The following is a 71,695-nucleotide window of genomic DNA, read 5'->3' on the forward strand; positions in this document are numbered from 1 at the left end:
GTTAAAATGACTAAACTGAGGCTATAGTACTTTGGTCACATTATGAGAAGACAAAGGTCACTGGAAAAGACAATAATGCTAGGAAAAGTAGAAGGCAGCAGGAAAAGAGAAAGACCCAACATGAGATGGATTGACTCCATCAAGGAAGCCATGGCCCTCAGTTTGCAAGACCTGAGCAAGGCTATCAACAATATGATGTTTTGGAGGTCATTGATTCATAGGGTCGCCATAGATTGGAAGCGACTTGACAGCACGTAACACACACATGATTACTCTGGTTGCAATCCTAAGAATAGTCTCCTGAGAGTGAGCCCCACTGAATACATGAATACACTCCATCATAGATGATTTTGGGCCAGTCCAACTGCACCTAGCTCTAACCTCTGCAAACATTCAGTTACTTCTCTCCAAGTCAGCGAAAACAGGAACTGATTTTAATTTTATTTACTTTAAAACTGTACGGCCTGTTTCAAGTGGTTTACAAAAATAAAGCAACTTAAAACAAACTTCACTATAGCAAATGTAGTTCTCAATCCTCAATAGCTGAGGAAACTCCCAACTTTGTCCCACCCTGGTTTCCTGATATAGCACCAGACTAGGCTCAGTGGCTGGGAGGACACGTGGCTGTAGTCTATAAAGTCTCCGTGGCCTTCACCTGTTGCTTTGTCACATCTGCCCACTGGGCCCAACAACCTCCCTGCATCGAGGTTTGTCAAGCATCAAGGGAGACTGGTTGTGTTTTTAAACCTTTTTTCTTCCCAGCCCCCCCACCCCACATTTTTCCTGAGGTTGGTCTGCTGGTAGTTAAGCTGCCACCATGAGGAGAAGCCCTCCCCTTTGTTATGCTTTCACCTGGCTCTTTTGAACCATCAGGAGTGTGGTCTGTATGTGTGCACATGAGAGGAAGAGAGATGGAGACCTGTGGACTCTCTTCCCTCCTACCTCCTTTTTCTCTTCATTTGTGTCCATCAGAGCTGCCTTATGCAGCACTCAAGCACTTGGTCAGCATAAAGCAAAGCAACCTGGCTAACGTGGGAGATGCCGTCAGTTTATACTCAAAGATCATCAACAAAATGAACTCGAATAACTACATGTAAAAACCCAGAAAGCACAGCTAACTGGGAACAAATCAATAGAAAGAGTTACAGGCATAAGAATCAAAGGTACGTTGCTAGCTAATCCTATATTTACACAAGAAGATTTCTGAGGAACGGGTACAAGAAGTTATCGTCTTTAGGCCTGTTCATGATCAGAGTCTTGACACAGAACTCCAGTCCATGCTAAAAGTTATATAGAGTCTCTTGCAGCCTGTGGAATTTTCCAACCCAATAAAAATTTGTGGTGCAGGCTTAAAAGTTTTCGCTCAGACTGTCAAAAGTTTGGATAAGATGGTTGAGGAGCCAAAGAAGGAAATTAAAACTGATCTGCCTTGGCATCTCTGAAAGCTTGACCAAATGTAAATTGAGCTGAGATTTAGTTTCAGTTTGGTTAATTCATAGACAACCATAAACCTGTCTTTTCCCCTTCCTGGGACTTCTATTAGGATTTTTATTGCCCTCTCCTTTATCCTTTCACTACACTGCCCACCCTGTGGCCCAACAGGCTGCCTGTCTGAGCTGAAGGAGCCGTCTTGGATTGCTGCTGAGGATCCTGGGGTTTGTTGTCCTTGGTGACTTCCACATTCATGCCAAGGCTGCCCTGACAGGACCTCATGGCCACCATGACAATCAAGGAGCTGGCCCAGAACATTTGGATCCCTGTACATATAGCAAGACATACACTTGATTTGGTATTCTCTGGGGACACACTGTATGGCTTAGTAATGGAAGAATTTCCCACTCGGCCTTTGTCATGGAAAAACCATTCCCTGGTGAGGGTTAGACTTAGGGACACCCAGAACCTTCACACAGGTGGGGTCCAGCTAGGATGGTTCACTTCAGGCGGTTGACATATCTGGGTGGTTTGCTGTTGTCTCTTGGAGATTTTCCAGTCAGCAGGGTTGGTATTCTTGCTACAGCACTCATCCATCTGTGGAATGTAAAGATGACCTGGGCTGTGGTCATGATTGCTCTAGAGTGCCTTATTTTCTCCTGCAGAGCCCAGAATGCTCCTTGGTTTACCAAGGAGGTTGGGGCTATTGAAGTGGTTGGGTAGGTACAAGAGGAGGGCAACTCAAAGTGAATGCAACCAAGCGAGGACACACTATCATGCCCACTCTGTGGTGGTTATAGAAATCTTAGGGCTCTTCTTGTGTAAGTATAGGATTAGATAGGTCACTTTTCCATGCCTCTGCACCCACTCATTGCTATCCAGTGGAGATTTCTGGGTTGTGAGCAGCTTTTTTTTAAAATCTGAGTAGGTAGAACTGGCTTGCTGTGATCAGGGCCGGATTTAGGTTTGATGAGGCCCTAAGCTATTGAAGGTAATGGGGCCCTTTATATGTCCAGCTGTCCTTTGTCAACAACAAATTGTCACTGTTTTTGTGTTGAATATATGCTATATGGTAATTTATGCAGAATGTAGGCACCCTATATATAGAAATGAGCAAACCAGTGATATTTTAGGGAGCAGGCTAGCAGGCGGGGCCCATTACTTACATCATAGGAGCCTACACAACACAAAACACTGTTGCTGTATGTAGGTTTTATTTTATTTGTTTTTTATCTTATATTTTGGAAATGTACATCCAGTTTTTTTTCTTTTAAATTTTTTGGGGAGCCCCAAGAGAGTGGGGCCCTAAGCTATAGCTTTTTTAGCTTATACGTAAATCCGGCACTGGCTGTGATTCTTTTCTGATGTATTTTGTGGATAAAATTACTCACACCCACAATTAGATTCTACACTGTTCAGTCTCAGGATGTCATTGGAGTGCATTCTGGTCCCAGTTGTACAAGTGACTTTCATTTGGTAAGGCCCGATGAAGTCAGAAAGCTGCTTAGAAGTGAGTGGCCCACAATGACTTGACTCAGCCCATCCTTTGAGGCTGCTGGTACCAAGCTGGGCTAGGTTGGTCGAATGGGTCCAGCAGGTTGTGAATGCCTCTCCGTGGGAAGGTGTAGTTCTACGTGCCTAGAAAGAGGCAGTTGTGAGACATCCTCAAGAAGGCATCCCTAGACCCAAAAGATCTAAATAACTACTACTCAGTGGCTAACAGTTCTTGAACACATGAAGCTGCCTTATACTGAATCAAGACCCTTGGTCCATCAAAGTCAGTATTGTCTACTCAGACTGGCAGCAGCTCTCCAGGGTCTCAGGCAGAGGTCTTTCACATCACCTACTTGCCTAGTCCCTTTAACTGGAGATGCCAGGGATTGAACTTGGGACCTTCTGTATGCCAAGCAGATGCTGTACCACTGAGCCACAGCCCCTTCCCTCTCTTCTTTTTTTTTGGGGGGGGGGGGGCAAGTAGCTTGGGTGGATGGTGGCTACATAGCTTCATACTGTCTAGGAAGAAACTTGTTTCAGTCTGGATTCAAGCCAGCTGGCTGGCTGGCTTGGGAGCAGGAGTCCTTTGGCATTTCTGCTCTTAACTGTGCAATTCCAGAAGGTGCTGCTGATGCTGGGGAGCAGTTGCTCAGACCCCATGGCATTTATTCTATGGGGTCATGCAGAGATGCATCTTGTCCCTCATGCTGTTTAACATCTACATGAAACCTAGGAGAGATCAGCAGATTTGGAGTAAGGTGCCACCAACATACAGATGACACCAGCCCTTTCTCCTTAACTGCTGTTTCAGTACGTCTGTGGAGAAGGTAATGGGATGGATGAGGGCCAACAAACTGAAGCTCAGTCCAGACAAGACTGAGGTGCTGTTGGTCAATTACAAAGTTGCTTGAGGACTGAGAAGTCAGCCTGTCTTGGAGAGGGTTGCACTCCCCCCGAAGGAGCAGGTCCATATAAGGTTGCCAAGTCCCTCTTCGCCATTGGTGGGAAGTTTTAGGGGTGGAGCCTGAGGAGGGCGGGGTTTGGGGAGGGACTTCATTGCCATAGAGTCCAATTGCCAAAGTGGCCATTTTCTCCAGGGGAACTGATCTCTGTGCCCTGGAAATCAGTTGTAATAGCAGGAGACGTTCCAGCTAGCACCTGGAGGTTGGCAACCCTAGGTCTATAGCTTGGGAGTGCTGTTGAATCCTGGCCTATTGCTGTGTTATTTTTGACTCAATCAAGCCTCAGTTCAAAGTTTAAGGATCCGTTTTTTAAAAAACAAACCAAACAACACCAACGAGATAAAACAGGTTAAAACAACCCTACATCTGCATGCGATCCCCACTTCCTATTTGGTGTTTTATGTTTTTTTTATGCTCTTGCTGGGTCTTTAACACTGGATTTTAATTATACTAATGTAGCGGTAAACAGGGGTTCGTGGGGGAAATAGAGACCCGGACCGTTATTTCAAGAAAACGGTTTATTCTGGCAGCTGCGACCCAGAGGCCCTAATGGCAGAAATCTCTGAGCCCCGATCATACTGAGGAAGGGATATTTATCCAAATTCAAGATAGGACAACCCATCAACATTCAGGGTAAAGCTGATAGCACTACAGACATGGAGGCGGCAGTAGTCACGGTTTCCCCCAGGTCTTGTTATGGTTCACTGCAACCCTCCGTGACTCTTGCCCCAATTCCTTAGCACACAAGACACACAGAGATACCCTGCCCAGAGACAAGCTATTCCCTTGCTGTCCTAATACATTTCAATACATTGTACAGAAAGGAAAAGAGATGACTGCAAATTGCAAAACCAGTGGATCTTCCATAGTCAGGGGAAGTCTACCTTGCTGCCTCACTAACTTACAGCGTTTTAAGTTTCTATGTTGTAAGCCACCGGTTTGCTTCCATGGCGCAACAAGGCCACCGTGTCGCCGTTCCTAAGCCGGCAGCTTCGCCCTTGGCACGAGGCGAGGTCGGGGCGAGCGACACCCGCAAGCCCGGGGAAAACGGAACCATGGCAACCGCCGGCCAATCACAGACTCCCCGCTCTGGCGTCACGTGCGTCGTCGTCGCGCTCGGGAGGGGGGGGCTCTTTCGCTTCCTCTCGACCTTTCACCCCAAGATGGCGGCGCCCGTGGGTCCGATGAAGTTTTGGAAACCCGGTAAGGACCGGGGGGACGGGGGTGCGGGAAGCTGGAGGCAGGGGGGTGACGAAGGGTGGCCGGAAGGCCCCAGAGAGCTCCTTCGTGCATTGGCTGTGGCGTTTCGTTCTGCTGAAGGGACGTGGGGGGGGCGGGGTCCGTCAGGCAGGGAAGGTGTCAGAGGAGAGAAGCTTGCAAAGGGCGCTTGTGGGCAGTGATCCCCCCCCCCCCCGACCTTCATTCTCCCTCCTCAGCCTGTGATTCCTTTTTGTTGGGGATGCGTGTGCAGGTCCTCGGTCCTGCTTAGACCCTCGTTGGGCGAAAACGCGGGGTCGCTTTAGCCTCCTTTAGTCCCTGTTTCAGCCGGGATCGGACGCATGCGTTTCCGCCCCTTGAAAACCTTCCCCTTCTCTGAAATCGTCTGCCCAGGGTGGGAAGCGCTCTGCACATGGTCAAGAGCACCTTCACTTTTCTCCGTTCAGTGCGTGTTCCTCTTTGAGGCGGGAGCTGAAAACAGCGGGCGCTGCTGTTATTTCGTTATTAATCGACCTTCCTGATGGCTTCATCGCTGAGGGCAGCTCAGTGTAGCTGACTGAGTTTATAATAGTAGAAAAGGGCAAGAGTCCAGGAGCACCTTAAAGACTAACAAAAATATTTTCTGGCTGGGTGTGAGCTTTCGTGAGCCGCAGCTCACTTCTTCAGATAGTAGAAAAGAGCAAGAGTGCAGTAGCACCTTAAAGACTAACAAAAATATTTTCTGGCAGGGTATGAGCTTTCGTGAGCCACAGCTCACTTCTTCAGATACAGTAGTAGAAAAGAGCAAGAGTCCAGTAGCACCTTAAAGACTAACAAAAATATTTTCTGGCAGGTATGAGCTTTCGTGAGCCACAGCTCACTGCCCACAAGCGCCCTTTGCAGGGCACGGGAGAGAAACCGATACAACAAAGTATCTGAAGAAGTGAGCTGTGGCTCACGAAAGCTCATACCCTGCCAGAAAATTTTTTTGTTAGTCTTTAAGGTGCTACTGGACTCTTGCCCTTTTCTACTACTGCAGACAGACTAACACGGCTACCCACTGTGAGTTTATAATATTTGCTAGTTGGAGGGGCTGTTAAGGTAATAATTCGAAGCACACCTGGCAGCCAGTAAGTTCTGTTGAACACATTGGGCTTTTCTTGGAAATTGACTTGTATAGGATCGGGTTGTTATCCCAAATATGCTTATCATGTTTCTATTCATATTTCTATCCTAACACGAAAGGAGGAGAAAATGTGCTCGGATATGGGGGGAAATGGATGTGCATATTCTTGGGTGTATTCCTCTAGGGAATATGGGATAGTGAACTGTTACATGTAGTTCAGTTGTAGTTAGGGCTGGATTTGCTATTTTTCCTTGTAAAAAGAGAACAAAACCGATTTTGACTGACCTGCTAGCACTACAGCTTGAATAAATTGCATACTACATTTGTTTGTATCAAGTAAAAATATAAAATTGTGGAGGTCTGAATTAAAGGACATTATGTTAAAAAGAGGGCATCTGGAAACCGTGAAGGAACTGGTGCATTTGACTGAAAGAACAAAAAGGTCAAAATTCTCTTCTCTGGCGAAATCAGATATTGTTCCCACTGCAGCTTGTAAGGCAATGAGTACTTAATGTGGAGGTAGCAGTCTTTTTGCAATACTAAGCATTTTGCTTGCCATCTCTGTAAAATCTGCATTATTCTCTTGAGGTGACTGCTCTACCGTGAAGGTTAATTAGAGCACTGTCTTTCTGTATGGAGCATGACATTTAATAGGCTTATACTTTATTAAAATTCAAATCATTGGTCTTTTCTAGGTCTGGACTTCCTCCATGTTAATGTAGTTCCAAATAATGGCCGTTACTATCTAGTGTGTTTGTCTTTGGAGGTAAATTGTTGTTGAAACCATCTTGTGAAATTTACTTAAGCTAATGGACAGTATTCAAGTTTGATACACATAATATAAATCATGTGGTAGCTTCACACATTGCTTCCTTGTGTAGCATATTTATATAGCACGGGTTTCTGAACTCCTCCATAGTTTATATGTCACTTGTTCGTGGGTTGTTTTATTTTTCCATGAAAAAAATTCTGTCCCACATACATAAATATAGTTGCTGTTTACCTATAAATGTGCGATATGAAGCATGGTATATTTGTTTTCATATTTTCTTGGGACACTCACGGCACTGCTTATTGGTAAATATTAGTTACGTTAATAAGACTAATTGTTCAGACAAACTCAATAAAAGTATTTTTTTCAAATCAAACAAAATCTACCCCCCCAAAATCTACTGCATCCTTCACAACTGGTAAAAATAGAAGTAAAGACATAACATGGGAAGTTGGTTGCTCCATTATAAGAAGAAGACGACGTTGGTTTTTATATGCCGACTTTCTCTACCATTTAAGGAAGATTCAAACCGGCCTACAATCACCTTCCCCTCCCCACAACAGACACCCTGTGAGGTAGGTGGGACTGAGAGCTGAGACTAGCTCAAGGTCACCCAGCTGGCCTCATGCGTATGAGTGGGGAAACCAATCCAGTTCACCAGATTAGTGTCCGCCGCTCATGTGGAGGAGTGGGGAATCAAACCCAGTTCTCCAGATCAGAGTCCACCTCTCCAAACCACAGCTCTTAACCACTACACCATGGTTGCTCCATGGAGTCAACCAATACTCATGGAACCAAACAGTGCCCTGCCCCCAGTATGTTCTGTCACGTAGTTTTTCTACGCCATTCTTATGTACATATTGCCACTGGTTGGCTAACAACAAAATCAAAAAGGAGTGGTGCATAAAGTATGGCAAGTTCCAGCACGTGATGTGTCAGATAGTTTTTGGTGTATCGATTCATCATTATAAAGTTGCAGAGTACAGCTGTTGCTAATGAGCCCTTTAAAAAAAAAGGAGTGGAGCATACAATTTGCCCAGTATTTGCTTCATGTAGGCTGCTCTGATGGGTTGAACCTGACTTCATAGTTTATAGCACTTCTACTAGCAGTTGCAGCATCATCTAGGTGACTGGCATGTATCCTTCCATTCTGTTCAGCACAATTTCAATCATTCTTCCAATTTAAGTGGCTCTTCATCTGGCAGACAAACCACCTAAACTGGAGGAATGCTTGAAATTTTGCTGTTCAGGATGGTAGGGATCCATGCTGTTGTTTCTCTCTGAAAAATACTTATAATTTGAATACCTGAATTTCAAGTTGCACAGTTTTTAGGTTAACTCTACTGATGTTTCGCCGAATACGTGCCATTTCCCATGCTGTGGCACCACTTTCCATGGGTTTTGAACATAAAAGTGACCACATAGAAGTGTTTGTGTGTTTAGTACAAGTATGTTCCTAAAAACTGTGCAACTTGAAATTCAGGTATTGTGGAATTTTTACAGGAGGGAGTCCGACTCAAGTTGTCTTCCTCCACCTTGAGGCGTCAGGTCACAGCATTTGCCACGGTAGTTCCGTTCTTAGAAGGAGTACCAACAGCACAACTCAGACACATATCTGCATTCCTAAAAGGGGTTTCACACACTCAGCCTCCTGTCATCCACAGATTCCCATCCTGGAATCTCAATCTCGTTCTTAAAGCCCTTACTGTGCCTTTAAAATATTTATGAATGAAAGTTCTCTTTCTTACAGCCATCACCTCAGCCAGGAGAGTTTCTGAGATTAGGGCCCTATCTATTAGCAAAGGCCTCTGCGTCTTCCATAAAGACAAGGTGGTGCTCACACCAGACCGCACCTTCCAACCCAAGATAAATTCACATTTTCATAGAAATCAGGAAATTAATTTACCATCCTTCTGCCCCAATCCTTCTGGTCCGAAGGAGGCAACATGGCATACCTTAGACTTAAAAAGAGCTATCCGCATCTTCATTAAACGCACAGCTGAAATTAGAAAGTCGGACTTCATGTTCATAGGAATAGCTAACCCCAACAAGGGTCAGAGAATGTCAGCCCCTGCCATCAACTACACCCTCAAACAGTGCATCTCTGAGGCTTACAAAGCGAGTGGCACTCCCGTACCGGGGGGTATCACGGCACATTCACTCCGTAGCGCAGCCACCACGGCTGCATTTGACAAACAAGCGCCTGTTGAGGAAATCTGTCGCGCTGCCACCTGGTCCTCTGTTTCAGCATTCGTGAAACACTACAGGATCAACACATGGTCCTCAGCCCAGGCAGCCTTCGGACGCAGAGTTTTACAAAATGTAGCTGAGTAGCAGACATATTATTCTTACCCATCCTTTTGGGAGCTCTATAAAGTCCCACAGCTCAGGATGCCCTTGCCTCAGTGGAGAATAAAGCCTTGTCTACTTACGCGAGGGCTTATTCTCTCCTGAGGCGAAGGGCATCCTGCCCCACCCGGGAATTAACTGATATCCAAGACATAACAAGCACTTAGTCCTAAAATGTTTCATACGGTTCTCACATTTACTGCACGTTCTTTGAAGTTTTTAAAACAAATTGAGGTTATACACATGTTCTTTCTTCGTGAGTTAGTCTCGTTGCTGGCATATTAGCTAGTCTAGACGGTAACTGGCTTCCTGCAGGCTGTTTTCCCGCCAAGGGAGACAGGAAGTCAAAGTTTTGGTCCTGCCTACCCGGATGGAGAGGAAAACAACCCACAGCTCAGGAGGCCCTTCGCCTCAGGAGAGAATAAGCCCTCACGTAAGTAGACAAGGCTTTATTTTAAAAAGTAAATCAGCATTCAAGTGCTCGTGTTCTGTCTTGCACAAGAGGAAATAATTTTTTGGATACTGTAATCTTTGCACAAGCAAGCCATAGTTTTTTTTTTAATCACTTCCACTGATGTAGTGGCTTTTACACTGGTGGAAGTGCACTGTGGGAAGCATGCCAGTGCATCCAATCCAGCAGCAGCCTGATGACTGAGATGCACAGTAGTCTTTTAGATATTAGTATTTTCCAGCATATTTGGTCTCACATATTGCTTTCTCTGTTAGCAATATTTTTAGCAATACCCTTTGTTGACTACACAGGATTTGGTTTTGCCTTTGGGAAGATTGTTGTGTACTTTTCAAATAAGATTTCCGTTGGCATACTAGCTCTATGGATGGTAAATTTAATTTGATCTCTTTTTCTGACAGCGTTAGACTGCAGTCACTGTATTTATTACAGACAGTTTAGTGAATGAAACATTCAAAGACACATGACCTTGGCTACTATAGTAATTTGAATTTGAATTACAGCTCTCACCAGTGCTTTCTTAGCTGCTGATAGGAACGTTGCATTTGCAGAATAGGCATATATGATTTGTAACAGGATATCCTAGCCATGTGTACTATACTTTAACAATCTGATCAGCACAGTGGACTATAGGTTGCTCCCTTAATGCTAAGTATGAACCAAGTTATAATGACATTGTGAGGAGGACAGATAGGCAGTAGTGAAGTCATGTCTGTCACCACTTCTGTAGAAGTAATTCTGGAAATGAATTTGTAGAAAAGCTATAGGTTTTGTAATAGTAATGGGGAATGGCAGTTCAGTGAGTATTCTCAATAATGTTTACTGGAGTCCGTACAACTCCCATATAAGATCCATTTGGTGTGAGGAGAGCTGTTTGGTGTTGTACAGGCACTGGAGTTGGTGAGTTATGGATATTGTTTTTGCAGTGGGGGCTGAAGGTCTCTGTCCCCGCCCAAAGCAGTTTCTTTGAAAAAACTGCCTTCATGTTCATTGGAGAAAGGGTTGCTTTGTTCTATGTATGCCACACCATGCAGAATAAAAGAAGAGCTCTTTGGAGTTGTTGCCTCCACAGTTTCTCATTTGTTGGAGGTGTTTAAAACTATAGTGAAAACTTACTTGAATGTGTAAAAAGTCATGGAGGACTTCAGACGTTTGAAGGTTAAACAGTGCATTAGGGCAGTGGATGAGATATGTACTCCAATTCTGTGTCTACTTGATGGAGTAGAAATTTATTGCAACTGCCTTCCCACTCTCCCCCAAATTCCACAGGATGTTGTTGTACAGAAGTATTTGTATAGGTTGACTTAAATTATGGTACAGTTTAAGAAGCTCCTCACTCTTAAATGGAATGGATGGGGAATCTTTGTCTCAGATGTGGAATATATAGAAAATGTGCCCATAAAGCCAGCCATATTTGGTGATTCCTTCTGTGCCTTTAGACTCAGGGACCCAACCTTGTTAAACTTGTGGGAATGTTTGGCTTCAGGGAAAGGGCTGTGGGAAGCAACACAGAATGGCTGCCATGGGGAGCAGGGCCAGTCATGCAGTGTTGGGAGGTTTCAAGCCTATTGTCCTCATATGATGGATGCAGCTAGTTTCAAATGGGTGCTCCTTGAAGATGGAGAGAATGTCACCTGGGCTGTTCTGAGGCACCTCCTGTACCCAGGAAGCAGAGGAACGCTGAAATTGTCTTATTGGCTTGGGGAGGGGGGAGATGTCCTATTCAGTTTCCAAAGAAAGGTCAGGCTTCTTCCTTGTGTGACCACAGCAAGAGATTACCAAGCCCAGAAACATAGGAAAATCTGTGTCTATGGCAAGTCACCTGCCTAGGATGAGCTCAGTGCTTTGCTAGTCAATTAGCTGATAGGGAATGACCTAAAGCTCCCTTTTTCTGTTCCATTCAAGACTCCTTGGGTTTTATTCCCAAGAGCCAAGAAGCAAATGGACACCAGGAAACTTACTGATGGGTTCTCCGTTGGGAATTAACACCTTAGACTGTGTCTGATCCCTTTTATCTACCCAGCCGTGTGTCAATACAGCCAGTTGTGGCCCTGGAGCTAATGTTTACATTCTTGAAAATGTCGAGATGATTGTGAATAAATGAACAATGCTGTTCTGTAATAACAGCTTGATAGGTAGGCAAATCACCATGACACATGCATAACCATGTATTCTCATGAATATTGATGAAAATGCTCCATGCAAGTTGACAAAATGCCAAAGCAATTTTTTTCCAGTAATTGAGGGTTTGTGGCACTCTTCGTTAATTGTGATGTATGAAGATGTGTCCATATACATGCAATAGCATTACTGCTTATATCAGCTCAATAAATGTATTTACTGGGCCTTAGTCAACCTGCAGGCTGGGATGATGAGAGAGCCATTGTTCTTGTTGTCAGCAATTGTTTGGCATGACGCCTATGAAATGAAGGACATCTCAGTGAATTACTGAAGGACGAAACTGCAAATTATGCATATTCATAATGAATTTATTTTTGTTCCTTGTAATTTCAGTTGCATGATTCAGCACTTGCTGCTGTCCATGGTTCTTTTGTATCCTGCAACAAAACCACAACACTTTAATGATGTATCTTGTTTTTAAATGAAATTGATTTGGGGCTAAAATTTTATTTAACTTTTACATAGTTTCTGTATGGTGTTTAAGTGACCCTGTGAAAAGATAAGCCGTTCTTCTGACATATGTACATTTAGGCCCTATACGTTCTTAATAGGGTTGAGGTCCACTGAATTAAATGTGGGTTTAACTGTGACCTTTGCAATAAGTTGTACTGAATTGATTGGGATCCTATATACAATCACTGATCACACAACCCTGCTTGTTAGGATTGCAGTTTTACAGCCAGATTTTGTGCATATTTACTCAGCTGTAAACACTGATTTTAATAGGGTTTACTCCCTTGCTCTTGTGGATAGGATTGCAGCATAAGCTTCAGACTGTGTCAGTCTGAACCTAACTTTGAATTTTACTTTGAATATAATTCAGAGTTTGTAATAGAACAGCGCACTACTACTTGTTTACGGAATTTTTTCTCTGAGATTGCGTATTCTCAAAATCCACGTTCTCAGGAATCCCCACTGAAATTACCAAGAGCACCTTTATCTACCTGTGATACAATTATTTCTTCAACCTTATTTGGATTGGTTCCTGGCATGAGTTTGTATGAATGAAAGAAATTCTTCTTCTGCAAGAAGGGGTCCGGCAAATTTTTCAGATGGCATAGGAAGGCTGCAGAAGATGGGAGGAAGCAGGAAGGATCCCATCTGCTAGTGATGGCGCATTTGCAGTTCTTTGGATGCAACTTATTTTGACTTTTTTTAAAAAGTCGACTTATCCTTTATGATAATTTTTTTATTTCTGTGTGTGTCCATGTCATGTAGGCACAGAAGGACCAGGGGTCAGCCTGTCCGAGGAGAGACAGAGTCCTAGTGAAAGCTCTGGAGTTTCAGTCATCTATAATCCCTATGCTTCCTTTTCTATTGAACAGCAGAGGCAAAAGTTACCAGTTTTTAAGGTATAAACTATCTTTTGATATCTGCTCTGACTTATGCATATTATCTTTCTTTTATATATTGGTTCTCAAATTTTAACAATTTCATCTCTTAAATTAACCTTTACAACGTAGACAATACTTCAGTAACAATCAATTGTACATTTTTATTATCCTCTGACAAAATGATTTTTTTAAACCTTCCATTTATGGTGAATTATTGTGCATAATAATTTTGCGCTAGAGGTAAATCATGTGTGCTGCAATTTGCCATTGAGCTTAGCATGCCTTGAATTTTAATGGTCTTATGGTTACCTAACTTTGTTCTGGGCTGTGACATAAATATTCACAGATTATTTTCACTGACTATATGTACTTCATAATTTACATATTAAAATTTATTTTTGTAAATCCCTATTCATAACAATTAAATCCTTTTTTCCCTTTCAGCTTAGAAATCACATCCTTTACCTGGTAGAGAACTATCAGACACTGGTAATTGTTGGTGAAACAGGATGTGGGAAAAGCACACAGATTCCTCAAGTGAGTATGAAAATAATCATCAATATATCCAATTCTTAACATGGCTCTATCTGTGGATACTTAAATCCAGAGATTGAGGCCATGGACTGACAAGACGGATCTTTTACAAATCTGAAGAAAATGATGATTTTTTTAAAAAAGAAGAAAAGGGGGGTTAAATCCCTCCTCAAATGATAGCAAAGCACCTGTAGTTTTTTAAAAATGAATCACCTCAGTGGCTGTTGCTAGCAATTGCAATATTGCCAGACTAAGCCTTGATTTCTGTCAGTAAAAGGCAGTGGGGGAGACGACAGGGTCCTTTCTAGAGCATTTTTGGCCTTTGAGGAAGGACTCATTGGCAGCAACTTATGGGCAGTGTGCTACCATGCAACTTGCATGACTTTCTCCAGCCAAAATGCTTACAACTGTTCAAAACCAGCCACCACTCCCCCCCCCCAAAAAAAACCCAGTGTAGTTAAATGGTTAGTTTCAGATTGGGATCTGGGATGCCTAAATTCGAATCCCTACTGTTTTGTGGAAGCTTACTGGGTGACTTTGGGCCAGTCACACGGTGTCAGCCTAACCTAACGTGCAGGGTTGTTGTGAGGATAAAATGGAGGTAGGTAGAATGATGCTTTGGTTCCCCATTGGGGAGAGAGATGGGGTATATGTGAAGTAAGTATCCATGAAGATGAGGGCCAGAGAAAAGGTAGGTTGCTTGGTAGATGAGAGGGAGTGAAAGAAACGGGAAAAGTTGAGGATATGAGAGGTGCCAGAAGGAGGGAAATGGAAAATGAGATGCCCGCTGCAAGTACTTGCAGGTTCCCCTCTATGCAACTGGGCCCAGCCAGTACCACACAACTTGACCCAGCCCAGGGGTTGCTTCTGTGGAACTGGACAAGACTTTTGCTATGGAGAGGCTGACAGGAGGCAATGCTTAAGATGGGCAGGTAAAAGTAGGGTGACTGATGGGTGGAAAGGAGAAAGGTTGGGGGAGCGTTCAAGAAAGAGAAAAGAGTAGGGGAGGGGAAAATGAGATGCCCCCTACAAGTCCTTGTGGGTCCCCTGCTTGGTTAATTTATTTCTCTACAGAAGACCACGGCCATGCTTGATCTAATGTTAATCTTGCTTAAGTCTCCTTGGTTTTAGAATTAGGCACATGCTTAGCTCTCTTCCATTGAAATTCAGGAGGCTTAAAATTAATGGTTTTGATTGGATCTTGTGCCACAAAGCGCAATAGTAGTGATGGTTTTAGAGTTTACGGCAGAGATGCAAATGCAAAACACAATTTCTCCCCAGTGGCACTAATTTGAATTTTATTTAATATTAGCATTTGCAAATACCGTATTTTTCACTCCATAAGACACACTTTTTTCCTCCTCAAAAGTGAGGGGAAATGTCTGTGCATCTTATGGAGTGAATGTGCGTCTTATGGACCCTAGCCCGGTCCATCCGGGACTCCCAGACCCTGGCGGAGGGACCCCAGCCCCTCCCGCCAGCTGGCTGGGCGCACTGGAACGACGCGAGCCGGCGTTCCCCGCCCCGACGGCCAGCTGGGAGGTGGGCGGGGCGCAGAGAGCTGGGCGCGTCGGGACGGCGCGCTGGGAGGCGGGCGGGGACAGAGCTGGGACAGCGCACAGAGCTGGGCGCGTGGGGACGGGGTGAGCTGGCGTTCCCCGCCCCAACGGCCAGCTGGGAGGCGGGCTGGGCGCACAGAGCTGAGCGCATTGGGATGGCACGAGCCTCCGTTCCCCACCCCGACAGCCAGCTGGGAGGCGGGCCACACAGAGCCCGCTGGGCGCGTCGGGACGGCGCGAGCCGGCGTTCCCCAATCCGACGGCCAGCTGGGGGTGGGGGTGCGTCTTATGGTCAGGTGCGTCTTATGGAACGAAAAATACGATTGTCTGGGACAAACATAATGGCCATTAAATCTTTACAGCATTTGGTTATAATGGGAATTTACAAAAAGAAAAAACAACTTCACGAATCTCAGAGTTAAGTGCATGGTCCCCCCTTCCCCTTAATCTTTAATAACAACCTTGTGAAATAGGCTAGGCTGAGAGATAGTGACTGAGCCAGTTGTAAGTCTGTTAAAAAAATTTTTTTCCCGTTTAGGTGAGTATTTTACAAACAAGATTTTATTAGTACTGTTAAATGTATATTGACCTATTTCGTTTGGCTACAGAGACAAATAGGAAAGGTTTATTGCTTTCATTTGGCTGTTTAATTGTTGCTAAGATGGAGAAAAAGGAAGCCATTAAAACAGAGATTGACTCAGTTTAAGAATTTATTTTCAATTATATTTTTCTTCCTCCCTCCCCTTGCTCTGTTACAGTATTTAACGGAAGCCGGGTGGTCCGCCGAAGGGAGAGTTGTGGGCATAACACAGCCTCGGCGAGTTGCCTGTGTTTCAGTGAGTGCCTCTAGTTCAAAATGTCTAGATTATTGTTTTGGGGAATGCATCAGTGGCTGAAACATGATTGTAATATTAGATATCTGGAAAAGGGTTTTATCAACTTTTAGCATAAGTGCAGTTAAGTGGGTTTTAGTCCCTGTAAAATTCACGAGATGTCGAGTCTGTCAGTCATTGACTTGCAGATCGTACATTTGGACTGAACTAGGATCTACACTAGGATCTTAGATCTCATTTTTCTGCTGTTAACTCTTTGCTTGATATTAGTTAAGTTATTTGTTCTAAAGTCCTGTGTGCATCAAGCAATGGGGTTTGGTGGAGGTTTCCTTATCACTGTTGTATCCATCTCGTAGCTGAGTATTAACATCTTGTAGAAAGCACAGTTGCCTGAAAAACCAAGGAACTGACACGGTGGAGGAATGAGGAATCGATTATAATGTGAACAGTTGCGTAGGTAGCTAATTCGTGTCTGCCTGGCACAATCCAAAATATAAGTCCGACGCAGTGACCATGTGAAACTGACTGGCTTTGAGCACAGTGGAAAGATAAGAGGCTTGTAGCTGCTTGCCAGTGTAGAGTAGCAGCAAAATGCTTGATCAGCAGTGAGCACTAATTGGAGGCAAAAGTGTGAGCTCTAAAGTATCATTTTTGTATCATTTTTATGGCCATGGTAGATTCTGTTATGTCGCTGACGGACGTGTAAAACGTTGTAAAACTTACTTTCAGATGAGAGAAATCTAATCCCTGCAAAAATCTTGGGGTGGGAATTCAAAAATTTTGGGGCTGTAAAACAAACCAGAATGAAGCTGCTCATTTTCAGAGCCATCTCAGCAAGCTTGAGAGCAAAAAGCTTCTTCTTTTTTTCTGTTTGAAGCTTATTTTTTCTTCTAATAAGCAGTAACAAAATCTCAGGGATACTCCTAGTCTTGGGCCGTACGTTACTCCTTGCAATTGAGGGTCTCTTGTCGTTTACTACTAATCTTAGATGAACCTATTAATGCTCCTTGGTATTTCCTCCAAAATTATTAATTTACTGCTTTTCTCCCTGAAGGGGATCCAAAGTGGCTCACAACGTTAATAAAAAACACAATGAAAATACAATAGAAAAAAAATACAATTTACATAAATCAAACAGAAAGTAACCCAAGTTACTTAGGCTGGTCTTGAATCCAGTGGGCCAGCTCATTCAGTGCCACAGGGCACGGGCTGTGGATCAAGGGTCCTTTGGCTCATACCCAAGTAGTTGCACCTCTGTCCATGCTCAAGTTTATACCTGGAGACAAAGAAAGCAGAAAAAGTACTACTTAGATGTGAATAACCCAATTAGCCCAGCTTAGCCCAAGCTCGCTAGAGCTTGGAAGCTAAGCAAGGTTGGCCACAGTCAGCACTTGGATGGGAGACCCAACAAGGAACATGGGGGTTGCTGTGTAGAGGAAGGCAATGGCAAATTACCTCTGCTTGCGTCTTGCCTGGAACGCCCTGTGTATGGCACTGTCATGAGTTGGTTGCAACCTGACGGCGCCTTCTACTTCTAGATGTTGCAGCTGGCAGCAACAGTGTTGTCGTCCCCCACTCTGCCTGCCATTAGAACCTAAGAAAAGCCATGCTGGATCAGACCAAGGCCCATCAAGTCCAGCATTCTGCTCACACAGTGGCCAACCAGGTGCCCTGTGATGATTTTGTGGTGGGTCATTCCTCCACAATCTGTAGAATTTACTACACGCAATAGTCAACAAGAGATTTTAGGCATGGTTTAGGGTTTAGGGCACAGCCAGTGAGACTCCCCACATCCTTTGACAGTGCTTTATCACTTATTGCTTTGGAATAGCAGTCATCTAGCTCTTTTTTAAAAAGGTGTATACCAGCATGATAGCTTCCTTTATCTTGCAGTAATTATTATTTCCTTAACCCTTTGCTTTACGTTTAGTTTTTGAAGGCTGTGCATTCCTTCTGTCCAAGATGAAGGATACCTACTGTAATAATTTCTGTATGAAGTGAATGATGATATAGCTGTTTTCCAAGGCTAAACATCTATTAATCCCTTCTCTTATGGTTTGAACTGATCACTGTATTACTGTTTTAGAATATGGATTTAGTGAGATTGTAATTGAAAGGCTAGAATGTGGTTGGAAAGTACATTCACTGATTGTCTGAGTAAGCCCTGAAAGAGTGCTAGTTGAGCAAGGTTGTAATATATAGTAAATTTCCAAAAAGTATGCATCTGCCCTATCAGAAATCTAACAGAAGCAGCAGAGATTTGAGACTATGTACCTGAAATACAAGGCTGCTCTAAATGTCGACCTAAACCCTTTGTCCTTGAGTCTCAGTAACAGCAGAGATGTTTCTTGCAGGGTTAATTTTTCACAGGTAGCTGATGTGGTTGGCAAGATTTTTTAAAAATGTCGGTTTATAGGTACTCATATTTTAGTATACACTCTGCCTTCAATCATCTGAGCTTCATCAGAGCCCCATTTTTCAAGAAGTATGAATTGTCAGCAGGTGGCACAGCTGGAATCAAATTGATATAGCTGGGAATCAAAGCATGTAGTCTTGATCCCCCTCTTCCTATTTCTAGCCATTCCCCAGGCTATTGCATATGTGGGCCATGGGAGGTGGTGGGATTATTTATGAGCCTTTGAGGAGCCCAGGTATACATTCAAGCATACTGGGGAGTTACTATAGCATGAAGTTCCAATAAAATTATTCTGGCATAGCTGCAAATAACTCTTCAGTAACATCCAGTAAGCTAGCATCCAGCCCAAGTCAGATGGCTGAGAAGTAATAGAAACATTTATTGTAATCAGCCTGCCTGCTGTATGAATGGTTCATGTTGCAGTGAAGTGCCCAGGTTCTGACACTTGGCTTTCTGAATATGTTTAGGCACTTCCAACCTTCAGTTGTGCTAGCAGAGTTCTCAAAGATTGGAGTTAGGCTGGCATCACTGTATAAGCAGAGACTTCTAGATGGGTAGCCATGTTAGTGTGTACCAGCAGAATAAAACCAGAGTCCAGTGGAACTTTAAATACTGGCAAAAATTCTTCCAGCGTAAGCTAGAGCTCACTTCATCAGATGCATAGGAGGGTAAGTCCATCAGTTGGATTAATATATGGAGCAGGTGGGGTGGGAAGTGTTATAAAGAGAGGCTGGTTCAAAAACAAGATTCATTCCAAAGAGTAACCAGTTTGCAGGGAGTGGATGTGAGGCACTCCCATCTGTTGTTAGATAGAGGGGGGATGTTACAAAGAGATGCTGGTTTAAAATGAAATCCAATTTAAAGAATAATCAGTTCCCTCAGAATGGGTGTGAGACATTCCCAAATGCTGAGAGATAGGCAAAATGTAAAACCTAGTGCAGGATCAAATGAGAAAAGCAGATGCAGTGGGAGGTTACATAGGCATAGCTAAAATAATTAACATCTGTAATAGGTGGGTATGCAAGGCAGTAATACCTATGGTGAACTAGGAATTCCAGGTCCCTATTAAGCTGGTGAGGATTACATTGTCTTTAATTTGTTTATGAATTCTAATTAAGTAATTGCACATTGGATTCTCCCTTTGAAGTTCCTTTGTAAGAAAACTGACTTTTAGTCCAGCAATAGAATGCACTGAAAGATTTAAATTTCTAGTTTCACCGTTTTCTGAATGTGGCAATTTTTAATGTCAGATTTGCAGTAGGGCCCTCACCATTTAGAGATTTGTGGCTCACAATGTCACTTTTTTTGTGATCTGATCATGTGATGTAGACTGCGGCATGTTTTTGTTCACACCATGCCATCATCATAATAATTGCATGATTACATTTTTGTGGGGAATTTGGTTGTTTGCTACTGCTTTCCCGGTATTTGCATATTTTGCCATTAACAAATGATCCTGGGAACAGAGCCCCTGAGAATGGTGAGGGTCTGCTATGTGTCCTTTTATTCTTTTTGTTTGTTCTGACCTGTTTGTCCAGTGTATAGAGAGTAGAAAGGCAGTGTTACATGATGGGCATGTGAATGACCCCAAGATGGCATCACTGGACCTGTTTAAGTAGAGAAATTCCAGCTTCAGCCATCCCAAAAAGAAGCTGGACACCATCATGTGAGGATTGAAAGATGTAATAATTACGCTTGTAAAAAACTAAGTATTTGTTCAGCTTTTTGTTTTTGTATTATTTTCCCTAATATCTACCAGAGTAGTTCAACATTATATTCAGTCTAAGTAAATTAGAAACTTATTTGGTCTTTACTGTATACAATGATGTTTTCTGCTAGATTGCAGGCCGGGTAGCTGAGGAGAGGGGTGCCCTGCTTGGTCATGAAGTTGGTTACTGCATACGGTTTGATGACTGCACTGACCCGCAGGCTACAAGAATTAAGGTAACACACTTGAAGAAAACACCTTTATCTTATGATGGTTTGTTAATGCCTTCAATCAGTTCAGTTGTCCAATCTGTTTTTCCAAGAAAAAAGATGCTGTAATGGTACAAGTACCTTCAAGATTTTCTGGCTGGAGGAAGACCCCTCCAAACCACTGAAAATCAATGCTGATCTGTTGGTGGGGCGATCCTTTGACATTTGAAATAGGGGCACTCCTGCGTATAAGTACCTGAAAACAATGCATTCGTTTACACGGGACATCCTCAGACTAAGTAGTAGACTGTTATTTTTTGCTTTAGTTCCTGACTGATGGGATGCTGGTGAGGGAAATGATGGCTGATCCACTATTAACAAGATACAGGTAAACATGCTGAAGATGGCTTTTGTGCTGTGATATAAACACTGATGATGATGTGAACTTGTCTTGTTTCTGTTCACCTCTCGTTACCTTTTCCTTCCTTATTTCCTTATATCTTCCATTATTGAAACTGCACACTTTCTGGGACTAGGATCTGTCCTTTTGCTTCTTACTCTGTAAAGTGGCCATGGTCAGTGGTGGCTGTATATCATGTATTATTTTAACTAAAGTCTATTGGAATATAACATACACAGTTTTACAGTTCAGCTGTGTTGCCCCCAACCCCAGTGTATCTCAGAGGTTGTTTGACAGTCCTTACCACATATGTGGATACACTGAGTCCACACCCTCTCCAGCTCCCAATTCCTAAACCTAACTGTGGAAAGGTCGTAACTTAAATAATTCCTGATCTTCTGTTAGCACTACTTGTCTTACCTGAATTAGCAATGTTTGAAGTGTTTCGGTCTGTGGCTTTTGCAGCTTCTGAGATTGTAAATTTGTGAGTCATAAATCTGAAGCTTTGAAGGTTTGTTTGCTTGATACATTCATAATTGACTGTATGGTGGCTATTTTATGATAGCTTATGGTTGCTAATCTGCTGTTTTGCAAGAGGTTTTACTTTCAATATTAATTAACATCTCATATGGAACATTGTTCTTTTTGCTTTTGGTTCAGTGTGATCATGTTGGATGAAGCCCATGAAAGGACCTTGTATACAGACATTGCCATTGGCTTATTAAAAAAGGTTAGAACTCTCTACCTATTACCCTTGTCATATATTCATTGAATTGCTCCTCTTGAATGAAATCAAATGCTCTTGTCGTGCTGCTGTGGGCTTGAAATTTGCTCAGAACCTCTTTCCAGCTGCTAGTTATTGTGACAGATCCTACAGTATGCCATTTCCTATTCTGAGTGTTATGTGGCCACAGAGTAGGCTTGCCAAGTGGAATAAGGCTTTTGGAATAGGCACTATTTTGGCATGGATAACATTTGGAAAACACAAAGCGATTCTTACTACATTGGTTGATTGTTTGTGACAAAATGATCCTGACAGTATTTAATGAAGCATTTTGTTAAGTTGCCCAAAGGCTTACTTAGTGTTTCTAAGCAAGAATTTAATTGTGGGGATTCTTTCAAGGATAACACACCCCTTTGTAGAAGGTTGTGTTTTCGTACCTAAATGATTGTCCCTGGGCTGGTTTGTGATGCATGAAATGGTACTGAGTGGAGCATTCTCCAGGTGAACTGAAAACAAAACAGGATCGTGTAATTAATTGCCTTCTATGCATGTAAATCTAGCATCTCTCATATGTGTGATGCCATTTTTTGACATGTGACCATATTATAGCAATTTCTGACTTTTTTTTCTCCTCTTGTGTTTTGCAGGTTCAGAAGAAACGAGGGGATCTTCGTCTGATTGTAGCATCAGCTACACTGGATGCAGAGGTACAGCTTTAGTTTCTGGCAAAAATGGGACTGTGGTAACTGTTACTGTATAATCAGTCTTTCAGAATGCTAATTTGGGTAGCCTGAACTACCCACTCAAGTGCAGAGGCACAATCTACTGAGAACATAACTTGGTCAGTTGAAGCCTCACTAGAATGAATGAGAGTTGCAAAAAATCACAACTGTGCTTTTGTACAGCTCCTGCTCATTCCTCTTGCCTCATTCAGTAGTGTACGATGTATCATGCATGTGCATAAAGTGCGGTCAAGTGACTGTTGACTTATGGTGACCACTCTGGGTTTTCAAGGCAAGTGAGAAGCAGAGGTGGTTTGCCATTGCCTTTCTCTTCAGAGTCTTCCTTGGTCTCCCATCCAAGTACCGATCCTGTTTAGCTTCTGAGATTGGGCTATAATATACCATTTTGCATCCCCTGCAGTGTGCCATGAGTGACTTTAAATACATTTCATTGGGTCGGAGGAGGGATGATTTGTGTTCCCTTGCCCACTTTCATTGCAACCTCCTACCCATACGGCTCTTTGTCCCCTGACTTCTGGAATCATCTTTCCATATGTCAAAAGGGAGGTAATCCATATCTGCTGACAACTGGCTGGATCCAAGGCATTAAGTTTTAAAGACATCCTACTTGTATTTTTGACATTCTGCAGGTGTTTATTTCATTTTTAATACATTCTTACTTTTTTAATTGTTTTTTAATTGCAGAAATTTAGGGATTTCTTTAACCAAAATGAGACCAGTGACCCGAGCAAAGATACCAGCATGATCCTTACCGTGGAAGGCCGAACTTTTCCAGTGGATGTCTTCTACATTCAGAGGTCTGTTCCCGTTTAATACTCGTAAGTGGTGACTAGAAGAGCTTGTATCTTTGATACCCAGCTACTTAATAAAAGGCTGGGTGGAAGGGATTATTAAGTGGACCTTAGGTATTCTTTTAAACAATTGACTTACATGGCTTTGGGACCAGCACATTAAGGATGTAAACCTGAATCTGTTTTTTTTCCAATTGAATGTGTCTTTCTCCTATTTTGTGAGCAACAGGCGCGGACTTCAGTGGAGGAGGGCTTCGGGAACCTTCCCCCGTCCCCTTCTGCACCGGCCAGCTGGAGCAGACTTCAGACGAGTGCTACGGGGACTCGGTGGAATCTTCATGCTTTTCCTCCCCTGGAATCTTAGTCCTTCCCTTCCCCCTCCACAGAAGGGATATGGGCAAACCTGGCAGCACCTTCGTGCCCTCTCTCCTCCACAAAAGGAGATGGACAGGTCCGATGGCGGAAGTGGGCTCGTTTTTTTACCCCTGCACACACAGTGCTTGCTTTTGCGCTTGTGCTGAGCAAGGAAATGTGGGTGTCATAGGTGGATAATCATATGTTTGTGAATCTTTTCCGTTGTTGTAACTTAACTGCTGTTTGCTTCAGGCGTAATTGAGGGATGGTGGTAAAATGTTTCAGAAAATGTTAGTGAGTGGCAGTTAAAACAACAAAACAATTCTGTAGAATCTTCAGGGCTTAGTATTTATTGTGGTGTGAGCTTTTATAGGTTAGCACCTGGAAGTAGTCTAGGAAGCTGGTAGGTATGTGTATATGAGTATAATAATGTAGTTGCCTGTTTTCCATATCATGGATACTGCTATGGGCTGTCTAGATATTATGGATACAGTAGAAGATTTGATTTTTTTACCTCCATGGTTTCTATTTGAATGTAATATGCATACACATACATACATATATATTTCTTAAGGAAACGCCAAATCCTTGGTAGGAATATTGGGGCAGTGGGTTGATACTAGTGAATCCCACATTGAAAGGGGGCTTCTAATGTGTTTACATAGGGCTTGTCTTACACATCCACGGATATAATTTGATTTTTCCCCTCTACATTTGATTACTGTAACTTGAAGCTGAATATATGACCCTGATTCCTTTGTGAAGCGTTGTGTTTGAGGTTGACGTGAAAGTTCTGGTGCAGGGTTGCATCTGTGTACTCACACATGCAAATCATCCCTTGATGTTGCAGTCATTAAGTGATTAACCTTCATGTCTGATTCAGAGGATAGTCAGAGTTATGCTAAAGTTAAAATGCCCCGTTTTGGGCCAAAGTTAATGCTAAATCTAAAGCTTTAATGTTAGAACCCTCCTATAAATTGTGCTTTCTAGGCTTTTAGGTAGTGCAGACCCTTAGAATCAAATTCCAGACTTATAAAAGTATGATATTGAGATAATGAGAAGCATTTTGAGTATGCATTTGTACAATGCCTTTACAGGCATAAATGCAATAACATAAATAAAACAGCAATACTTCTGGAATGTTTACAAATCAGGTCTTTGTTATATGCTGAAGTAATCTGTTTGTTGGACCTGTTTCTATTACTGTGAAATAAATTCATAAATATAATTGTGTTTGTATGTAAATAAGTGACATGCTTCTGAATTCCCAAAGGAGTAGTGAGTGGCAGGTCTACCTCTGTGATCATGTATCATGGATGATATAAGTATGCAGTTGATTCATAGCATCTATGGAAAGCTAACCATTTTATTTTTGTTTTCCTTCTGGCGATAAGACAAAGTCATACTTTGCTGTACTTATGGATCATGTTAATGTTTTTTCCAACAGTCCAGTTCCAGACTATGTAAAATCAACTGTGGAAACAGTCATGAAAATTCATCAGACAGAAGGTGATGGAGATATACTGGCATTTTTAACTGGCCAGGTAGATACAAAAGAAACATTTCTGTCCCATTGAAATTGTTACGCTGAAGTAAGATATTGTGTTAATTTTACTTCATGCAAGAACTCTGATTTGGTTTAGCTGAAAACATTGCTTATGTAATAAATTTAGGAGTATTGTCGAAGGCTTTCACGGTCAGAGTTCAACAGTTGTTGTAGGTTATCCGGGCTGTGTGACCGTGGTCTTGGTATTTTCTTTCCTGACGTTTCGCCAGCAGCTGTGGCAGGCATCTTCAGAGTAACACTGTCCTTCAGTGTTACTCCTCTGAAGATGCCTGCCACAGCTGCTGGCGAAACGTCAGGAAAGAAAATACCAAGACCATGGTCACACAGCCCGGATAACCTACAAGAACAAATTTAGGAGTGTTTGAGAGCCAACGAGGCACCAGTTGGGGGCCTCTGTTCTTGTTTAGAATCATGCTAAAATATGAAGTACCACTGTGAATCTGACTTGTATTGTACAGGTAGTAACAGTGCAGTCATACGCGGTTAAACCCTGCTTTAGATTGCACTGTGAACTATTGATGAGTCATTAGTAAACATTTTCCAACTTCTAGCATGGCTGTGTTGTAACAGCAACTTGATCAGTTGATTTTGATTCAGGCAGGACTGAACAGTTCTAATGTGCAAATCAAAACATTCCTCTTTGGCTTCTTTCAGACATAGTCTTTTCTATTCCACCCTTGTTGCTTTACCAGCCTTGGGCATGTCTGTCCTGGTGCTAAGTGCCCTTTCATTTCCATTTTAATTGATTAAAGCAGCAGCATGATAAAGAGGGACTGATGAAGCACTAAAGAGGCCTCCACCAAAGTTATTCCTGGCTCTCTACTTACTGGGCCCAATTTCACATTTTTTTTGCATTTCACATTCCTCTTTCTGCGGTGCAGAAGGGCACAACTCCAGTACTGGGTGCAGTATAGATTGTGGTGCTTGAAAGTGCATTGCAGTTTTCCCGATGATCAGATTTACACCAGTACAGAAATGCCCTTAGGAAGAAAACTGTCATCATGGACTATTTTACTGCACAAAAGGTTGAGGGGGGAGAGATTTAATTAGGTACATCCTAATTAGTTGAAATGCATCCTAATTAGTTGAAATGTGGGACATCCAGAACCTTTCAATAATCAGAGTTTGAATTGTTGTAAATGTGGCGCTCCTTTTGCAGCTATAGATATGGAGAAAATGTAATTCACCTGTGTAATAGGAAGAAAGGTGCTTCGAATGGTATAAAGCAATGGTAACATTAAGGGTGCGTGACTCTCACTTCCTCTTTCCATTGTTATCTGAAAAGGAGTTCTGGAACTCCACACTGGGATCCATTGAGCTTTCGGTAGCTGCTGGGACACTTGGGTCTTGTTGCAGGGGAAGTCACATGGCAGCTTTTTTTTATTACAATAAAAGTTGGGAAAGACAACCTGATCTAAGAGTGACTGGTGTTTCCTCTTTCACTGTCTCATTGTTCATAATGAAACAAGTATCTAAATCTGGGTTCTGGTGCTGATTGTTAAGCTGTTTTTTAATCAAGAATAGTGCAACAGCATTTTCAATCTGATGGAAATGTAACCCTGTGTATTGGGGAAGATCGTTCCTCCTTATTTGCCTCGGATCTTGGGTGAAGAATCTGAGAAAAAGGCAACTAATGACAAGTTACCAATTTCTGATAAATGTTTTACAGAAGTATGCTTCAAACTCCCCCCGCCCCCCGGTGCTCTTGAAGCTTAATATGTCTTGTTTTATCTTGACCTTAATAGGAAGAAGTGGAAACGGTTGTTTCTATGCTGATAGAACAGGCTCGGGTCTTTGCTCGCACAGGGATGAAGAAACACCTCCGCGTATTGCCTATGTATGCTGGGTTGCCTGCTTCTGAGCAGATGAAGGTGTTTGAGAGAGTGTCTCACAATGTCAGAAAGGTAAGGCTGTCATGATAAAAGCAAGTTAAGATGGTGTCATGCTTGTTAGGAGGTGACAGCGGCCACTGTTGGAGGCCTTGTTCATTTGACGCCTACATAGTAGGATAGCCGCATCTTCCCTCATTCTACTGGCAGCGGTGTTTTCGAGGTTACTTGCAGGTTTTTGCCATGGCAGCACTCTTAAGAGTCCTGTTCACGACTGAGGGTTGATAACTCCCCTCCCTTAATAGTAACTCAATATGCTGCTTGCCAAACAGAAATGATTTTATTTTTGTATTGTATATAGCTAGAGGTAATCACACCTGCTATGCTGTTCTTGTTCATGATTGCTCATTTACTTCCTAAAAACATGGAATGCCAATCGTCCTTTAACTCCTGCCCATCAACACTGCCCCACAAAGTGGTTATGAGTCCTTTTGCTTTTTCCTTTCAGTGAACAGCAATGTGGCTGCCCATCCCTACAGCAAGGCTGTTCATTCCTCCAGCCCATTATATATTTTGGGGTCTGGAAGCAATTTTCCTGCAGGCTGGATTGGCCAGGGATCATGGAGGGTTTTTTTACCATCTTCTGGGCATAGAGTAGGGATCACTGGGGGTGGGGGGTGGGGGGGAGGTAGTTGTGAATTTCCTGCATTGTGCAGTGGGTTGGACCCTGGAGGTCCCTTCCAACGCCATGTTTCTATAATTCTGTTATTCTGTGTGAAATGGATCTTGTAGTATTGCCTCTGGATAAGAACTAATGGAGCTATCCCTTCAATTCAGTTTGCACGTACTTTGACTGATATTAAGCAGCATATTGTGTCTTGCAACCACCCCAACCTCCTCCTTTGTCTTCACACCTCTTTGAAGGCAAATGTTGTTGCTGTTTCCCTAATCAACCCCAAGAAGTTCTTCCTGCTCAGTTTTCCCCCTCAATTTTGTAAAGTCTGAACTCTACTGTAATCTCCCCCCCCCTTTTTTTAAAAACAATTATTACTGCATATTTCTGTTCTTGTTTCCCAAGCTGATCTGGCTGTTATTGTATGTCATTAGTCAGCACACATAGTGAATTAGAAGTAAACTGGTTTTCTCTGGTCCTCTTAGGTAATTGTTGCCACCAATATTGCAGAAACATCCATCACAATCAATGGGGTTTCATTTGTGATTGACTGTGGCTTCGTTAAGCTCCGTGCCTATAATCCCAAAACAGCCATTGAATGCCTTGTGGTTGTCCCTGTATCAAAGGCATCCGCCAACCAGAGGGCAGGACGTGCGGGCAGGAACCGCTCGGGCAAGTGCTACAGACTTTACACAGGTAGAGTTTGCTGAATGATGGAGTATCTTTTTTTGTATGTATTTTTTTAATTCTTAGAGAACTTACCATTTTCTTGGATGCATTTAAGATTTACAATCCATAGTATATTCAATCCTTTGCGACTCTTGCTTGACCAGGAGGAGCACCCATGCTGTCTGACCTCTTAGAGCAGGGGTGGGGAACCTTTTTCCTGCCAAGGGCCATTTTCACATTTATAACATCGTTCGGGGGCCATACCAGGCATAGATCTCCCGGTGTGGGGGAGGGGGAGAAAGAGGCTAGGGTTGCAAGATCTCCAGCCACCACCTGGAGGTTTGCAAGAAAGAGAGAAAGAAAGAGAGAAAGAGAGAAAGAAAGAGGGGAGGGGAAGGAAGGAAAGAAAAGAAGGGAAGGAAGGAAGAACGAAAGGAAGAAAGGAAGAACGAAAGGAAGGAAGAAAGGAAGAAAGAAAGAAAGAAAGAAAGAAAGAAGGAGGGAGGGGAGGAAGGAAGGAAAGAAAGAAAGAGAGAAAGAAAGAGAGAAAGAAAGGGGGAGGGGAGGAAGGAAGGAAAGAAAAGGGAAGGAAAGAAGGAAAGGGGAGGGGAGGGAAGGAAGGAAAGTGGGAAGGGAAGAAGGAAGGAAGGAGGGGAGGGAAGGGAGGAAAGTAAGAAGGGAAGGAAGGAAGGAAAGAAAAAAAGGAAGGAAAGAGAGGGTGGGAAGCTTCTCTCCCCCCTACACACACACAAGCACTCACCAGCAGCCCGCGGATCTCCGCACACACGCACATACACGGGGAGGGCTGGGGGGGGGACCCTCCCGCAGCAGCGCAGCAAGCACACAGGCCGGGGGAATGGAGCACAGGGAGGGCTAGGCCCTTTGGCGGCGGCGGCGCGGGAAGGGAAGGGAAAGAAAGAAAGGGGGGAGGGGAGGGAAGAAAGGAATGAAAGAAAAGAAGGGAAGGAAGGAAAGAGAAAGAAAGAAGGGGAGGGGAGGGAAGGAAGGAAGGAAGGAAAGTAAGAAGGGAAGGGAAAAAGAAGGGAGGAAGGAGGGAAGGGAGGAAAGTAAGAAGGGAAGGAAGGAAAGAAAGAAAAAAAGGAAGGAAGGAAAGAGAGGGTGGGAGGCTTGTCCCCCCCACACACACACATACAAGCACTCACCAGCAGTCCGGTGATCTCCTCACACACGCACATACACGGGGAGGGCTGGGGGGGGGGACCCTCCGGCGGCAGCACGGCAAGCGCTCAGGCCGGGAAATAGAGCACGGGGAGGGCTGGCGGGGGACCCTCCCGCGGCAGCGCAGCAAGCACGCAGGCCGGGGAAATGGGACACAGGAAGGGCTGGGCCCTTTGGCGGCGGCGGCGCAGCAAGGGAAGGGAAGGAAGGAAGAAAGAAAGAGGAGGGTGGGAGGCTTCCCCCCCCCACACCCACGCACTCACCAGCGGCCCGGGGATCTCGCGCACACACGCACTCACCAGCGCGCAGGCCGGGGGAATGGAGCACGGGGAGGGCTGGCGGGGGACCCTTCGGCGGCGGCGCAGCAAGCGCACGGACCAGGGGCTCAAGCAGAGGGAGCGCTGGACAGGGACCCTCAGCAAGTGGCACGGCAAGCACGCAGGCGGTGGGGGGGGATGGAGGCAGGGGCCTCTGCCGCCCCAAGAACTCGAGGCCATGGTGGGGCAAGCGCGCAGGCAGCAGGGGGGGGGGAATGGAGGCAGGGGCTTTGCCGCAGCAAGAACTCGAGGTAAGCCACTCACTCGCCTGGAAAAAGCCGGTAGGGCACGGGCGAAGGGGAGGGGGTGAAGGAAACAAAGTTGGGCTGCCGAGAGAGCTAGCCAGGCACGTGTTTTCTCTCTCTCGCAAGGAACAGGAAGCAGGGAGACTTGGAGGAAACGCCCCCACAATCACCCAATCAACCTTCAGCTTTGTGTGCACGCGCTTCGGCTTCCCAGTGAAGCCCGAAGTGCTGTGATGAGGGCCTGGCTAGCGACAGCTAGCTCCGTGGAGCTCCCCGGCCTCGGCAGGTGGGCTGTGGAGCTCCCGGCCTCGGCAGGTGGGCCGGGGGCCGGACAAAATGATCTTGCGGGCCGGATCCAGCCCGCGGGCTGGAGGTTCCCCACCCCTGTCTTAGAGGGTGGAGAGAAATGCAAAGAAATGAAAATAAATTCATAGAAGTTTTTTTTAGCTATTTGTTTTGTTGTTGATTATGCTGTCATCCTTCTTGCTGATGTCATACTCGCTCTGATAAGCTGCATGGCTCATACTGGGTTAAGCCTTTTAAGTCTAGGACTGTTTCAAATATTCTTTGGTTTATGGTTTTGAGCTGAAAACAATGGTTTTGAGGGGTGGTCTGTGTATGTAGAAATACCTCCTGAAAAAATATTAATTGTGCTATTAGAATTGTGCTATTGGGCATGGAGTAGGGGTCACTGGGGGTAATTGTGAATTTCCTGCATTGTGCAGGGGGTTGGACTAGATGGCCCTGGTGGTCCCTTCCAACTCTATGATTCTAAGCATTTCCCAGACAGTTCCCAGCTTCATTATCAAGCAAATCCTCCTGGCCGTCATCCAACTCTGTGTCAGACACAGGTGCTAATGGGAACTTAGTGATAAGGGACTCCCCCAGAACCAAGGTCTGTTTGAAGTAGAAATGGCCGAAACAGCATGGTCATCGCTTACATTCTTTGGCAGGCTAAGCAGCGTGGTGTAGTGGTTAAGAGCGGCGGACTCTAATCTAGAGAACCAAATTAGATTCCCCACTCCTCCACATGCAGCCTGCTGGGTGACCTTGGGCTAGTCACAGTTCTCTCAGAACTCTCTCAGCCCCACGAATCTCACAAAGTGCCTTTTTTTTGGGGGGGGGGATGGGAAGGGAAGGTGACTGTAAGCCACTTTGAGGCTCCTTTTGGTAGACAAGAGCAGGGTTTAAAGACAATTCTTCTTCCGCCCTGAGCCTGGCTTGCTGGGGATGAGGGCGGGTTATAAATTTGAATAAATAAATAAAAATAATCAGTTCTGAGTTGTTTAGGAGTCTTTGTTCGTGCCTGAGTAGGCCTGAGGCTTGACCTGCAGCACTTTTTTGGATCTCATCATGATAGTTAGATGATAAACAATAGTGCCTCAGAAACAGTCGAACAGTCTTCAGGAGACTATATCCTCAATGTATAATCCCTGTCCTCCAAGATACAATGACTATTAATTTAAAAAGAAACTAAAATAAACTGGATAAAAGAAAAGGTCAGGAGTGGAACAGGCAGCTGCTGCTAGCCTGACACCATCTTGTATGCTGTATCTAATTGTTCTATTAAATTGTTTTGCAATCCTGTTCACTAACGTTGTTTCCCTATTATGTTGCTACGTGAGTATCACCTTTTTGTTGCTGTTGTTGTTCCGATCACTTCTCTTAATCTCGAGTGAATCTAGCTGACTGGGGTATATATAGAGAACAGAATGATATTGTAACATTACATAGTCGGTATGCGGGGTTATGTGATGTCAGTCAGGGCAAATTAAATCGATTAAGGTTCTCTGCCTCCCAGTCTTCTAGTTTTCACAGAAGGTATTTACTATATAACTTGGCCGCTATATTGAGTAAACCTATTTTTCCACCTGGGGAAGGCGGGGAGGCAAATTAAGTCAGTTTGCAGTAAAGCCAGTGCTTCTTGGGCCATTTGCCCAAGTGCTTCTGGCCAAATGGGGGATTGCACCAGATCAAGAAATTCTGATGCTTCATAGCCAACCAAGTTTGGCTATATGATGTTGGCTTAGATCCAAAGAACAGTGGAGTAGCGCTCACACAGCAGAATTTTGCCTCTCATGTTTCTGACTGTATCAGTAATACCCCCGAGGCTCACTTTTTGTCAATGGTAAAAATGTTCTCCAAATACTGAGAGTAGTGAGTCCCATTTTCACAATGCAATTAGCACATGTAGCAACATTTGGTGGAAGAATTGGCTTACGGGACGAGCAGTTATATGCCTCAGCTTTTTTTAACCATTCAAATTGGCTTGGTCTGTGCATTATTTTAATCTGAGCTACACAGTTTTAAAGTAGACATAAAACTTTAACTGATAAGTGTTAAAACCAGATTGCTTTGCCCTCTCCACAGAGGAAGACTTTGAGAAGTTGCCACACTCCACAATTCCAGAGATGCAGCGCAGTAACCTGGCACCAGTCATCTTGCAGCTTAAGGCTTTAGGAATCGACAACGTGCTTAGATTCCCTTTCCTCTCAGTAAGTACTAGATTCTTTAATATTTCATGACGTACGGTTAACTTGTCTACACTGGGCCACATTTTAACCGGGGCTTCAAGGTCTGATTTCTTTTCCCTTGTGTTCACACCGACCATATCCACACCATTCTGTTGTATGTTAGATGCAGTAGTAAATATTTGATTAGTGTTCATATCTGCTGTCGTTTTTGTAGGCCTTGGGAGATGCTAAATCAGGGACCCCCAATGTGGGGGTCTGTGGGGCACCGTGGTGCCGGCTGACATCTTTCCTGGCGCCTGCCAAGTATTTTTAGGAAGTGGGAGAGGCCATGTGGGGCTTTTGCCAAACAAAGCTTCTGGTTTGCTGTTGGAGATTTGATTAGCTGTGCAGATTTTTTAAAAAATGTTGCTTTGACAGAAGCTGCCACCACACGATGTACCCTGTGTGACTGAAGGTAATCTGTGGCAGCCATTTTGTGTCTGGCTCCGCCTCCTGTGACAGCCATTTTGTGGCTGTGCCCACCACACTGTGTCAGAATTTCAGAGGTGCCCTCAGGCTTAGAAAGGTTGGGGACTCCTGTGCTAAAGGCTTATATACTTAAGAGGTTAAAAGGAGACAGGTTAAGAAGAATAAGACAGGTTTAGTGTGATTATTATGTTCTCTGAAAGTGTTAGTAGGTGCACAAGAGACCATCAGAGGTCAGTAGTTTGTTGCCTAGTAACTACTTCCCTGTCACACAAGAAATGGATGGCTGGACCAGGTTGTCAAAGGGCCGGCCCCTTGAGATCTGTTATCTTGCCCGCGAGCCAGCAGAGGCAGCCACCCCCTCCAGTCCCGATCTGGGCTGGCGAGGAATGGTCCGGCCCCTCCAAGTGACATTTATGTTATATCCGGCCCTCGTAACAAATGAGTTTGACACCCCTGCTGTAGACCCTGTCTTGTAGATTCTGCCATATAATCACCCTGCCTTATAACAAGAAGCTTCTGAATAGTAGAAACTGAAGGCTGTAACGATGAAAAACAAGAAATTTTACATGAAAGGCAACTGCAAGAAATGAAGGGGGGTGTAACACACAGTAGGCAGTGGAAGAGGGTGGTAAGCGGGAGATTCAGCCAGAGCCTAGTAATTCTAGGTTTGTCCTGATTCTCATCTCTTGTGATGATCCTAAGAACATTAAAACGCTGCATTTTAAAACAGGCTGTATGGAAATATTTATTATATAAAAGATCATGAAATTTCTCTCGTGTGTCTCGACTGCAGCCTGAGCTAATTTTTACAATGTCTCCTTCCTAGCCTCCGCCCGCTCAGTCAATGGTGCAAGCATTGGAGCTCCTCTACGCGTTAGGAGGTGAGGTTGTTTCTTTGTACCTGGAGTAAAGGTGCAAGATAACATCAGACTAGTCATCTTTTCAAAGCAAGTTTCTGAAGTAATTGTGTAGGTGGGTAGGATCCTAACTGGTGATATTGCTACACATAATTAGAAGTGCAGACATCATACCATTATCAAACCAGACACTGTTTCTTAAATCCTCAGAATGATATGAATAAAAAGATGTTTCCTCTGTTAGTAGGTCGGATCCCATGTCTCTTTTCTGCTAATGGCAGCATTTTCCTCTAGTGCAAGGAACTTCTATTGATGCTAAAGTAAAAGCCTGTTGCATCCAGGGAAGGTTCCTCGCACTGTGGGAAAGCACTGCTATTAGCATAACGTGGCCATGGGGTCCACCCATCACTTTTTGTTCTACCCATGAGCCAAGTACACTGAGCTCAACGTAAGGAAGAGATTTCTGTAGATGCCATCCCTTTTGAAATGTTCCTTGAACATTGGATGTGTTAGGTATTTTGTCATATTGAGAAGACATAAATTATGTACTCTGACCTAGTAAATGTTTAGAAATAATTTTTTTCGTGTTAGCATGTCATTACGGCTAACAAGGTTAGCATGTCATTAAGGGCCTTTGGAGATATTGATTGCAGTTCATCTGAAGACTTCTGTTTTCCATGTTGTGGTGTAGCGGTCAGGGTGTTGGACTAGGATTTGGGAGACCCAGGTTCGAATCTTCACTGTGCCATGGAAGTGTGCTGGCTGACCTTGGGCCAGTCACACACTCTCAGCCTAACCAGCCTCATAGGAGGGGAGGACAAATGTAACAAGCCATAGATGGATTTTTATGGTTTCTTCTCAAGAACAGGCATGTTAGTAAACTCTTCCCAAAATACACTCCAAAAAGTTAAGTAGTCCTGAAAGTTAGGAATATTCACCACATCCCTCTCAGTTTTCCTATTTCTATATTGTAAAAAACGTATTGGTTGTATGCATTCTAGGTTACATAAAACTTGTAGAAACCAACTTGATTTGGTGTTCCTTTGATTCTAGGTATCAGAATGGTAGTTGGGTGAACTTTCTAGACTTATTGTCTGCTAATATACGCTTGTCTAAGACCTGGATAGCTGCAGGCTAGCTTGATCTCATCAGATCTCAGACACTAAGCAGGGCCAGTCCTGGTTACAATTTGGATGGGCAACCTCCGAGGACTACCAAGGTTGTGATGCAGTGGCAGGCAATGGCAAGCCACCTCAGAACGTCTCTTTCCTTGAAAAACCTACGGGGTCACCATAAGTGACTTGATGACACACACACACAAGATCTTTTCCTGTCCCTTAGGCAGCTAGGTACAATCTGGGGCTGCTGTCAGATCTACTTTCAATGCACACATTGTGTATGAAACATCGTGCACTAAAAGAATTTTGAGTGTGTTCTGGGTGTGCATTTTTATCAAAGCATGCCTGCAGCGCAAAAGTGTATCTGCGCTCTCTTATGGATGCAGGAATGGCCTGCACTAGTGAAAAATAAGAGGCTGCTTCTGGCTTCACTGTCACCAAGTCAGAATTTTAATATACTGCTTCATATTAGCTGCAGCTTGCGCACAAGGCTCATGAACTATGTTTGCCTCCTCCCCCCCCCAAAAAAAAAAACAAGTCCCTGCATGCTGCAAAAAGGTTTAGCTGGGATTCTGATTATCTGGCGAGAGGCTCACCACTTTTGATTAACTTGTAGACACCGGAAGTGATTTCCCAGGCAATAAACAAATACAAGGAGTACATTTTAACTAGTATCTTCTGTAGAATGGTACATGCTCCATGACGAGCCTCTGTGGAGAGAACCATGCTGGTATTTTTTCACAATTTCAACGAAATTCAGAGAAGGAATATCGTAACTTCGATGTGCTTTTGTGTACTCTTGCCAGGTGAGCGAATGTTGTATTGCAGTGTGTGTGTCCCATCCCCCTGCAATAATGCCTGAATCAATTAAGTTGTTTCAAAACGTCTTATAGCACTACGCTGAGTCATCAGCATTTATGTTCTGTATTGCTGTTACTTTTCCCTTCAGGGCTTGATAAATATTGTCGTCTCACGGAACCTCTTGGAATTAGGATAGCAGAGTTTCCTTTGAATCCAATGTTTGCAAAGATGCTACTGGAATCAGGTAATGTCTCGGACACGCTGCTGTCATTTGCCTTGTATGTTTACGGTTCCTTGTTTGAATAGAATTCTCCTGCTGTCTCATCACCAAGAGGCAATGTTTTTAATAGGATTCCATTACGCAAATAGACACTTGGATCATAGGGTAGAACTGCTTCTGCTTTCTTTCTGCAGATGCTTTCCAAAGAAATTCAAAACTCAGTTACCACAACATGTGCCAGACTTACAGTGTAGAATCTGACAAAGTCTTGAATGGCCTGGTGTTCCATTCCTCTCCTCCTGTAATCCGTAAGGTCAAAAAGAAAGACCCTAATCTATACTACTTGCTATCGAAGGTTGGGATTCAAATTTGGACTGTCCGTGAGAGCACTGGGGCTTTTAGTTCACAACAGAGAATCAGAGTGTGTGCTAGTTATATCTAAATATAAATAGTATCTGAAGAAGTGAGCTGTGGCTCAAGAAAGCTCATACCCTGCCAGAAGTTTTGTTAGTCTTTAAGGTGCTACTGAACGCTTGCTCTTTTCTATGGCTATCGACAGACTAACACGGCTACCCACCGTGATCATAATCCACCAAATAACATCTGTTCGGTCCTGTGCTTTATTGTCATTGTGTCCTCATCTGTAAAATAGCTGCTAGAATAAACATTCCCAAATTGTATTTCACAATTCAATTCAAAGGAGAGGCAAAATATGCACATTTCCTTATCCATATTATTGTAGAATGTAGCATGTTAGCATGATGGCACCAATGAATTAGCAGTTAGTAAAACAGTCATTTCTTTTTAACAAGCTCACCTACATTATCCCTTTTTCTGGTTCAACAAGTACTGTAGGTATTTTTCATATCTGGCCTTGCTTTGTAGGATAACATCTTCATCAGCTGGTATAGCTGTTTTAACTAGGAGTTTGAATGAATTATTTTCTTAATTGCTGTAGTGCATTGGCAGGATGAAAGTGAATGTTCTTTATTTCTCTTTTTTTTAAAAATTGCAGGGAATTTTGGTTGCTCCCAGGAGATTCTGAGTATTGCAGCCATGATGCAGATCCAGAATATCTTTTCAATTCCTCCAAATCAAAAGTCACAAGCTGTAAGTGAAATTGTCATACCTCCCATCAATGTCTTTCAAATTCTACAGCCTCTTTGACATGGAAAACAAAGTGGTGAATTTCTATTTGTTAATGAACTGTGTGAAGTGCTTTAGTCATGTAGTCTATGTACGGTAGAAGGTAAAACCATATGTGTTTCCTTTGTGGAGTGAGAGTTAAATAAGTTTGCTTTTAGGATGTGGGAAAGAAGGAAATGTTTAGATCAACTTTTGTGAGAGTTGATTGGGAAACGCTGGTATTTAATAACTGAAGAGATTGCTTCTTGAAATGTCAGACATAATGTATCGTTGTGGTAAATGGCAGACGTTTTATTGTAACGCAATAAGGAGCCCATTTGGTTTGGTGGCAGTAGTTGAGCATGGCAATCTTTGCTTTGTATGTTTGACTGATTCAAGTTATATTTTGTTCTAAACACTATGTAGATACAAACATTGGATGAAGTGAGAAATGTGCTGCATAGCACAGAGAAGGGTTGTTCCTAGGTGAACTGTGTCAAGGCGGTCACCCTGCCTTGGTGCAGTAACGTAACCAAGTCTTACTTGGGTTTGGTCTCAGTGACTCCCCGAGTAATATGCCCCACAAAGCAAAAGAAGGCTTTATTGAAGAAATTCAAGAAAAGATATTAGAAACAAGGCATATAGTTCAGTAGCAGTAAAATGCACAAAAATAACAAAAATGACTAGCTGTCTGACTTGTGTGTGTTAAGTGCCATCAAGTCGCTTCCGACTCATAGTGACCCTATGAATCAAAGTCCTCCAAAAAGTCCTATCTTTGACAGCCGTGCTCAGATCTTGCAATTGAGGGCTGTGGCTTCCTTTAATGAGTCAATCCATCTCTTGTTGGGTCTGTCTTACTTACTAGAGTCCTATCAGAATGCAGTTGGTTCTTAAAGCAAAGAGTTCCAGAGCGTAATACAGTATTTTCCTGGTGGCAAGGAAGGGTACGGAGGAAAGGGTAAAGGGGATAAGGATTCTTCTGATTATACTTAGAAAAACACTGGCCATAACCTCCTGACCTCTTCATCCAATCACTGGGCAGTATTCATGGAACTTTCCAGGGTGAGAGTGAGTTCCCCCTTCCATGCCGGATTCATCTCTGAACTGTGTGAGCTAATCAACAGGCTTGAATAGATGGCCTTAGCCAGTAACTGCTTGCGAATGTGTGTGGCTAACACCTGCACAGAATCAGAGAACTTAGGTGGAACTAACTGGAAAATCCCTCTAAGATGGCTTCTCTCTTGACAGACTGTAACCAGTAAATATGAAGAATAGGTAGTTGTGAGGATTGCAAAGATAAGATTATTCACAGATTCTTTTTTGTCAGTGGAACTATTGCCAAGAGAAAACATGTGGTTCCTATAAGAAGGAAATGTTTGCTTATGTCTTCCCCCCCGCCCTTTTTTTTAAAGTGTTTCTCTTTTTACAGATCAGAGAACATAGAAAGTTTGCAGTGGAGGAGGGTGACCACCTCACTATGCTGAATGTCTATGAAGCCTTTATAAAAGTAAGCTGAAGTATGTGAAGGGGCAGAAGCGTAGGATATGTGAGGGAGAGGAAACTCTCCTTGCCCCCTCATTGCTCACTGTTTTCTCCCCCACCCTTGCTTGGTTTTCCTGTCCATCTGCCTCTTCTCCCACTCAGTCCTGCTTCCTACCTCTTCTTTGGCCCCCTCCTCACCTTGGTTCCAGTGTCCTCTCCTCTCTGTCTACAGCTTTTGCCTCATCACCCCCACTGTCCTTACCTCACTGCAGCCTTTTCCACTTTTCCTCCTGTCCTGTTGACTGACTCCATTTCCTGCTTTCCTCTTCCTTCTCTCTCACCATCTTTCAGCGGAGGCCTCAGTGAGGTTGTTCTGACCTGGTCAGGCAGTCCAAAATGGCGACTGGTATTTCACAACGTGGTCTTGCAGGGTCTCGCTTAACGTTTGGGGTTGTCTAGGCAAAGTAAAATGCAAACCAAGATCTCATGTTGTAGTCTCACAAGAACTTGACACTGGTAAATGTTTTAATTTAATCCCCACTCCATTTAAAAATTGTTTTGGCAATCTTGAAAATTTCCCTGGGTTTCTAGAAACAACTACCCTGAATAGTCTCTCCCCCCCCCCCCCCATGATTCTTTTGAGCCACGCTGGGGGTGCTGGATGTGTAGCTCAAGCTGTCAAAGCCAGTCCTGGGGACAAGGAGTTGTATAGAGTGATGAAGCCGCTCCTGGAGCACTGAAAGCCCTACATCAGTTTGATCATTACATTCCTCAGTGCCATTCCTTGGATTGCTGGGCTGTCAATAATGCTGAGTTTAAATTTGTTCCTCTTACCATGAAATGTTTCTGTTATCTCCTTTCTTCCTGCTAATCTTGGGTGGTTTTTTTTGCTTTCTGCTTTTTTGTTCCTTCTCATCATCTGCCGCCAATCCTCAAAAGCCCATAGTTTCTGTTTCATAGTTGTTCCTTTACTATTGGAATGCCCCCTCCCCATTCCCAGATATCTGCTCTGTCCATTGCAAACTTCCTGAAGCATGCAAAGGCTCACCTATTTGTATGCCTTCCCCATACAACTTACTTTCTCTACCCTTTACCCAGGCCTTCTTTCTTTCTTTCTTTCTTTCTTTCTTTCTTTCTTTCTTTCTTTCTTTCTTTCTTTCTTTCTTTCTTTCTTTCTTTCTGTCTGTCTGTCTGTCTGTCTGTCTGTCTGTCTGTCTGTCTGTCTGTCTTTCATCGCTGCACTTCATAATTCGTAGACACACAAGCCTTTCTATAGCAGCAATGTCAGCCTCAGGCAAGGTTTAGGGCAGTGGTGGCGAACCTATGGCACGCATGCCAGAGGGGGCACTCAGAGCCCTCTCTGTGGGAACGCATGCCGTTGCCCCAGCACAGAGTTCGCCTGAGTTCGTTACTAGAAAGCCAGAGGGACGTGGGGCTTGGCTGCTCCCCTCCCCCTCTCCATGCGCACCTGAGGGCATTTCTCACATCACCCGCCACTCTGCCCAGCAGCCCAATGGGACGCTTCCTCCCTCCCCTGTCACATGCGACAGGGTGGCTCACATGCGGCGTGAGGATGCAGCGCGGACGGCAGCCTGTTGAGTCTGTGGCGAAAGTGATTCCCGTGGTGGGGTTGGAGAGGAGCTAGGTTGGAGGGGAGCATAGCTCACAGCGTGGCATAGCTGGAGGGAAGCAGAGCGCTCGGGCCACAGCGTGGGCTTTGCGGTACCTCCCACCTTTCAGTGAAATCCCCTACTAAAAGAGGAACACCCGCTTACCCAGCATGTAATTAACCTGTGGAACTCCTTGCCACACGATGTGGTGATGGCATTTAGCCTAGATGCCTTTAAGAGGGGATTGGACAAATTTCTGGAGGAAAAGTCCATCACGTGTTACTAGCCCTGATGGGTATGTGCTACCTCCTTATTATCATATTCAGGTTAAATTGCCGTGTTGGCACTTTGTGATAAATAAGTGGGTTTTGGGTTGCAGTTTGGGCACTCAGTCTCTAAAAGGTTCGCCATCACTGGTTTAGGGCAACAGAAGCAGAAAGTAAAGTGAATGTACTTTTCTGATTTTTTTGTTTTGTGTCAATTCATTCTAGCTTTCTCTGTTTCTCCTCAGCATAACAAGAGTTCTCAGTGGTGTCAGGATCACTTCCTGAATTACAAAGGTCTTATCAGAGCCACAACTGTGAGAGAACAGCTGAAAAAACTTCTTGTCAAGTTCAAAGTACCAAAAAAGTCCAGTGAAGGTATGAGCAGTGGGAGCTAGTTCTTGGTCATTTCTCACCCAGTGATTGTGTGTGTGTGTTAAGTGCTGTCAATTTGCTTTAACTCATGGCAACTCTATCAACTCTATCTAACTCATGGCAAATCAGTGTCCTCTGAAACGCCCAATCGTTAACAGCCTTGCCCAGGTCCTGCAAATTGAGGATTGGGGCTTCCTTTATAGAGTCAATCCGTCTCATGTTGGGTCTTCCTGTTTTCCTGCTGCCTTCCACTCTTCCTACTATTATTGTCTTTTCCAGTGGTTTTCTGGGTGCTGGCTAAACACAAATCCAGAAAGCGCGGGCAAAATGCACGTAAATGCAAGGGGAGAGCAGACAACCCCTGAGGGTTGTAAAATGCATGCATAATCAAAGCAAAGCCCCGAAGTAGTTGGCAGGGTTACTGCGAGGAAACAGCTATGCATAAATGGCCAATCCAAATGGTGAGTTGGCAACAACATACTGAACATATCCCACCTGGCAATCAGTTGTGTACCTTGAACAAGAAGGTGCCAACTGAATAAAACATGATAATCAGAGTTATTCCCAGCGTGACTTAAACTTGTAAATTTTGGTTCCAGATGTCATAGACCAAGGTCAAAAGCTTAGAGGAGATGATCTTGCTTGATGCTGTATTTCTCTTCAACATACAGATTGCTGCATGTTCTGGTCAGAATAATACATAGTTCTTTTTTATGGCTCTCTTCCTAAAGGCAGTTCAAAGGGAGAATCCAACATAAAATTACTGAATTAGAATTCAGTAACAAATTCAAAATAATCACCCCAGCCCCACCTCAGTTTAGTAGAGATCTGGGGTTCCTCGGCCACTATAAATGTTAATACTTTGGATGTCCCACCCCTTATAGATGTTAATTACATCAGTTATACCTCTGTAACTTCCTGCTGTATCTGGTTATCTCACTTTATTCCATACTAGGTTTTATGTTTTTCCTATCTTAACAACGGTTGAGAGTGACTCACACCCATTCTGAGTGAACTGATTACTCTTTTAGATTAGATCTTGTTTTGGACCTGCTTCTCTTTGTAGCACCCCCCACCCCACCCCCATACCTTTCTGTTTGTATAAATTTGGCAGAATGGACTTACATTCCAGCTTATGCTGAAATAAATTGTTATTCTTCAAAGGCCCACTGGACTCATGTTTTATTCACTTTTTCGTTGTGTGTGTTTTTTTTTGTAATCTGCCATAACTCCAGAAATTCAGAAAAGACATATTTTAAGACAAAGTCATTGACCCGGAAGAGTGCAAAGCCGTGTATACTGCCCCAGGCTTCTGGGAGGAAGAAAGAAAATGTAACTGACGATGAAATATTGAGCAGTTACTAGAAGAGCACTGTGTTCTTCTCTTTCACTAAATGTTTAGCCCAATAGGAACGTCCTGTGGTCAAACTACATATTACGTGGCAGATGCATGCAGCTCTGTCCTTCTTTGTTCTGTTTTTTTTACTTCTAAACTACAAAAAGCAGTTGCAGGAAGCTGCCAGTTTGAGGAGGAGAATGGTGAGGGGAGGGACTTCTTGGCATACCTCCTACAGTTGATCAAGTCCACATCTCTCCCCCAACCCCACTCCAGGGCAGCTGCTTTTCCATCCACAAGGTGGAAAGGTACTTGGTTGTATCCTAGAGATGTTGGAAACCTCTCTCTTTCCTCTTTCCCTCAACACCCCTGTGTGTCTCACAAAAAGACACTGCCATAGGTTCAGGGGCCGTTGCAGCCAGAAAGCCATGCCAGCATCCATGGTCTCCAGCCTCTTCCACCCTACCTGGTATTTTTGTTTTTTGTTGTCTAAGCAGCTGATTTTCCTCTTGTGTAAGCCCTTGGTCTTTTGTCCAAATTTTGCAAAGATAACTAGTCATGTTCTCCATTTCAGGTGATCCTGATCCTGTTCTGAGATGCATAGTTGCTGGATTCTTTGCTAATGCAGCCAGATTTCACTCTACTGGAGCATACAGGTAAAATCCAGGTTTGGCACACAGGAAACTTCCCTAAAAGCGCAACTTTTCTGAATTGATTTGCTTAGGTCACTGGAGCTCAGCCCTGCAAATGAGGAGGGAAGAGAGAGAGGATAGATGTATAGGTGCTGCACTCAGTTGAAGAATGTAAAAGGAACAAGGGAGGATCATATAGGCCCAAGTTGTGCCTTGGAGAAAGGGTCATAGAAAAGCTAAGAGCCAACAAAATAAATTAGCCCTGTCAGTGAATTTTGCTGAGAGGATAAAAAATTATGTTTGACCGTGGGCGGGGTATATGAATATTTTCTCTCCTAGCTCAGCTTGGCTACCTCATGAGTGATTTAGAAGAGACTTTTGCAACTGTTCACCAGTTTTCATCTGAAGGATTGTCAAAGAAGAGAAGGTGGCTAAAGGCTCCCAATAATATTTTAATGGCATAATCGTTTGGAGCAAATAGTATGATGTAGTGACCGAGTGTCAGACTTAGGATCTGAGTGATCTTGGTTCAAATTCCGACTTGGCCGTTAAGCTTGCCGGGTGACTCTCTTTCCGTCTGACCTACCTCATAGGGTGGTTGTGAGGAGAAAATGGAGGGGCGAATGGTGTATGCCACTCTGAATTCCTTGGAGGAAGGGCAGGAAAATGTACTAAATAAATAATATAGGTTTAGCAGACAAGGCCCTGCTTCAGGTACCAGAACAAGACCTTGTCATTGCCTGGAAGTTAGAGCTGCTCCCACCTTGTCTAAGAGTTGATAAAATTGGTTGATTTGTTAGAAGACTTTCAGTAGGCTTCTGTTTATCATAGTAGCTTGTGTTGGTCTTAATGTCTGCTTAGTTTAATTTGCAAATAGTGTTTATAATTATTGAGTTACCTTCAGAAAAACTTACCATTTCTGTTTTTGAGATCAGAATGTCAGGCTAAGAGTGTGATTTCCACCAAGTCTATTCATGGCGGACTTGGAATTTGGCCCTAAGCACAACACAGTTGGGTGGATCGTGAGTGCTACATCCCAGGCAGCGCTCCTCCTTCTGTCCTCTCACAGATTCTATTCCTATGAGGGCGGGGGGGGGGGGGAATCAGTGGACCCTGAGGAATAATATGGAGTGCATGGGAAGGTATATGTGGAAATGTAGTGCAAGTAGAAGCTAGCTTTAGTACCCAGACTGTTGCATAATAGAGGTAATTTGCTGTATTTATAGACAACTGAATATAGAGGAATAAGATACAAAGCTTCTGTGCTGTAGCATGAAATCTTTGTGATTCCTCCTCTTGTGATATAGGCAGAAACCTAACTTGTGAGTGTTGGACATCGTTGCCAGAATTTGAATTGGATACCTCTAGCTAGCACCTGTATGAACTGCTCTTATCTGCACTGATTGTTTGTGCTCCCCCTCCCCTTAAACAGTTATATGCAAACATTAAGCCTGAAATAACACTCCTCTTTCTAGGACTATTCGTGATGACCATGAACTACATATCCACCCCACCTCAGTACTGTATGCAGAGAAGCCACCTCGCTGGTATGCTAAAAGAGGTTTAATTGGGTTGGACTCTGACCATAATTCTGGGTCATAACTTTTTATGGAAAATCATGGTTTCAGTATGCACAGTATTCCCTTCATTTGATGTTGCTACTTCTACAAAAAGCTTGGTAGAACATAGCATTTTGGAAGTAGTTGTAAAGAACTAAACACTAACAGTGCATTCCTAAGCAGAGTTATTCCCTTCTAAATCCATTTAAATCGGTTGGCTTAGTGAGTGCTTAAGATTAAGCCCCGTGGCGCAGTGTGGTAAGCTGCGGTATTGCAGTCAAAAGCTCTGCTCATGACCTGAGTTCGATTCTGACGGAAGTCGGTTTCAGGTAGCCGGCACAAGGCTTACTCAGCCTTCCATCTTTCTGAGGTCGGTAAAATGAGCACCCAGCTTGCTGGGGGTAAAGTGTAGACAACTGGGGAAGGCAATGGCAAACCATCCCGACAGCCTGCCTAGTGAACGCTGGGATGTGACGTCACCCCATGGGTCAGTACTGACCCTGTGCTTGTACAGGGGACTACCTTTACCTTTAAGATTGTCTGGTAGTTTTTTGTTTTTTTTTTAATCCTAAGCACCAACTCCCAGAGGCTTGTACTCTGAAAGGCATATTTCTTATAATATTTGTTTTCATGGCCATCCGTATCATTCATTTCTGAGGGATGATCGAATGAGCACTAATCTGTGCTCCTCCCTTTGAATTTTGATGGTGGTTTCATTTGGTTGCTGCTGTTAGAAGTCTTTGCATTGCCCTGTTGGAGGATGGTCTGACAGTGCACGAAAGAAGGCAGGACTATAAATTCTGTGTTTGTATCTCAGACCTTCTAGCAGCCCTTGCAACTGAAGTTCAAAGCCCACTGTCAGGTGCTTGAACCCATCTCAAAAGTAATGCCCCGAGGATATAATGAGCAATACGGGCAGGGATCTTCTGCCTTGGGGGGGTATGACTGGTTTTTCTTCAGATTCTCACTCAGCCTTTCTCAGTGTGCAAAGGTTATTGCTCATCTAGTATGGTAATAAAATGAAGTAAGTCGCAGAGGAGAAAATGACCCTAACATGACACTTGAATCCTGTGCACCAGGTGGAAACATGCATGTGTTCCATCATGCTACAGATTTAGGTAGTAGTTATATAATTTAGCCTCCATATAATGACCCGTTTCGTAGATGAAATAAGCAGGATGCTAGTTAAATGTCCTACTAGTCGATGCTCTTTCCTTTCTGTTTTTTAGGGTGGTCTACAATGAAGTTATCCAGACTTCTAAGTATTACATGCGAGATGTGACAGCTATTGAGTCTGCTTGGCTGTTGGAACTGGCTCCTCACTTTTACCAGCAAGGAACGGTACGGACTCGGCATAGACTCCAAACGGTACCATTGCCGTATTGGCAGCTCTTGTTATTCTCTGCTTTTCCTGTGCTTGCTAAATGTGCTTTGCAATAGTTCAAGTGAATTGTGTCTAGGTGTGCACATATCGATAAACCCGAACCAAAAATAAACCCGAAATTAGCCATTTGGGTAAATTTCCAGTTCAGGTTTACCAAATGCAAAAACCTGGGGAGAAAGCTGAAGCTGAATAGGCAATTCTGGAAAAGGCCAAATAATTGTTCATTTTTGGGGGGTCCTGGTGTGGGGGGGGGGTCATTTTTCGAGGTAGAGCCCCCAAATTCACAGCGTAGCTTGAAGGGACTGTCCTTGCACAAATCCCAAAGTTTAGTGAAGATTGGGTCAGGACGTCGATTTTATGGGGTTTGGAATGGGTCGCCCCCCTCCTCCATAGGCAAGCATTCAGAGGTTTGCAATGGTTGTCTATGGAAGAGGGAGGCAGCCCCTTCCGGACCCCATAAAATCGGACCCCTTGACCCAATCTTCACCAAACTTTGGGGGTCATGCAAGGACAGTCCCTTCAAGCTGCACTGTGAATTTGGGGGCTCTACCTCCAAAAATGCCCCCCCAGGAGAATTTTAAATGTACTAACCTTTTTAGACTTGTTGTCAGCAATGGCAGCCATTCTGCTTCCTCCCTCCCTCATGGTCGATTGCGAGGTTGCTGTTAATTATGGGAAATTGAGTTCTTAAGGAAGGAAGGAAGCAGCCATTACAAGTGTGGGAAACGGAATTACTATCTGTCACTTTTTTTATCCTCCAAGGAGCTCAGGGCAGCATGCGTGGCTCTCTCTCTTTTTTTTTTAGGCTCACAAATACTTGGTGTGGTACATTAGGTTGAAAGAGGGTCACTTGTCCAAGATCACCCAGTAAGCTTAATGGCAAAATGAGGTTTTGAACATGGTCCTAGCTTGACACTGTAAGCACTATGCTGTATTTGCTGTTCCAAGAGAACATATGAACATAAGAAAGGCTTTGCTGGATCAGACCAAGGTCCATCAAGTCCAGCAGTCTGCTCACACAGTGGCAAATCAAGAGCCTCTAGGAAGCCCACAAACAAGACAACTGCAGCAGCACCATCCTGCCTGTGTTCCACAGCACCCAATATAATAGGCATGCTCCTCTGATCCTGGAGAGAATAGGTATGTATCATGACTAATACCCATTTTTAGTAGTAGCCATGAATAGCTCTCTCCTCCATGAACATGTCCACTCCCCTCTGAAAGCCTTCCAAGTTGGCAGCCATCACCACATCCTGGGGCAGGGAGTTCCACAATTTAACCATGCGTTGTGTGAAGATTTACTTCCTTTTATCTGTTTTGAATCTCTCACCCTCCAGCTTCAGCAGATGACCCCACGTTCTAGTATTATGAGAGAGGGAGAAAAAGCTTCTCCCTGTCCATATTCATGGAGGAAAGGGGTATTCATGGCTGTTAGTTAGAATGGATACTAGTCATGCTGCATACCTATTCTCTCTAGTATCAGAGGAGCATGCCTATTATATTGGGTGTGGTGGAACACAGGCAGTATGGTGCTGCTGCAGTCATCTTGTTTGTGACTTCCTAGAGGCACCTGGTTGGCCACTGTGTGAACAGACTGCTGGGCCTTAATCTGATCCAGCAGGGCCGTTCTTATGTTCACTCTCTCCATACCGTGCATAATTTTATAGATTTCTACCATGTCTCCCCTTAACCGACTTCTGAGCCTGAGCAAAAAGATATGTGTAAATACTTACACACCCCATGAATCATTCAGATAACAAGGCAGCAAGAGCCAGGGCTTTTAAAAAGCCAATCAGGGACATGTATGCTAATAAAAGGGTTCCATTCTTCATGCTAATGGAGGTAATTTGAATCTAAATGTTTAGCTGTTGAGGGAAGGCTGTCCAGGAGTTTGAGAAATCTCCTAGGGCAACTGAGGAGAAAAATGAAGAGAAAATGAAATGGAAGAAGTTCCATTTTAATAGGAAATAAAAACCACCACTTACCCATTAGTATCTAGAGGAATTACAGTGGACAGAACGACATAAACTGATAACAAAGGAAGGGGGAGAGTTTCTGCAACCTAGGAGTGTGATCTCAACTTGAGTCACACCCTTCTAAGCTTATTGACTTCCATGGACTTTCCATTTATCAGAGGAGCATGCCTATTATATTAGGTGCTGTGGAACACAGGCAGGACAATGCTGCTGCAGTAGTCTTGTTTGTAGGCTTCCTAGAGGCACCTGGTTGGCCACTGTGTGAACAAACCTCTGGACTTGATGGACCTTGGTCTGATGCAGCATGTTTTTTCTTATGTTAACTCTGGTTAGGATTACACTACAAACAACAGGCAAAAAGAGTCTGCGTAAGAATGAGAAAAGATTAGTCTTAATGATTCCTCCAAACCTTCTTTGGAAAATGCAAGCCCCATACAATTCATTAGAATTGTGAAGGGATGGTGAATTTGGTCAGTGAACACAGAGAGAATGAGGAAGGGAAGGGAGAAACGGGGGGAGGAAAGCCTTGTGTGTTCCAAAAATCTGAACTCCTTTCTCTTAGTAAAATCTTGACTACGCCAGCCGTTCGAGTACATATTCAGTTGACACAGAGAGTGCACCTAATCAAACAGATGCTGTGATATAAATCACAGCAACGAAATGAGCTGTCAGCCTCGGAAATAGTTGAAGCTCAGACGTATGTAAGCACCTGAGCTTGGAATGCAGAAAGAGTGTTCTTTGAAAAACTGGTTGGGTCTCTATAATGCTAGCCTAGCAAATAGGCGTGTTAAACATTTGTTAACCTGTTCTCCTTGTAGTGAATAAAGACATTATCTTTGGCAGCATTAATAATGGCCCGTGCCAATACCGTAAAAGTGCCTTTAAAAAGAAGTAATTACAAAACTCAACTACTGTGCAGTTTTTTTAAAGAGCATCTTTATGTTTTTAAGTATCAGGCAACAAAATTGTTTATGGCTTTATAAATAACGCTGATTCTGTATTGGCAAATGCTTGGGGGTTCAATGTGATTTCTGGAATATTTCAATATGAAATATTTTTACCTGGTGCATGACTTTAAAAAAAGAGATTGACTGTTGCTAACATGGAAACTGATTGAATTAGGAATGGGAGAAATTATTGCGCAGAACATTTGCGAAACTCTGATGCCATGGGCTGTCTGCTTCTTTCTTTGCAGCATCTTTCTCTGAAAGCCAAAAGAACGAAAGTTGATGACCACTGATGCTCCATGGCTGTTGAGCTTCCGGCCGTGTGATGCTGAACCTGCCGCTGAATCGAAACTGTGCTACAGACCCATCCAACGATTAGTCGATTAGCACCCTGATCCCCACATCAACTTACACGTGTCGAAATGCCTGCCTCCCAGGATCCTGTAGGATTTATGCATGACCCCAATACATTGTAACACTTAACGTAGAGCTTGCATTGTGGACGTTTTATCCCTCAGTCTTAATCGTAACCGTTCCTGTTTACCAAGGGCACCTTTGCTCCTTTTTAAACTAGGTAGAGAAATTAGCAGTACAAAAGGAGACGTACAAAACCATAGGAAATTTTGCAATGCTTGGGTAACCACACTGAGCCCTTGGGGTGGGGAGCTGCGGTGCCCTCGGGGTGGGGAAGTGGCGCTCAGGATCCTTTTAGACCACTGTGAAAGCTGCTGGCTATCCTTCACCTGCCTGCAAATTGTAGACAGGTATGGGAGCTCAAGCAAAGCCTTGAAATACCTTCAATGGTTTGCAACGAAAACCTTGAAACTGTGATTGTGCCTAACTGCTGTGATATTATTTTTTATTGTCATTGCCCTGAAGCAATAGAATTCTAGTCTTTCCGTATATTGCTCCTCTGCACCTTTTCTTTGGCTTTGCTTTTCAGACCACATTTATAATTTTTGGTACACCCCCAATGCTTTTAATTCTGTGTTTTAATTTATATTTTAACCTATTATATTGTAATATACATTGATTGTTGGAAGCCCAACAACCAAGGTTTACGCAAGTCCTTAGTTCCTTGCCTTTTGTTTCAGAATAAGAACTAAGAGACTTGAGGCCAGTCTCGCACAGAAATATCCTCGTGTGTCCAGTTTTAAAACAATCTGAAGTTGTATGTCTTCAGAAGCTTCTGTGCTCAGTCTGGGATTGCCTTGCAAAGTGTTCCTTTGCTTTGCTTTCATGATCACTGTCAGTCATTTAACAGTCAAATGGTGGTGACTTACACAGCAATAAAGAGGGGATACTTCCTTTAGATTAGGGAAGGAGGACCAGTTCGTGGGGGAATTCTCTTTTCTCCAGATTTGGATGCCGCATGTTCAAGGGATACCCTCGGTTCAGAAGCGGGGCAGCGAACAGCTCCTGGCCTGAGGCCATTCGGGCCTTCTATAAATGGTCTTCTCGTGTTTGACCAGACAAGAGGATATTTCTTATTCTGCTGATGCCACTTCAGTATAGGAAGGAATGGTGCTCAGTGAAAAATGATGGTGTTCCTGTGCTTGGACGCCCCGTTCCTTAAGTACTACCGGATGAGGGGGAGCTCAGACATGGGAGTTTCTCTTGCCCTCCATTTAGATAGTGGTATGGCCACGTAGAATAGATGCAAGGAGATTCGGTTCTCTACAAATAAATTAGCCCCATTTTTTGGGAGGGGAGGGGAATGAGATTTCAGCTAGTGAAATCCACGTCTGTGCTACTTATAGCCAGATTTCACTAACGCCAAAGCAGGCTTCTGTGAGCCTGCGAAGTATTTGCACAAAATTCACCCACCTCTCTACATGTGGAACAATAGTTGGCTCTTTGCAGCTGTTCAGGCTGCATCCCTCCAAAGGTGAAGAGTGGTCAGTGTCCTGTGCCCTGACCAAACAGCACATTGGCTGTCTTTCCAGAAAAGCTCTTCTCCGGGTATCACTGACATAACTTTGAATAACGACATCTTTATGTTGTTTGTTTCAGAACGATGTTGTTCGGATGTGTTTTTTAAGATCACACCTTTTGTTGAATCCCTTGTCCCTGTTCCATTTTTTTAAATGTATGTAAATGATGGCAATTTTTACATAGACCAATGTCTTCCTTGCCCCGGGTGTGCGTTCGGAGTCTCTCTTTCAGATCTTCCTTCCCATTCTGCTTCCCTCAGATCTTCAAAGGAGCTTGTTCTGTCAGTGTGTGGTCCTCGCAATAACTTTGTATTGTATATATCAGCCGCTTAACAAACTGTTCCCACCTCTGGACTTCTGACGTGACTAGTTCTCTGTGTATCTTTCTCTCTGTCAATACGTGAGCTCTTTTGAGATGGGGTTGTCTGTATTTTTGTGAACTGTATGGTGTCCAGAATATTGTTGATGCTCCATAGTGGGCATTTGACTTACAACTAAAGCTGTTTACCCTTTAGAGCTTCTGGAGACTTGGATACAAAGATGTGTAAACGTTCATGTCGCTTTTGTCCCACGGTAACACACTAGAGAGAAAAAATAAAGCTGTGGAATCAAGAAATTTTGGGCGTTTTCTGCCTACTAACGAGTTGATTATCAGCATCACTTACCAGATGATGTATATTCATCACTGGTGGCAGTTGGTTTGCTTGGAAGGTAACTTGGATGGTAAGTGTATCTGACATTTCACCTTTCCTTTCCCAGATAGCATGTATACCATAGTTTAGGAAAGGATGCCAAGCCTAAGAGGATGCCAGTGTGGTTAATCAGTAAAGTCAAGGAAGCCATAAAAGCCAAGAAGGCTTCCTTTACAAAGCGTAAGTCTTACACAGATGGAATGAACAAGGAGCAACACAAGTTTGTTTTTTTAATTGATTTTTTGGTATTATTTCAAACATAACAACACACACAATACAATGTACATTCCATATTCATAAACGTGGCTCCTTATCTAAAACAAGATCTTCATTTACATCCCTACGAGCATAACTACATTCTATAATATCATGTCCCCCCATACAAAGTTAACCACGTAAAGCTTAATTATTAGTACTTTTAAGTTATATCAACTGCTGAATCATCTGCTATAATGTCTATCAAATAATTAATTGTACAAGTATAATATTCTTAAATTGAAAAAAACATGTCACTACTTTTTTACTTTAATAGGAGCAGCACGAGTTTGGTAGAACAAACTGATAAGGCTGCCTAAAATAATTCAAGAAGCATATGACTAAAAATAAAGGTGTGCTACGGGTAGATGGGGACGGCACAGAGAAGCTGAATGAATTCCTTGCATTGGTTTTCACAGTGGAAAATGGGGCAGCTGCCTGTGCCAGAACTCCTTTTTCAGGAAGAGTTTCTGAAGCACTGAGCCAAAAAGATGTGATGATTGTTGACGATCTAGGGCTCGTGGACAAATTGAAAACAAGTCACTGAGTCTATGTGGCACCTTAAGGGAACTCAAATGTGAAATTCTTGATCTATATTCAACTCGTCTAAAAGTGTCCTGTCTTTGAGAGGATTGGAAAGTAGAAAATGTCTTGCCAGTTTTTAAGAAGGTATCAGAAGAGATGCAGAAAATGTCAAGCCAGTTAACCTAACGTCTATTCTAGGTAAATTGATGTAAACTGTTATTAAAGATAGAATTCGTAAGAACCCAGAGGAACAAGTTCTTCCGAGGAAGAATCAGCATGGCTTTTGTAAAGTGAAGTCATGTCGTATTAGTTTTCTGGAGTTCTTTGAGGATTACCAAGTGTGGACAGGGGTAATCTGGTGAACAATTACATACTTGGACTTCCGACAAGCTTTTGGCAAAGTCCTCATCACAAGCTTTTGAGTCAATCTGATAAGAGGTGCTTCCATGTATTTTTTAAAAAATGTATGTACTCAAAGTTATTTATAGTCCATCTTTCTCACTTACACTAAAGGCGGATTGCCCAGAGTTAGTCAATACAATTGACGGATGGGACAGTCAATAAACAGTGTCATAGGATTAGGGTTGTAGAACCAATCAGAAGTCTTAAAACAGAACTGATGCAAAGCATAACACATTAAATGATGCAAAATTCCATAGGAGGATCCTAATTTCAGCAAGTTATACACAGTCCCTAATAATTTTTCCAAGTAACTTTCTGAATAATTTAATACAGCGCCTGTGTAGAAAAGCCCTCTTGAATAATTCAATTTTGTTTAGTTTTTAGAAAGCCATGAGAGAGTAGGAGCCTTCCTGATGACCTCAGGCAGGCCAGTCCATAAAGTGGGGGCCACAACAAAGAAGGCACGTGTACGGGCAGTTGTTGATTTTGCTCATCTGCAGGTTGGCAACTGCAGAAGACCCTGCTCCGATGAGTGAAGCTGTTATGGAAGAATGTAGGGGGAAAGACGGTTTCACAGATATGAGGGTCCAAGGCCACGAAGGGCTTTGTATGTAATAGCCAGTGTGGTGTAGTGGTTTGGAGCGGTGGACTCTGATCTGGAGAACCAGGTTTGATTCCCCACTCCTCCCATGAGTGGCAGAGGCTGATCTGGTGAACTGGATTTGTTTCTCCACTCCTACACATGAAGCCAACTGGGTGATCTTGGGCTAGTCACACTCTCTCAGCCCCACCTACCTCACAGGGTATCTGTTGTGTGGAAGGGAAAATGATTGTAAGTGTCCCCCCACCCCCAGAAGTTAACCACTGACGTCTAACAAAACTTGCAATTTATTTACAGGTACTGCCCTTGGGTATATGCGAAGTTTGATGCGCTGTTCTTTCCCCTTCCACTACACTGGCTTAAATTATCTTTAAAGGAGGCAGTTTTGCTCCAGAGCAAGTCGATATATTGGACTGTTTTTATCCCAAGAATGACAAATCCCCCAGAAAGTTTTGAATGTGTACCTCTTCACATCCAATTCCAGATTATTTATGAACAAATTAAAATAGTGTCATCCCTCCCCTCCGCCGCCCACTGATCCCTGTGGAATCCACTGCTTACTTTGTCCAGAGTTCCATGGAAGAAGTCTTGGATACAAAGTCCTTAGTCCATGAACACATTTTTTGTTGGGGGCATTGTCAGTATGCTTTGAATTCACTGTAGCTCTACTAATCCATGACATGGGAAGGAGGGCAGGATTGTTGTGGGGAAAAAGTCAGTGAATCTCTTGTGAATATTTATGTGAGGAGATGGACCGGTGTATCATTTATTGATGTCATGGGGAATGAGACATATTCCCAGTGGAGTATCTGGAGCCTAATTGTAAATCCATCCCCCCCCCCCCACACACACACTGTATTACCAGGCTTCACTCTCTATGAAAGTCTTCGTTCAGAGGGCTGCCCACTAATACAGCCTTTACAGGTTGCTATAAATGTGGATTAAAAGAGTTTTTGGAACAAGGTTGGGGAAGGCTTTATTTGAGAGGGTAAGCAAAAATGGATTTTGAAACTTGTGCCAGAAGTGTCTAACTCTCAAAGACTTAATTAGAAATGTGTCAGCACTTCCATATCATGAAGCCTAGAAACCACTGGTTGTTCTAGAAGAGGGCTGTTAGCCAGAGTGAGAATCAAGATGCCGGCGTGAGCTGCTTTCCTGATGCTGTGGAGTGACCATATAGACTGAGGTTCATGTGATCTGCAGGACATTGATTGTCGCAGTAGATCTGAAAAGCTGATACGGCTGGGACATCATAAAGCGTTGGAGCTGACAGGTACTAATAACCATCCCTTTTGGTCCGATCGGTGTGCGCGGAGTTCTCTAGGGCTCCCAGGGGAAGGTAGGGTTGGCACCTGGTAAGAGCTGGAGACATGGGATTGGGGTGTGTGTATCTTTTTTAAAATCTAGGAATATTGTCCATTTCTCGGAAATAGCACTTATTGATCATTTAACCATTTGTGAATCACAGAAATAATTGTTGATGGGAAAAGAGCTGGTTTATAACCTGCTATGCCAGAAAGGGATTGATTCTAAGTCTTTTATGCATACAGTTCTGGTAACATTGTGATTTAAAATAAATGTCAAAGTCAGCTTTTAACTCTCTCCTTTCACAGGTATAAAAAATAGCTTAGTGCTTTAAAACTTGCTAACCTAACATGTGTCTAAAAATGGGGGGGGGGGCTTCTCTGAGATCAAACTTTGCTGATAAACTATGGATTAAAACTATTAACTCAGATGAGGAGCAGTAGCTCAGTGACAGGCTATCTGCTTTGCTTGCAGAAGGTCCCTGGTTCAATCTCCAGTTAAAGGGATCGGACAGTAGGTTATGTGAAGGGCATCTTCCTGAGATCCCAGAGAGCTGCTGACAAGTCAGAGTAGACGATACTCTGGATAGTCCAATAGTCTTGGTATAAGGGCAGCTTCATGTACACATGTGGATACTAGTTGATTAACTATGGATGTGTGAATTCTCCGAAAATTCAGCGCAAAGTAACTGTGATCTACCCATGTAAATTGTTGCATTTCATGACTGCATTAAATTTTCATTGTGCATGTGAAAACCTAGGTTTGATTGCATCAAAGATATGCATAGGGCAATACACTGGTGCATATACTGGTAGGTTACCAACCAATTTTCATACAGAAGAGTTGTATGAGAAGTGGCCTTTCAATGAACAGGTACCACTTACCAGTTATTTCATGCCCTCTCATTGCTTGCTGGTACAATTGAGGAAGCTACCCCCTGTTTATTAAAAAAAATTTAAAAAGTGAAGGGCCTGTCTGAATAGCTTTATTTGAGGAGCTCAGTACTGCAAGTAGGAGGAACAGGGTTGTCTTAGTGGTGGCCTCGAAGTTATGGGATGAACTCCCCAATAAGGTACCACAATGACCTTTGGGAAGTAAAGTGAAGCTGTACAAGGGAACTGTGATATGCATCTTAAGGAGGTTCTGGAATATGTTTTATATTAGCCGTTGTTTGGTCAGGGTGTTTTTTTATCTGCCTTTCTCTGGAAATGGACTCAAACCAGTTTACTGTGATGATAAAAACAATGTACAATTTTAATCTACAGAAACTAACAAATATATGTAATATAACAACTAGGTGGTAGTGAGAAAAATCCTGACCCTGGCTCATATTTGGATGGGAGACCTCCAAGGAATACCAGGGTTGTGATGCGGAGGCAGGCAACGGCAGACTACCTCTGAATGTCTTGAAAACCTAAGGGGTCACCATAGGTCAGCTGAGACTTGACGTGTAAAAAGCCCTCCTGAATAATTCCACCTTGCACAACTTCAAAAAGGCCATTCCATGCTACAGGAGCAGCCACTGAAAGAGTCCTGGATCTAACAGTGACCATTTTAGCCCAGGCTAGCCTGATCTCGTCAGATCTCAGAAGCTAAGCAGGGTCAGCCCTGGTTAGTATTTGGATGGGAGACCACCAAGGAATACCAGGGTTGTTGTGCAGAGGAAGGCACTGGCAAACCACCTCTGTTAGACTCTTGCCATGAAAACCCCAAAAGGGGTCGCCATAAGCCGGCTGCGACTTGAAGGCACTTTACACACATATACACATGAGAAGAAGTATTTGTTTTCTTAATCTGTCAAATGTTGGCAGGCATGCTGCTAGGGTATTTTCAGAAAATTGGTTTATAGCACAGTGGCTGAGCAATTATTTATTGGGGCAGGTCCAGAAGTCTTTCCTTGAAGTGGCACTTCTGGAAGAGACTTGTTTTAAAAGGGTGGGGGGCTGGTTAGTGGCTTAACAGCAATGATAGGAATGGAGATGTATGTTAATTTTCTCCCACAGGCCTCTTGGAAATGGCCTGCAACGAACCCTATAACCCGTCTACATAGCTTAGTGAGTTGACCAATCAACTCCCTTGGCCGGTCAAGAATGTGCATAATGAGACAAATGATAAAACTCCAAATGAAGTGCTGCTTAGGGGCCTCAGTCAACAAAGCGGAATGGATGGCTATGTCTACTCCTTGGCATGTCCTAAATCCCTTCCTCAGATTGGCCACTTGGAACTTTAATCATCCCTAGCTATGCCTGATAAAATGTTCTGGAATCAACTTTCTGAAAAGGCTGGTACCTAATAAGGGTTTATGTTGAGCTGGTCAGTGTCATTGGTCAGTGTGGTGTGGTGGTTAAGAGTGGTGGTCTGGAGCGGTGGACTCTGATCTGGAGAACCGGGTTTGATTCCCCACTCCTCCACACTAGCGGTGGAGACTAATCTGGTGAACTGGATTTGTTTCCCACTCTTCTTCCTCTTCCTCTTCCTCCCAGAAAGCCTCTTTGAACAGGGAATGGAGGTTGGTGGGCTATTGCTTCAATTCCCCGTTCCTTAGCATGGCCTGATGTCAAGTTCTGTTGCCTCCAGAGATTGTTTTCTCCACAGTTCTCTTGCCTCCAGGTCATATCCCTAGTCCTTGGGGAGCACAGTGGGTTAGAAATGGTTTAAATAAATAAATAATCCTGTGATTTGGTTTCACTAATGCAGATGGCAGGGGGAGTCCCCTGTGGCACTCCAGAGAGAGAGAGACATGCTGGATAATGCCCTTTCAGTCCACTTTCAATGCACTTTAACGACAGTTTGCAAGTTGATTTTGCCGTTCCGCACAGTAAAATCCAGCTTCAAAGTGCATTGAAATTGGATTGAAAGTGCATTATTTGGCATGTGCAGAAATGACCGTAGGTTGTTTATGCATGGGTACTTTCTAGTTCACACACACCCTTGTCTGCCTCTGTTGTTCCTTGGAGTCAGAATGGGGAGAGGCCATGGATCATTGGTAGAGTATGCGCTTTGCTTGCAGAACATCCCAGGGTCAATTCCCAGAACCTCTGGAGGAGGAGGAGGATTGGTTTTTATATGCTGACTTTCTCTACCACTTAAGGCAGAATCAAACTGGCTTACAATCGCCTTCCCTTCCCCTCCCCACAACAGACACCCTGTGAGGTAGGTGGGGCTGAGAGAGAGTGACTTGCCCAAGGTCACCCAGCTGGCTTCGTGTGTAGGAGTGGGAAAACAAATTTAGGTCTCCAGATTAGCCTCCGCAGCTCATATGGAGGAGTGGGGAATCAAACCCAGTTCTTCAGATCAGAGTCCACTGCTCCAAACCACCGCACTTAACCACTACACCAGATCATGTAGTGGTTAAAAGGATCATGTAGTAGGTGATATGAAAGAAGAAGAAGAGTTGGTTTTTATATGTCAGCTTTCTCTACCACTTAAGGAAGACTCAAACCAGCATACAATCACCTTCCCTTCCCCTCCCCACAACAGACACCCTGTGAGGTAGGTGGGGCCGAGAGAGCTCTTAAGAGAACCGTGTTTGTTAATGCCTTCAATTGTTCAATCAGTTTTTCAAGAAAAAAAGATACTAGAGGAAGAAGAAAAAAGGAGAAGAGTATGCTAAGTACGCAGAGAAGAATCAGGCTCACTGATTAAAGATGAAGTCGCCTTTATTGAAGGAACTACTCACCCCACATTTCTTTGGCTGTTGAAGGTCTGCTACGTTCATAAGCAATTCATCCGAAACAGATGAGATTGTGTAACCCTTTGCCTGATCACTTTGTTCATCCCATTTTACCTGTTGGGCTTGCTCTGTGGGTCTGTCTGTAGAAATGGCGTTCCACAACTTTTCCTGTTGCAACAAGCCTTGCATTCTGATCTGCCAGGTTCCATAATTCTTCTCTGTTAAAGGTTCCAAGCGAAGGTGCCGATCTCCACGGGGTGGGGGGTGGGGGGTAGCCATCTTTGTTCCTTTGTCTTTGTCCCCTAACTCTTCTGAGCCTTGGGGCAAATGTTTCTTTTAATCAGTTTAACTGAGTCTGGGCAATCATAACCTTTGTTGGCAGAGTATGCTAAGTACACAGAGAAGGGTCAGACTCACTGATTAAAGATAAAGTTGCCTTTATTGAAGGAACTACATTTTAGGATAAGAAAGCTGAGAGACAGAGCCTCTAGCTGCCTAACCAGCTAAGGAGGGAGAGAGAGGGTAGAATGACTTCCAAGAAGAAGGAGGAAATTGTCCCCTAAGGACAGGCAAGAGGTGTGAAAAAAGGGTGGAAAGGTCTCTAACCTTACAGCCCTAACTAGCTGACCACTTGCCCACCCCCTGCTGGGTCTTCTTCTCAGTTCCTTTGCAGGCTAGACATTGCAACTCTTCCAACACTTTTAGCATTGCCGGCCTTGTGGTCTCACCACCCCTGGGGTTGGCTCCAACCTTCTCGGCCTTGTGTCATGAGAACTGAGCAGGTTGAAAGGAGAGAGAAAATTGGAAGCCAGGATGCCGACAGAGACAGCCTGGGCTTGGAGGCGCTCGAGTAACAAATTGAACGGCGAATATCTTAAGACGGCTCTGGTTTATCGTCCAGATCGGGTCAGCGGAAAAAAAATATTGGGAGGCTGAACAAAGAGATGGGCTCCTTTAGCAGATAAATGGACTGATCATTTCACATTGAGGAACAATCTCTAAAACATAGTTTACTGCGCAGCTGAGGACTGAAGTATTTGCTGATGCCAAGAGCTCCTGCTCTGACCCTAGGCATGAGGGGAATTAAATGGTGCGCTGTTTTTTGATGGTTAAACTCCCTGAAGAAGACACACCATTTGTTACCGGGGCTCTGATGAAGTAAAGTGCGGTTTATATGTACAAGGCCGGCCTTCAACTCATCTCAGAATGAATGGAGAGGTAAAATTGAATTTTACACTCCTGCGGCTATGATTAATGTTCAGGCTGTCAGGTGCTGCTTTTGAGCACTAGGGGGCACTGTGGCCTTGCTGTCGCCTCCTGGGGCTGGTTTATGGGCAGAAGTTGCCAACGGGAAGGGAGTCTGCATAAATGAATAAAGGTTTGCAAGAATAAACCTGTTACAGCAATAAATTCCCTGTGTGCCCACCTCGGTAAAATCCTGTGATACGAGGCAGCACCTGACAAAGGAATAAACTTGTTAGATGAATAAAAGAGCCCCTGTATGTTAAATCACAGCTCCTAATGCCACCGTGCAGCTTCTGAGCGGCGGTCGACCCTAGGCGCAATAATTGCATTGCATCTGAAGGAAAGGGGATGTTGGTATGAACTGAGAAAACATTGCGCTGGCTGGGAATGTACATTGGTTACCCCCCCCCCCCCAACTTGATCGCCTAGAATCCCTTTTCTGCAAGGTGTCAAGAACGGTGGTTTGGAGCGGTGGACTCTGATCTAGAGAACCAGGTTTGATTCTCCACTCCCCCACATGAGCTGCGGATGCTAATTTGGTGAACAGGATTTGTTTCCCCATCCTACACATGAAGCCAGCTGGGCGACCTTGGGCTAGTCACGCTCTCTCAGCCCCACCTACCTCACCTTCCCTACCTCACCCTCCCTTACAATAAGGTAGGTGGGCGATTGTAAGGGAGGGGGAGGTAGGGAAGGTGATTGTAAGCCGGTTTGATCCTTAAATGGTAGTGAAAGTCGGCATATAAAAACCAACTCTTCCTCCTCTTCCTCTTCTTCCTCCTTCTCTTTGCTCCCTCCGTTTTTTTTGTCACAATAACCTTACAAGGTAGATTAGCTTAAAAGAGGGGACAAGGAGGCCGAATGTTTATGGACTTGGACCCAGCTTTCCCCCTCCCCTTAAAGATCAGTCCACAATCCTCTGCACTTCTAGGTAACTGAGGAATTTCAATGCCTGCCTAGCTGAGCTTTGCCCTCTCTGTTTGGGTGTTTACAAGACAGTGGAGCTACAAAACATTTCCCCCCTAGTCGAAATTGAATCCCATGGCCTGAGAGGGACTGACCGAGAGGCACTTTTAAAATGCAGAGGAGTAGGGGAAAGTGGATACAGGAGTGACTCCAGTTCCTTGTCTTTGCGTGCTTACAGATAAAATGACAAATGCTTGCAGGTGTCACCCGTGGCCAGCCACGGGAGCCCTTTCTTCACGCACGATCTAGAAGCAGAGTAGGAAGTCATTTGTCCACCTACTTTTCATCACTTCTCTTCGCGTATGAAATGGAGGCACCTCATGGCTAGCCACTGAACAGCTACGAGTTTGAAAGGGTGCCTCTAAATAGCTGCATCTTATAGAGGCATCCGAATGCTAACCATGTGGGGCCCTTGCCAACTTTCTCTAGAAGGCTATTCTGTAGCAGAAATAGTTCTGACTAACCTCAGTGGATGGGTTCATATCTACCTTCAAAATGGTGGTGGAAGCAAGCTTTGATCTGAAGAATGGAGCTACCACACAGGAGAGTGTATGGAGGAAGGTTGTCCTGTGGATGTGGAAGTCCCAGACCATGGAAGGCTTCATGGGTAACAGAACTAGCCCCTTGAATTGAACCTGGAAACAGGCAACCAAGTATGTGCTCCAAAAATTGGTGTAGTATGTACATTCTCTGTTGGCAGATGAGCTGCAGCATTCTATACGTACTGAAGTTTCTGGGTTATCTTCAAGGCCAAACCCGTGTTACAGAGCATGTTACATTACTCTAGCCTTGAGGTTACTGTGGCCTGGATCAGCATGGCCAGATTGGCTAAGAACCAATAGGGGGGCAGTTTCTGGACCAAATGAAGGTAGTAAAACACACTCTCAAGAACATAAGAAAAGCCATGCTGAATCAGACCAAGGCCCGTCAAGTCCAGCAGTCTGTTCACACAGTGGCCAACCAGGGGCCTCTAGGAAGGCCACAAACAAGACGACTGCAGCAGCACCATCCTGCCTGTGTTCCACAGCACCTAATATAATAAGCATGCCCCTCTGATACTGGAGATAATGGGTATACATCATACTAGTACTCATTTTGACTAGTAGCCATGAATAGCACTCTCCTCCATGAACCTGTCCACTCCTCTTAAAGCCTTGCAAGTTGGCAGCCATCACCACATCCTGGGGCAGGGAGTTCCACAATTTAACCATGCACTGTGTGAAGAAATACTTCGAATCTTAGAATCATAGAGCTGGAAGGGACCACCAGGGCCATCAAGTCCAACCCCCTGCACAATGCAGGAAATTCACAACTACCTCCCCCCCTCCGCACCCCTAGTGACCAGAAGATGCCCAAGATGCCCTCCCTCTCATCATCTGCCTAAGGTCACAGAATCAGCATTGCTGACAGATGGCCATCTAACCTCTTCTTAAAAACCTCCAGGGAAGGAGAGCTTACCACCTCCCAAGGAAGCTTGTTCCACTGAGGAACCGCACTAACTGTTAGAAAATTCTTCCTAATGTCTAGACGGAAACTCTTTTGATTTAATTTCAACCCGTTGGTTCTGGTCCAACCTTCTTGAGCAACAGAAAACAACTCTATATATGACAGCCCTTCAAGTACTTGAACATGGTTATCATATCCCCTCTCAGTCTTCTCTTCAGGCTAAACATACCCAGCTCCTTCAACCTTTCCTCATAGGACTTGGTCTCCAGACCCCTCACCATCTTCGTTGCCCTTCTCTGGACACATTCCAGCTTGTCTACATCTTTCTTAAATTGTGGTGCCCAAAACTGAACACAGTACTCTAGTTGAGGTCTAACCAGAGCAGAGTAAAGCGATACCATCACTTCGCGTGATCTGGGCACTATAGTTCTGTTGATGCAGCCCAATACTGTGTTTGCCTTTTTACTTACAGCATCACACTGCTGACTCATGTTCAGTGTTTGGTCTACTAAGACCCCAAGATACTTTTCACACACACTACTGCTCAAACAAGTCTCCCCCATTCACTGTGGGAGTTATAAAGGGGAAGGTACTGGCTGCACATTTCTCCTTATAACTCCACAATGAAAGGAACTAGACACTTCATTTTTAAAAAAAGGAAAGCTGGGAGCTAGTACATTGGTGCAATAGACAGCTATATTTCAATAGCAGTATAATTTTATAACTAGTACTATAATTTTATAACCAGTACTATTTAAAACAAACTGTAAAAACTCTCCAGTGGCAGGGGGGAAAGGGCAGCCATAGAGGGCTGAGGCTAGGAAAGTCTGGGGAAAACTTCTGTGTGGATGCTAGAGTTGCTCTGCTCTATTGCATCCATCATTTATTTTCCCAGGAAAAGATCTATAGTTCACTGCATAATTTTTATCTAGGATCGTGTTCTTCAACAAGGAGCAAATAATAGTCTCCTTCAATGTTCCATTTAAGAGAATCTGCCAACTTTTGCACCCTTTGAATTGCTGCAGGTCAGTGACTGGAAGCTATGTGGAACATTAATTCCTGGAAAGTGCTAGTGACAGAGCTGCTAGTGTGCCATAAGAAATACATTAAATACTCCTGTGAACCTAAAACATCCATCCACAGAAGAGGCAACCTGCTGTGTCTCTGTAAGAGTGAATGGCATAGTCTTTCCTTCTTGGGGGGAAAGTAATCTGTTGGGAGTCTGCATTTGGGTGCAACTGTATGATTCAGTCACACTATTTAGTTGCAATAGAATGACCTACTCATAGAGGAGGCTGTCTGCTGTGTGTCTACATAAGTTACTGATCTGGGCCAGCCTCTTTCCAGTCGAGAGGCATACTCAGAGCAGAGACATGGGAAGAATCCTCTGAGGCAAATAATTTACATGCAATCCTATTTGAAAGCTAAATCTTTTGGGAAGCAAAAGTGAAGAGAAAGTGTTCCATGGGTATTAGAAGTTCAGAAGACACTGATGTGTTACTTTTACCCCCAGTGGTGAGTTGCTGAAAACATTTATATTCCATCTCTCCACATGACTATCTGCAAAGCAGGCTAGAACATTAAATAATGATAGAACCAGATAATGATAGAACCAGATTGTGGCAGCTCGGGCCTCCAGCTCATCGCGGGAGTCCAGGTTCTCTCGCATTAAAAACAAACTTAACAGTAAAAGCAGAATCAAAACCATTTTTCAAATGGCCTCAGCTCATAAAGAAACCAAGTTTCTCCCTTTATCTGGCCGTCAGATCATAAATCAGCAGAACATCTCTGTAATTACTAAGGAACATGTTTTGTACAAAAGAATTCTGCCATCTTAGCATCCCACCATAGAAAGGAACCAAATCCATGGTGGCTTACTCCAGTAAGAGGTTCTCACCCCTGAGTGATCTAATCTGGACTGTTGGAATATCCTGCCTACATTTCCACTCCATGAGGTAACCAAGACTGCCTCCAACAGATTTTTTGCCTTCCCAGAGACTTCCCTGTCTTTCCTAATTTCAAAATGTTCTCAAGACCCTTGGCCCTCCCTCCTTGAGATTATCAGGGGACACCCCTGTTAGCTTACGTGGCCTCTTCCATGATCTTCTGCTCTGTGACCTTGGGCCAGTCAAATTCTCTTGGCCTAACCTGCCTCACAGGGCTGTCGTGAGGAAACGATGGGAACAGAAGAGCCGTGGACGTTGCCCTGAACTTCTTGGGGGAAAAGGTGGAATTAAAATGCACTAGACAACATTTTGGCGAAAAATACCAAGGGAGATAGGTGGCACAATTATAGCTTTCCTCTTGCTATAAGTTTCTTTTTCTGCGCTCCCCAGCAACTCCATGTGCACCAAAGGGGTGCACATCCAGAGCCGTACTGCCATTGATATGAATGGGAAAGCCTTATGTGTATTTGGTTGGTGTACACATGCACACAAGCGTTTGTATCAAGGCACAAATGTTAAATCTGCCTTTTCCCAGGAGGAATTTGGAAAATCAAGACTGCAATGATTAGAAGCTTGATTTGACAAAGTGAATTGTTTTTTTGAAATTCATTTATATTTAGTTATGTAAATATTTTATACACCTTTCTTCACCTCAGGTGGCTTACATTAAAACATTACAACGCCAATATAAAACAGCCCCCAAATTTCAGTAATCCTAAACTATGCCATCCCAATAATATAAAAGCTGACAAACTGGGAAGGAAGTGCATCGCAAACCTTTACTTGTAACCCATTCCAGAGTTCTGGAATTGTCAATGGAAAAGTCCTGGTACAAGCTGCCACAGGTCATTTATGCTTGGGAGTTTTACCTGGGGTTGCATGCTCGCTTGAACCACACTGTTCTCTTGTGGATTCCAAAATAGCTATGCACTAACAAAAGTCACTAAGCTCAAATCCAGAAGTGTAGCCTCTTCTTGGGCTGCTGCTGCAGCCAAGCTATAGCATTTTTTACCGGGTTTGCAGGGCAACACTCACAGTTGGGGATGAAACACTGCGACATTATGTTTTTGGGCTCTCCTTTTAAAAACATGTATGTCCCCCTAGCCTGTTTCAGCAAACCTGGGGTTTTCCTTGTTTTTTTTGTGTGTGTGTTTTTTTTTTTTTTTTGAAAAATTCCCCTTCCCTTTACATGGTCCTATTTTGTGGATTGTTTGATCAGCATTCAAGATAAGTTTCTCCCTAGTGATGTCTGGGCATAGGTGGTCTATCTTTTTTTCCTGCCAGGCATTTGAATGGGACAGATAACGAAATTAAATTCTTGCTGGTTGATTTACTGCCAAGTGGTTTCTGGATTTTTGATTGTACGGTTTTGGGGCCTACTTGTTGAGGAAAGGTTGTTCACAAATATTTTCAAATTCTGTTTTTAGTGAATTTAATTGGATGCTATAGTTTCTGTTTCTGTATGGGCAGCTTGATGGGTACCCCAATGAAGTTGCTTAGCAACATATCAGCAGAGGAGTTTCTTTCTCTCCCAGGCCTGAGTTCCCCTAGCTCTAGTTGCTTCTCTTCTTTTTGTGGTTTTGTTAGAAGATGAGGAAGGGGTAAGGTTGCCAGAAATGCCCTTGCTCCAGCCATCTGAATGCCTATCTACCCTAATTTTATCTTACCTTTCTCCAAGTAGTATAGGGTGGCTTTTACTATATGCCCTTCTTTAGGGTTGTCAGGTACCCCCTGGCCACCAGCAGGAGATGGGCGAGTAGGGTTGCCAGATCCAGGTTGGGAAACTCCTGGAGATTTAGGAATGTAGTCTGGGGAGGTCAGGGATCTCAGTGGGGCTCAGTGCCAAAAAGTCCACCCTCCAAAGCTTCCATACTCTCCAGGGGAACTGATCTCTGTAGATGGAGATGAGCTGTAATTCTGGGGGATCCCCAGGTTTCTTCTGGAGGCTGGCATCCCTACTTCTCAATGTTTTCCTCATAAACAGCCTTGTGATGTAAGTTAAGATCAGTGTGTGTGATTGGCCCAAGGTTACTCAGATCACTTCATGGCAAGGTGTTTTCCAAGGCTAACCACAACTTCTCACCACCTCTTGCTGTAGCTGCTGTCTCTTTGGGGGTTGCTGCATATATTGATTTAGAACATTTTTATCCTGCCCTTCCTTCAAGGAGCTCAGGGCAGTGTATAACATTCTCCCCTCCTCCATGTTATCCTCACAACAATCCTTTGAGGCATATTAGGCTGCGTGTGCTTGGCCCAAGGTCACTCAGCAAACTTCGTTGTACAGTGGGGATTTGAACCCAGGTCTCACATATCCCAGTCCAACACCCTATGAACTACCCTATGACTCTCTTGCAAGCCTGGCCATTTGATTCTTTTCTATTCTATTCTTACAGATTTTATAAAGTCATAGTTTAGGCGTCTTCCTTTCTGCTGCTAGCCTCTTTGGCCACATGCTGGAAAAAAAGGTAAAAGGTAAAGGTCCCGTGTGCAAGCACCGGGTCATTCCTGACCCATGGGCTGACATCACATCCCGACATTTACTAGGTAGACTTTGTTTGCAAGTGCCTTCCCCAGTCATCTTCCCTTTACCCCCAGCAAGCTGGGTCCTCATTTTACCAACCTCAGAAGGATGGAAGGCTGAGTCAACCTTGGGCCAGCTACCTGAAACCAACTTCCGTCGGGATCAAACTCAGGTCGTGAGCAGAGCTTGGACTGCAGTACTGCAGCTTACCACTCTGTGGCACGGGGCTCTTCACATGCTGAAAAAGAGGGATATAAATATTGTAAAATAACTAATTTTGAGCACAGATTGCATCTATTTCTCCATATGGCCTTGTGTCTTTTAACCTGGTAGTGTATGCAGGACTGGATTTAAGAAAATGTGGAAGACAAGCTCAATTTACAGCTGCCTTTGAAATTGCAGTGATCATGACTGGGGCAAGGAGAAAAGCAAGAGTCCATTTGACAGACCATAAATGGCTAAAGGATATCAATGAGTCAGGCCTCCAAAAAAAAGAGAGAGAGGAGGAAATTGTTTTTTGACAATTTGCTGTTGTGGGTGTTGGGGGGAGGGAGAGGAAATTCCCTGCGAGAACTAGGAGTTTGTGTTGAAGGATAAGTTAACATTAAATGGGCATGCAGTGACAGGGGAGGAAATGGTGGGACAGCTAGAAACGCAGGAGAAGAGCGGAGAAAATCGATACGAGATAAGCGTTCCAGGGGTAGCACTGTTCATCAGGTGACAAAGTTAAAGGCAGCCAGACACTAAAAGGGAGAAAATATCACTGACCCCCTGCAATATTGATCAAACAGCTGAGACACTCAAGGCCAAACTCACCAATAAAGTGAGACGTATCAGCAAGAAGCCTGTAAGAGCAGATTGAGCTGGTTTGCGAAGGTCTTAAAAACTAAGGACACACACGCACACACGGAGCTCAGCTGTAAGAGTTCTTGTCAACCATCTCCTTTGTCTTGTTAAGTGCCAGGCTGCGAAAGGCAGTCTTATAGAAACTTTAAATATCCAGGTGGGTTGAAGACGAGCAAGTACCCACCGTTGTAAAGATGGTATCCATGCCATCTTTGCAATAGCGGGTACTTGCTCATCTTTTCGATATTTAAAATTTTATTTTAGGTTTTTAAATAAAGTGTCTTATACATTTTGAAAGCCAGGTTTCATCCAGTTAGGGCCTGATCCAGCTGAAGGGCTACTGATAGAAAGAAGGGCTAGGTAGCAAACTTCTCATGCCAGATGGAGCGGGGACTATGTCCCCCTCTAAAAACGATCAGGTTGTACATTTAGCCAGGAGTGTTTCACATAGATTGATTTGATTTGTATTACACCAAACCTTTTGCACCAAAATTCCATTTGCCTCATACAAATCAGGATGGTTGAAATGCGACTATGAATCAACTTTTCTGCACAGCCATCTCTCTATCAATTCATAAACCCCAGAAAATAAAAACATAAATAAAACCATCTCTTTGTTTTCCATGGGTATGCCAACAGTGAAAGAAAGGTTGAAAAACCGTTTTAAGGATGTTCTTCCCACTGAGGGTTTCGCTACAGTGTTGTGTCTGAATCGTAACAGATTTTTGGAAGCATCCACATGACGTCTTCCCCTAATAGTCCACTTTCTAAGTTTTTCTCCTGCTTTGCTGTGATTGTTCCAATCTTTGTTTGGTGTGATCTTCTTGTGGCGCATATGAGCTTGGCTTTGGTTATAGCTGCCTACGGCTGCCTGCCTCCTTGCTTCCATGTGCAAGTCAAAGTGTTGTTGGTTATTTTAAAGGCCCAAGTAGTCTGTGACTGAGGTCTTTAAAGGGCCACTTGCTTCCAGAGGAGCTGGCCCATCAGTTAAGATCTGCTAGTTAGGTATGCTTGAGCATCTGCTGGTTCAGCTCATGTCCGTCTTGGTGGTCATGAGCTTGGAGTGGATTGTTTGGTGAGCTATTCAGATGGGTCTGAATGAATTCTGATTTGTCCATTTTGCAGGATCATGGTGCTTTTTCACCACCTTCACAATGCCACAGATTTCCCATTGATTCTATAAGGTATATTATAAAACAAAATACAATTGATATTTTTAAGTTGAGACTTATTGCTTGGGAGTCTCTGCACCTTCAGAATCTGCCCATGACGAACCCAGTTAATCTTGCTATCAGTTCTTATGATCATTTCTCAAACAGATGTTGCAGACTGTGCGGGAACAAAAATTGGGTCATGAGATCAAACCATTTAAATGATGCATCTGATGGCCAAGATGCGAAGAAGAGATGAACTGCAAGTGATCCTATCTTTTAAAGGCTGGTCGTTTTAATGGCCTGACAATGATCCTGGGGAATACATTCTGCCTCTTGGTCAAATGATCAGATTTAGTTTATGGACTAAGTAAGTACTAAGTAAAAGTAGTTGCAAGCTGCAATGTCCTGACCTGGTAGTATGAGTGGTGACTATAAAGTCACAAATCAAATCAAGACAAATTTTGACAATGATCACTGAGCTGATTCAATCAGGATTTCCTTTCAGGTAGCTGAGGGAATTTCAGTAAGGTACATTCACTTTGAGATCATATTCATGTTGAGTGTGTCGATTTCTAATGAGGCCTTTCTCTGTGTATCGCTACCTGCTAAGGTCAAGTGGATGGTTACTAGAGATACGGTCCGTTTCTGTAGTGACCCCTGAAATGTGGGGTTCTTTCCTCACAACTCTACACCTAGTGCCTGTCTTGTTAAATTTTAAATACAAGGTCAAAGCACTTTTGTTCACTCAGGCTTTGAGGTGATTTATTTTGCAGCATGCATATGTGTGTGTGAGTGTGTGGGGGTCCCCCCACTCCTGAACAAAACATCTTCTCCTAATGGGTCTTACTTTATTCTGTTGGACTGTATATTTGATTATTGATGGTGGTGGTGGTTGCAGTTCTGTTATTACTGGTTTCACTGGCACTCTCTTATGGTGTGCATTTGGTTTTTGTTAGCCAACTTGAAATTATAAGACATTTTTTTTAAAAAAACTAATAAATAAAATAATTGCATAAAAGCAGACGTTATTCCACATGATGTCTGGTTTTACACCACCAATACCAATGACTCTTTGCTATTGTCTTCAAGAACACAGACAGACAATCATTTCTTAAGAGTTGACACACAGAGATAGAAAGAGACTAGGGTCATAAATAGCCTGGACTTTGGGTTTAAAATACAAGCCACCTTTAGCTACGATTCTCTGTGTCCCTAGCAAGACAGTGTTTTGGGGGTTATGTATTTCTGTGGTGAAAAACATATATACCGTGCCCTGGAACTTAGAGTGGAAACCATCTCAATTTGTATCCAAAAACATAAAAAAAGGATTCTCATGAACGGAAGATAATATAATGGGGTTATTGTGGCTTCTGTTGTATAACAGTTTTATCCTATCTATTCATGCAGAACAAAGCCCCACAAACACTTTTTAGCAAGGATAATAGTAGGATAGCCACAGAGATGGTGACTCTCTTGCTGCTTTCCCTTTATCATTCATCTCTAGCCAAACATCATCAGTATATCATAACAGATTTATTTTCCCCAGTATATCTGAGCTTTTGGATTATGCATGGCCTATGGCAGTTGATAATAAATATTTATTTGTATTTTGAAAATTGTACCCGCCTCTCCAGGTAAATAGCTCTGAGGCTTCTTACAACAATGAATACCAAAACAACAAAATGTATCATAGTAAAATTTGAGCACAAAACAAGCCAGAACAAAATTAAAATGGTGAATAAAAAAATTAAAACCTCACCAGACTGAAAAAAATGGAAAAGATAGAATTGTAAAGTTGGAAGGGACCCCAGGGTCATCTAGTCCAACCCCCAGCACAATGCAGGAAATTCACAACTACCTCCCCTCCCCACACCTCCAGTGACCCCTACTCCATGCCCAAAAGATGACAAAAAAAAAAAAAAAAAAAAAAACCCTCCAGGATCCCTGGCCAATCTGTTCTGGAGGAAAATTGCTTCCTGACCCCAAAGTGGTGATTGGCATTACCCTGGGCATGTAAGAAAGGGTCTCAAGAACCAAGCAAGGGCACAACCCTACCTGCCTTCCCTCTCATGATCTGCCAAATTAAGAGAATCAGCATGGCTGTCAGATGGTCATCTAGCCTCTGGTTAAAAACCTTCAAAGAAGGAGATAGTCAAACCCTTTAAAATAAGACCAAAAAAGAGCCTTCTAAAACAACTGCAGCACAAAAGATGGACAGCTGATAAAACTCCACAAGAGAAAGGACTGAAAAGGTTTGGGAATAAAAATGCATTTTCTTAGCACATGAAATGCTTGGATACATGGAACCACATGAGCTTCTGTAGGGGAGCTCCACAGCCCAAATGCCACCATGGAGAAGACCCTGTCTCTGGTGTTCTGGTACTGCTTCCAGCACTGGTACAGGACATCTGCTGTCTTACTTGACTGAACTAAAAAAGAGAAATAGAGATGGTACAGTCCAGAAAATCATTATCCCAGCAGTTTCATGTAGATGTTAAACAGCATGGGGGGACAGAAACAGAACCTTGTTGGACACCATATTTTGGATGCCATGCTTAGGGTTGTGCATCCTGAAATATACAAAAAATGATCCAAAAGTATACATCAAAATCTCTGTTTTGGGTTGTTACCAGGATTCCCAGAATGGTAAACACAATTCCAGGATTCTTAGGCATTAGCTCCCCGCACCCCCCGAAAAACTCCATCTTACTTTTTGCATTCAGGTGCCTACCAGCAGCAATAGATGCCTTGTTTTTTCTTTGATTCTCCTGATTTTCCCAGTAAAGGCATTCACCCTTACAAGGGATCAAGATTCTTCCCAGCCAATCACCTTTGGAGACAAGCCTTAGAAAAGGAATTTTTAAGGCCTGCAGCTGCTGCTTTGAACTGGATAACATGGCAAATTCAGTTTTCAGTGGTTTTTTTTAAGTCAATCATTGTAAGAGTACGTAAAGACATCGGATATAGCCAGAATTTTTATTTTTGAATGCTGGTGGTCAGTGCTTTCCTGCTGGATTGCCTCCACTTCCCTCCAATAGGAAACAGTGGAGAGAGTGAGCTTGAGGAGCACCCACATCAAGGGTCTGTAGAACTGAACCCCTTTATCCATTTTACTTGAAACTGGGTGGGGGGTATTAGATCAGAAGGAGAACTATGTTCTGTGCAAAATTGGTGCCAATATCTTTATAATCATCTGCACCAGACCCTCATTTTTTTCTCCCTTTGAAAATAATGATCCTGACATTCCAGAACCTGACCCCCCGCTACCCTCAGACATGATTCCTGAACTGGTTCTGTCCACCCAATAATCAGAAATAACAGTAAAGGTGTCCTCTACAAATCATTGATCTAAAACTACAACATTTTTCTCAGTGCACAGCCCTAGACAAGATGTCAAAACAGTTTTTCTCTGGCACTACATTTTTGAACCAAACCACCAGGAACAAATGGAGCCAGTGGAGTGTGGAGTACCACCTCAGGTATCACCTCTGA

The 71,695-nt window shown here is 43.6% G+C and overlaps 1 protein-coding gene across 6 annotated transcripts; it reads left to right on the top strand.

Moving 5' to 3' along the window:
* The first annotated feature begins 5,014 nt into the window (after window positions 1-5,014).
* DHX35 (DEAH-box helicase 35) lies at window positions 5,015-49,072 on the top strand. 6 transcript variants are annotated; one of them, XM_056844055.1, is made up of 23 exons: window positions 5,015-5,090; window positions 13,200-13,333; window positions 13,760-13,852; window positions 16,167-16,244; window positions 20,497-20,601; window positions 20,901-20,962; window positions 21,635-21,704; window positions 22,346-22,405; window positions 23,126-23,238; window positions 23,462-23,683; window positions 25,034-25,130; window positions 26,899-27,057; window positions 28,141-28,351; window positions 32,436-32,560; window positions 33,834-33,888; window positions 35,932-36,027; window positions 37,019-37,113; window positions 38,558-38,635; window positions 40,732-40,861; window positions 42,769-42,850; window positions 44,302-44,373; window positions 45,615-45,726; window positions 48,941-49,072. In XM_056844055.1, exons 1-23 carry the CDS (start codon window positions 5,051-5,053, stop codon window positions 48,983-48,985), a joined length of 2,334 nt encoding a protein of 777 aa, XP_056700033.1. In that variant the 5' UTR covers window positions 5,015-5,050; the 3' UTR covers window positions 48,986-49,072. The 6 variants fall into 6 exon arrangements, with proteins under 6 accessions (XP_056700033.1, XP_056700032.1, XP_056700036.1 ...); XM_056844054.1 differs by having other exon boundaries at window positions 45,615-45,753; window positions 48,941-49,058; XM_056844058.1 differs by lacking the exon at window positions 23,462-23,683.
* The last annotated feature ends 22,623 nt before the right edge of the window (window positions 49,073-71,695 follow it).

This window comes from Euleptes europaea, chromosome 2 (genome assembly GCF_029931775.1).
Source record: "Euleptes europaea isolate rEulEur1 chromosome 2, rEulEur1.hap1, whole genome shotgun sequence".
Taxonomy (NCBI): Eukaryota; Metazoa; Chordata; class Lepidosauria; order Squamata; family Sphaerodactylidae; genus Euleptes; species Euleptes europaea.

Excerpts from the sequence above, each read along its gene's own strand:
- DHX35 (XM_056844054.1), top strand. The coding sequence starts at position 5,051 with ATGGCGGCGCCCGTGGGTCCGATGAAGTTTTGGAAACCCG. Across the intron at positions 13,853-16,166 it reads AAAGCACACAGATTCCTCAA|TATTTAACGGAAGCCGGGTG; the intron begins GTGAGTATGAAA and ends GCTCTGTTACAG. Across the intron at positions 40,862-42,768 it reads ACCAAAAAAGTCCAGTGAAG|GTGATCCTGATCCTGTTCTG; the intron begins GTATGAGCAGTG and ends TCTCCATTTCAG.